The sequence below is a fragment of the Strongylocentrotus purpuratus genome, unplaced genomic scaffold (assembly GCF_000002235.5).
Source record: "Strongylocentrotus purpuratus isolate Spur 01 unplaced genomic scaffold, Spur_5.0 spur5_scaffold_20, whole genome shotgun sequence".
Lineage (NCBI taxonomy): Eukaryota > Metazoa > Echinodermata > Echinoidea > Camarodonta > Strongylocentrotidae > Strongylocentrotus > Strongylocentrotus purpuratus.
The window spans coordinates 14,162,264-14,234,352 of record NW_022145606.1 but is presented as its reverse complement, the minus strand read 5'-3'; the positions used below and the strand labels follow the sequence as shown (position 1 = coordinate 14,234,352).

The 72,089-nt window shown below is 35.9% G+C and overlaps 5 protein-coding genes across 5 annotated transcripts; all 5 read left to right on the top strand.

Annotated features, from left to right (window-relative positions):
* Positions 1-18,503: 18,503 nt before the first annotated feature.
* Positions 18,504-20,543, top strand: LOC105442385 (probable E3 ubiquitin-protein ligase MID2). Its single transcript, XM_030993687.1, has 2 exons — positions 18,504-19,139; positions 20,316-20,543. Exons 1-2 carry the CDS (start codon positions 18,504-18,506, stop codon positions 20,541-20,543), a joined length of 864 nt encoding a protein of 287 aa, XP_030849547.1.
* Positions 20,544-28,428: 7,885 nt separating this feature from the next.
* Positions 28,429-31,726, top strand: LOC115927602 (probable E3 ubiquitin-protein ligase MID2). Its single transcript, XM_030993686.1, has 3 exons — positions 28,429-29,064; positions 30,462-31,041; positions 31,347-31,726. The coding sequence occupies exons 1-3, from the start codon at positions 28,429-28,431 to the stop codon at positions 31,724-31,726; spliced, it is 1,596 nt and encodes a 531-aa protein (XP_030849546.1).
* Positions 31,727-39,017: 7,291 nt separating this feature from the next.
* On the top strand, positions 39,018-43,420 carry LOC115927601 (E3 ubiquitin-protein ligase TRIM71-like). Its single transcript, XM_030993685.1, has 2 exons — positions 39,018-39,653; positions 42,158-43,420. Exons 1-2 carry the CDS (start codon positions 39,018-39,020, stop codon positions 43,418-43,420), a joined length of 1,899 nt encoding a protein of 632 aa, XP_030849545.1.
* A 6,685-nt stretch (positions 43,421-50,105) lies between these two features.
* On the top strand, positions 50,106-53,156 carry LOC105439089 (E3 ubiquitin-protein ligase TRIM33-like). The gene is made up of 2 exons (XM_030993684.1): positions 50,106-50,735; positions 51,690-53,156. The coding sequence occupies exons 1-2, from the start codon at positions 50,106-50,108 to the stop codon at positions 53,154-53,156; spliced, it is 2,097 nt and encodes a 698-aa protein (XP_030849544.1).
* An 11,411-nt stretch (positions 53,157-64,567) lies between these two features.
* LOC105439742 lies at positions 64,568-68,837 on the top strand. Its single transcript, XM_011669094.2, has 2 exons — positions 64,568-65,252; positions 67,470-68,837. The coding sequence occupies exons 1-2, from the start codon at positions 64,623-64,625 to the stop codon at positions 68,835-68,837; spliced, it is 1,998 nt and encodes a 665-aa protein (XP_011667396.1). The 5' UTR covers positions 64,568-64,622.
* The last annotated feature ends 3,252 nt before the right edge of the window (positions 68,838-72,089 follow it).

Genomic DNA, 72,089 nt, shown 5'->3' with positions numbered 1-72,089 from the left:
TCCAAACAGAGCGACTAAACTTTTGAAACCACTACAGATAAAGAAGATTGCTGGCCATTTAAATTTAACTGTGTGACATGTACGAGAGAAACTGTAAAGTTATCGGGAAATATTGATTGTGTAGTATATAGGAGTATTTGTTTAGGCCAAATTCTGTAGACCTTTTGTGAGATTTCGGGGTCATTAAAATTATAACAATATAAAATCAATCTTGCTGAAAAACACAACCAGTGCCAACCATTGGACACAGATATATGATACCAGCACCGTTTCATACCTTTTCTGCTATTTTGATGGTCCAAAACAACCCATTCACTTTACAATGAAAATGTTTGTTATCTTAATAAGCAGTTTCACAAACAGAACTCTTATGATTACTTTTGATACATTGTTATTTCAAATGAATCATATTTCCGTGCAATATCGCTTACATGATATTATTTTCTCATTATCAGCTCTTGATACAGACACGATTCACATTAGTATGGTTATGAGCCTAAATTATTACTGTTTTTATAAGAGAGGAAGTGGTGAAATATCTTTTCAGGCTAATGTTGCATTGTAATAAGTGTAGCCTCGTACGATTCCATACGTATAAAAGTTAAGAGAAATTTTGACAGCGAAAGGGAAGAAAATAAGGGAAATGGAAAAAAGGGGTTAAATGTAAGTGTGGTTACCATCTTTTACCCTTCCCCAAAAAAATGATAAAAGGAAATAAAATGTCTTGCTCTTTTACCTAGGGCTCTACTTAAAGGAGCTACACAAAGAAAAAAATCACTACAACTGATAATTAGAACAAATTACATATGGATGGAAAGATTTTCTCTTGAAAAACACGAATAATATGCTGAGAAATCATATAGATATCATGAAAAGGCGTAAAATACAAATTTCAAGACCCTTCTTAGACCCCCGAACGCCCCTGAACGTAACCAAACACCTGAGCGTAGCGAGCTCTGAATAGCGACGTCACACACTTGACAAACAGCTCAGTACCGGAGTCGCGCGTGTATTAGTGTGCAGCTAACCAGCAGTGTCCCGTGTGTGACGTCACAAATATTGACGCTCTACAAAGGACCGCTGAAAATCTGGATCTCAAAACTAACATTTTTGAGAGTTGATTACTGCGGGCCCCAAACATATTTTGAAGAGGAGAGTTGTTGTATTTGATCAGTAAGGCTTCCCCTTCGCAATGATATGAGTTTTGCATCAATTTAAAACACTTTTGATTCTTCGTGTGTCTACTTTAAGTGAATATCCAACACAATATATCCACAACTAAAAAGTTAACAAGTCGCCCTCTATAGATAAAAAGGATGAAATTCAGTTCAAAGGTGTTTCATAGCTGCGCGCGCCTTCTATGTGGGAAAACCCGATTCTATTTATAGGATGCACAAACTATATTATATTCACAGGCAATCTAAAGTGTGAGTTTAGCATTGTAATCGCATATGTATTGATCGAGTATACACTTGAATAGAGACTCAACGTGAGAAGTTGGTACATGTTCTGCATGCAGTTAGGACACTGTTACGTACAACCAATTCATGGGTACAATTATTATAGTAGGTCTATGGTACAATCTACTAATTCACTTTATTTTGTTTGTGCTTGCATGAATTGACTGTTGGCTGTAGCTGATCATACTGTAAGCTTTATTGGACATTAGATATATTTGTAAAACGAGCTCGTGCTTATAGTAATAGCCAGAAATCCGATATTTACACCAATGGCTAAGAAGACTGAGGAAGGGAAGGCTCCAAGCTCTTCTGAGAACCTGACGTGTCCACTATGTCTTGATATCTTCGACGAGGCAACAATCCTGACTTCATGCGGACACACCTTCTGTCGGAAATGTCTCGAGAACTATGACCTGTCTCACCAGGACCTTGATCACATGATCTGTCCTCTCTGCAGGAATATCACCAAGTTGACTGCGAACCGTGTCGATGAATCAACTACTGATCACACTTCTGTGGCAACCATTACCAAGAAAGCACATGATAAGACGTCTAGGCCTGCATACGCTACTTCTGCAGCAGTCATTGCGAAGAAAGCACGGGAGAAGAGGTTCAAGCCTGCAGATGCTACTCGTCTTGACCTCGGGAGCATCTCGGAATCAACTAGTGATCACACTTCTGTGGCAACCATTACCAAGAAAGCACATGATAAGACGTCTAGGCCTGCATATGCTACTAATTGGGGCATCGGGAGCATCTCAGAATCAGACCCCAAGCTGCAAGTCATTCAGTGTGTAGGTCTACGGGGATGTATGTCGGGTATGACCCCGTACTCTGATGCCAGTGTAGCTATCGGATATAATAATGCATATGGTATAGATATCATTGATACAGATGGTTCACAGGGCCAGTATGCAAACATACCAAGTAACATGGACTGTCATGATCTTGTGTTTCAAAAAGACAGGTCGTTATGCATATCGACTATTTACATGGAAGCACACATATATTCTCCCAATGGATCCAGGAAATCAATCTTCCACTCGGCAAACAAACCAACCTTGTATTCTCTTGTACTAGACAGAAGTTCATCAGATGAAATCCTCGTCACTCACAATAACAACAAAGTCTTTGTTTATGACCCGACTGGGTCCACTCTCAAACACACTGTTCTAACAAAACACTACTCAAGGAACCAGATATCTTCTACCAGATCGGGTTTGATCGTCACGAGTTCATGTTTCATGAATCCAAGCGTGTTGACGGTCTATGACAGGAATGGGAATGCTGGTAATTCTCTACAAGGTCCATCTAATGTATACCTGTATGCTGCCGTAGATGAGCAGGACAGGGTGTATGTAGCAAGTTGTGATAACAATAATGGTACACTGGTGATCAGGCTCTATGACCTTGAAGGTCTGAAACTGAAGGAGAGAGTTGAGTTTAATGTACTTAATCTGAAGCTTTATTATACTTCGTGTTACTTGGTTTCCCTCTCTCCAGACATGCTCGCGTTTGCTTGTGACAGGAAGTTGTATTTTATCAAGGTATCACTGTAATCCATGTCACACTCTGTTACCATTATGGTGGTGTGTATACCTCTCTGCTCCAGCTGTACTCTAATATGGGCATATAATGTGTCATGTTATATTGTTTAGCATGTATACTAAACGAATAAGAAGATGTCAATTCTCTTGATATTATTTAGTTGCCTCTATACACAGTTGAAATTATCCAATATGGTATAATAACGTCCCTTTTTCGAGAGAATATGTTAATGAGTATACTGTATATTTCTTGCGCTGTGTAATGGTTTCTCTTTGAAATTTAAACAGATGATTGTTACTGCATCATCAAAGAATAACTACGACTACAGACACACTGTTAAAAAAAAAAATCGTTTTGCGCCATCGTTTTTGCGATTTACTTTAATGAGTATAAGATTAAAACCTTTAGTAGATCAGTATGTGTTTCTATAATCTTTGATTTATAGTCCAGTTGTTTGTGTGTGTGACAAAACACATACTGACTGAATATTGTACTGTATCTAGAGCAAAAAGGTATTTGTTAAACGTCTGGTATCAACTTCCTTATCACTTTTCCTACTATTTTATCGTAACAAAATGTAATGCTACTTAAAAGCAATTCAATTTTTTACAAACTTTGAAGTTGAATTTAAGAGGCACCTACCACTTTGAGACTCAAGAAATAGGTGCAAGTGATATGAAATCATTATGTTTGACTTGAAAATTGATAAAATGTTGATTAACTTCTTATTAGTTTATTGTTATATCCCTTACATTGTTATTCTTAAAGTATTTACAAGTTTATTTTGTTTGGTATTTATGTTTATTATTTTGTATTGAGATTATTTTGTATATCTAAATAAAGTAACATCTAATAGTGACTTTGTTATTAGAACCGCATTAGGGACTTTTAGAAATGCACGTCAAGAGCTTTGACTGCAACGTGTGACGTCATTTTAAGGCATTGCGCATGCGTTATGTCGTCTCAGTCGGCGATCGAGAATGCGTCAACCTTGATTTTCCTAAATCTAGTACATGCATACATACATATTGACATTTATATAGCGCCTTTACATGCTGAAAGGTACTAGTATGCCGCGTGCGCCTTTACAGTTCCTCAGGTAGACAAAGGAACATCCCTTTCCTGCTATTATGTAAAAATGTGTAGAACAGGTGTCACATATTAGCAGTGAAGGGATGTTCTTTTGTTGAGGGTAGAATGAGGAACTGTATATTTTGTCCTCTTTCTTTGTCCGTGATGTTTATTGTGTTACTTCCTGCATGCATATCGTCGAGTGCAATCTAAAAGATTTCTAATTGTAGCCAACATGGGCAGTTAAGTACGTTGACACGCATGATCAGTCGGCGTTCGTCGTGTTCTCGTTCACTCATTCTAAAAGTCCCTATTGTAAATGATCTTTTCAGCTTTCATGTGTCATCTTGTAGAATGTAGATTCATTGGTATTATTGTTTTGTTTTCATTTCATAATATTATTTTACTCTTCGTACTTATGCCATATTGAACTTGATTAATTCATCAAATCCAATTTATTTTAAAGCCTTACATAGTGTACTAAAGAATGTAAGAGTATCATGATATCTTGTAAATGTTTATAGCAATTCTGTTATAATTGGTGATTTCACCTCAAATATTTCAGGTAAATTTTCTTTTTCAAATAGTTACCGCTTCAATTCGATTCCGTTTAGTTATATTGGATTCAATTCAATTAAATCTATACAGATTGTCGTACGTAGAATTTGGAATGTCTTCATCTGAATTTTATAGCGGTAGATAGAGAATGATGTAAGAAATTATTATGATTATCATATGATACATTGTAGACATGATGACAATATTGTTTGTTTGTTTGTTTGTTTGCTTTTATTTCTGCGTTCAAAATAATACAATACATAATATAAAATGTGTTTACAAAGATAATATACAAAACAATTCATAAGATAAACAATATAGTCATGATACATAATGAATACAAAATAAGGAAGTGAGCTTAATTTTTTTTTTATAGATATATATCCATATATACGCATATATACCCACATATACATATATACATATACACAGCACATGCATACATACATACATACACATACACATATACACCTATAGATACTCTCACATATAATATAATATAACACATATAATATAATATATAATCTAATCAATGAACGCAGGAGACCGCCATCGTGAGCGGTAAGGCTTGAAATTGATGGCGGCCTCATAAAAAGATTCGTGACTGAAATTGATATTTACTGGTCAAGTGGGTGCATTGCAGGTGCAGGTGATGGTGCTGTATGTAGCAGTTGAGTAAAATGAGGATATTGAATGACGAATGTGAATATTTATGTGAATATATTAATTTGGAGTATGGGATTCATACGATTGAATGATAGTTTTTTTTAGAGTGGCTTTCAAGGAGTATATGGTCGAACAAGATTTAATATTGTCTGAAAGATTATTCCAGATGTCTAGACCATGATGACGAATTGATTTAGAGGCAATTAACAGTCTTGGGTTTGTGAGATGAAAGTTTCCGGATATGCGAGTTGGGTAGGTATGGACAGAGCTATTGAACTTAAACATGTCATCAAAAGACGAAGGGAGCAGATTATTAATATACTTAAACATAATGATAGCTATTTGAATAGTATATAAGTCGGCAATTTTTAGTGCTTTTTGTTTAAAAAATAAAGGATCGGTGTGGGCCAAGTAATGCGATCCTGTACAAATGCGAATTGCTCTCTTTTGTAGTTTAAAAATAGGAGACAGCTTTGTAGAACCACAACTAGCCCAAACAACGTTACAGTAGGTTATATATGGGAGTACTAACGAATTATACAATACAAATAAAGTTTTATGAGGTAAAATAAATCTTAACTTGGAAATTATTCCAATACTTTTTGAGATACTTATTATGATATGGTGCAGATGTTCATTCCAAGATAAAGTTTGATCTATGATAACACCTAAAAATCTAGAGTGAGTTTTCTGCTCTAATGGCATGCCGTCAATCTGTAAGTGAATTGGAGTATCAGTAATATGAGAATGGTGTTTAAAATAGATGAAGTGGGTCTTTTTTGTGTTCAAAGATAATTTGTTAGCTTTAAACCATTGTGATACTTTGTTTATTTCATGATTTAATATGTTGTTTAAGGAAGTGAGATTTTTATGAGAAAAAAAGATATTTGTGTCGTCGGCGAATAATACAAAAGATAAAATGGAGGATGTATTAATAATGTCATTGACATATAGCAGAAATATCAGTGGGCCTAGAATGGAGCCTTGAGGGACACCACATTGAACTAAAAGTGAATCAGAGTCATAACCATTAAATGTGACATATTGTCTTCGATTTCTTAAATAATCTTTAAACCAAAGGAGTGATTGACCTCGTATACCATAATAATTAAGTTTTGAAAGTAAAATATCGTGATTAAGTGTATCGAATGCCTTACTGAGGTCACAAAATATACCAATGACATGTTCTTTGTTAGCTATGGCGTTTGTAATTTTATCATAAATTTGGATTAAAGCCAGGTTTGTTGAGTAATTTTTTCTGAAGCCATATTGATTAGAAGTTAGCAAATTGTGTTTGTTGATAAATTCATAGAGTCTATTATATACTATTTTTCAAATTTTTTGGATATACTTGGGAGTAGAGATATGGGGCGATAATTCGTAATTTCATGAGGATTGTCTTTTTTGAAAATTGGGTTGATTTTGGAGATTTTGAATAAGTCCGGAAAAACACCTTGTGATAATGATTTATTGAAAATGTGACTAAGAGGGTTAGTGTCAGGAAAGAAATTTATTTGTTTCGCTCTCTGGTCTGGAGTGTTCTTTGTTAAGGTCAGGTGAAGATGTTAAGGTCAGATGTTTTCTTTTCAGGCCAAGTTGTATTGTTCCTTATGAATAGGCCTGGGGAAGTCATTAATTCAGTGTACATGTTTTATCTGTTGTTTAGCACACATTTAGGAAGCCTCTTTAGAATACAAGTATTTTCTTTTGTAAGAGGATTTCCTCCCCAAATATTTGTAGTCATAATTTTAGAATTTACTTAGTAACCGTAGGGTATATTAAGAGGTGGATTTTCTGCAATCGAGGAGAACCACCTAAGCTATAATAGACTTAACGTCATGTTAGAAGTCGGCAATTAAAGTCAATATCTGAGGGTAATTCCACGTCGGGACGAGAGGCTAGCTCAACTGCCACCCGGTTCTCCATAGCTTTCGTCGGGGGCTAGCTCTTGTCTGGGATCAGGACGCACACCATCGTATCTCAGTCTGCGGAGGTCAAGAATCCGGAGCGACTACCGGGGCCAAGTGGAGCAAAGACGCCGTCTGCGGAGGCCAGGGCCAAGTGGACGACACGAGCTGTGACCGGCGTCGATGTCAGACGGGAAACTACCCATCCAGAATTATATTTTGTTAAAGATAAGTTTAATTACATACTGTATTATTACTGAAGCCAAAACAAAGTGTGTGAAACAGGAGAACTGATTGGAAATTAAACGTTACAATTTAACTTTAATTAACAAGCTCTATTTCCCTTTATTCTGTGTGTCCGTAGCAATAATACAAAATAAAAAAAAGTCTCTCACGTGACAATTTGGAGGTCCCACCGAGACATTGCTACTTATAAATAATTTCAAAAAGGGAATTAGATATTTCTCCCCCTCTTTTCCCCGCATACGAATTTGGTGTTTAATTGATGTTTGGGGTTGAAATACAGGTTAAAAGAAATTATCAATGCTAGGTTGATAAAAGCAATAATGTTATGAGTTTAGTGGATTCTCCCCAAGGTTAAGCCCTTGGTAACGCCTATAGACTAGGGTAGTGCTTAGGCGGGTTGTGCATTATGCATGGTATTTTGCTCGATTAGAGATTCCAGGTTTGAACTACTATAGGCTTTGAATGTTCATGTTGTGAAGTTGACCGGTGTTTCGCATGGTTGAATTTTGGGTTCTCGTTATGAGAAATTCTAGTGTGCTTGTTAGAAGGCACTAGGGGTTAATTGTCTGGTGTGAAGCGGACCGGTGTTTCGCATGGTTGAATTAATTGTATGCTCATTGGGAGATACATTCTAGTGTGCTTGTTAGAAGGCACTAGGGGTTGGCATGTGTTGCCGGTGTTAAAGCCTAGGTTTTTGTAGTTTTGGAATCTATGTTTAGTCGCTATGGCTAGTATCGAGCAAATGAAAGAGTTTTCTACTTTAGGTAGGGAAATGGATCTTAGTGGAGGCGAGTTGAGTAGTTTCGTTTCTGAACGCTGTCAGGCGGTAGAAAGAGAAAGAGACCGGGAAAGAGAACGCGAAGGCCGGGAAAGAGAGCGTGAACATGAGCTCAAGTTAGCGCAGTTGCGTAAGGATGAAGGATATAATGTAGCTCAGTTAGGTGGGGTTAAACTTGTTGTCGGTCAATTTGATGATGCCCACGATAAATTTGATGCTTACATTACCAAGTTTGAAATGATCCTGAAAAGTCAAAAAATCCCTAATGACGTGTGGGTACTACATCTAATCTCTAATTTGAAAGGGAAGGCCTTAGATGTAGTGAATAGGACGAGTACAGATGATCGCCAGAAATATACCGTGGTTAAGAGTGAGTTAATGCAATCTTATAATCTCACTGAGGAGGGGTATAGGCGTAGTTTCAGATCTGTTAGGCCTTTGAATTCAGAACGCCCAAAACAGTTTGCTAATCGGATGAAAGGTCATTTTGATAATTGGATAGGTGCGTCTAAGATAGACAATAGTAGGGCTGCTTTTGAGGATCTGATGTTGCGAGAGCAATTTTTGATTGATTGTCCAAAAGAGGTTGCTAGGTTCATCGGGGAACGGAAATGCACGAAGTTTGACGAGGCAGTGGAGTGTGCAGAGGTTTATGTTAGTGCACACGGACCTCATGTTTTCTTTGGTGGAGAGGAATCCGAAAGAAGCCGATCAGATCCGAAGGGGGGTAGTAAGGGCCCTAATCAAATAGGTAAGACTAATGCAAAATTGGGCGAGGTTCAAGCTAGGGCAAAGAAAGTGGAAGGTAGTAAGCCCTTCCAAAAGAAGGGGTGTTATATGTGTGGGAATCCCAATCACATGAAGAGGGAGTGTCCCCTGTTGTTGAAGTCTATGGCGGCTCAGGGTATGATGTTGTTAGGGGGTGATGAAGTCCCCGAGGTATATGCTGTTCATAATAAGCCTAATGAGGGTGAGATTGAATCTGATGCCGTAGAGTTGACAGCAGCTTGCATTGTTGAGTCGGTGGTCGATAGTGAAGTCATTGAAAAAGTTGGAATGGCTTACGATGATATTGAGGCAATGGTCAATGATATGCCTGTCGTGTCTGGGAGGTTGATGCCTGGGAATTTTCCCATTTCCGTGCTACGCGATTCAGGTTGTAGTACTTGTGTTGTGAGAGAAGCGTTAGTTAGGAAAGAGCAATTCACAGGTCGTCATGTTAGAGTCAGGTTAATTGATGAAACGATAAGGCGTTTCCCCTTGGCAAGAATCGTTGTTGATTCGCCTTATTTCGAAGGAGAGGTTGTGGCAGTGTGTATGCCTAGATGTTTGGATGACGTAATCATTGGTAATGTGAGAGGGGCTCGTCCACCAAAAGAGCCCAATATCCATTGGGTTCCTAAGGCTGACATAGAGGTCACGCCGGAGGTCACTGGTTTGGAAGATTCGAAGTTGGAGAGAATTTTCAGATGAGTTGAAGTCTACCGCTGAGGGCGTTTGTTCGGATGAGGGCGGTATTAGATTACAAGCTGTTCAGACTAGGGCTGACCTCATGAGCAGACTATTGTAAAATATAGTGAAATTGTTGTAAAGGCGAATAACCAAACAAGGAAAATTTTATAATGATCCATTTTATTTGTATGTGTTTATGCTGTATAGCAAATGACTACTGAAGCTTTCTCATTTCTTTCAGGAAAACAGGAACCAGCCAATCGCGGTCGCCGTTATGTTTAGTTGGTTAAGCTTTAGTTACGTTAAGGAAACATTGTCTGTTAGGGCTTAGTTGTAAATTAGTATAGGTTAGTTTAGGGCCGTTAGGATTAAGTTAGGTTGCTTTAAGATTGTGAACGTAGTTTAAGAAACAAGCTTCATGATTTTATGCGGTGTCATAGATGTAAAAAAAAAAAGAGATGTAAATAATTTGTTTAAAAAAAAAACAATGAAGTTATATTAATGGATAACAAAACAAAAAAATACATATACCATAATCAAGACAAGCATGTAAAGTTGTTATCGGTTGAATGTTATATGCAAGAAATGAATCAATATAGTGCATTTCAGATGACAGTTTGGTTATAGTGAATATAGAAAAGTTGCTTAATAACTGCAAAAGTACATTCAGAGTGCAAACATAGCTTGAGCAATCTGAATTTATATTGCCTGTTTCATAATCTCTTGTCTTTTAATATGCTTATACTTTTAAAGAAAATGATCAAACGAAATAATGATACATATTTCATACCGGGAGTATGATTTCCTAATCATATTCAAAAGAAAATGTAGGCCATGTTTTTCATGGAGAGACAGAACTCGTAGCATAACAGTCAAACTTGCTTTAAACACGGTTTTGGATGCTGTGGTTTATAGTCTTTGGTTTTTATACATGTACTGTAAAAAAAAAGAGAATTGAATCATTAGTGTTTCCAGTAGGTTATGTATGTTGTATTCTTATTCTTAAAAAAAAGCTTTTCAAATAAATGTTTTTATAGTGGATATAAGTTAGATCCCCTAATTATATCTTAAGGTGGGGGATATTGTCAGGAAAGAAATTTATTTGTTTCGCTCTCTGGTCTGGAGTGTTCTTTGTTAAGGTCAGGTGAAGATGTTAAGGTCAGATGTTTTCTTTTCAGGCCAAGTTGTATTGTTCCTTATGAATAGGCCTGGGGAAGTCATTAATTCAGTGTACATGTTTTATCTGTTGTTTAGCACACATTTAGGAAGCCTCTTTAGAATACAAGTATTTTCTTTTGTAAGAGGATTTCCTCCCCAAATATTTGTAGTCATGTTTTTAGAATTTACTTAGTAACCGTAGGGTATATTAAGAGGTGGATTTTCTGCAATCGAGGAGAACCACCTAAGCTATAATAGACTTAACGTCATGTTAGAAGTCGGCAATTAAAGTCAATATCTGAGGGTAATTCCACGTCGGGACGAGAGGCTAGCTCAACTGCCACCCGGTTCTCCATAGCTTTCGTCGGGGGCTAGCTCTTGTCTGGGATCAGGACGCACACCATCGTATCTCAGTCTGCGGAGGTCAAGAATCCGGAGCGACTACCGGGGCCAAGTGGAGCCAAGACGCCGTCTGCGGAGGCCAGGGCCAAGTGGACGACACGAGCTGTGACCGGCGTCGATGTCAGACGGGAAACTACCCATCCAGAATTATATTTTGTTAAAGATAAGTTTAATTACATACTGTATTATTACTGAAGCCAAAACAAAGTGTGTGAAACAGGAGAACTGATTGGAAATTAAACGTTACAATTTAACTTTAATTAACAAGCTCTATTTCCCTTTATTCTGTGTGTCCGTAGCAATAATACAAAATAAAAAAAAAGTCTCTCACGTGACAGTTAGCAAGTGGGTGGATTATTTCTTTTAAAAGAGACACACTAATTCTATCATGCCCGTGAGATTTGGAGTTGTTAAGAGAACGTGTAATATTGATAATTTCGGTGGGGTTCGTAGGGCTCAAGAACAGAGAATGTGGATTAGGTTGGGGGAGATAATCCGTGAAATGCGCATTTCGGCTATTAATCTTGCTTGCAAGTTCGGGTCCGATGTTTGTCAAAAATGAATTAAATGAGTTTGCATGAAGGGAAGAGTCAACTTTAGAACCATTTAAAGTCATATCATCAGTAGGTGGGGGATTTGCCTTAGTTCCCATAACCTCTTTGATGACTTTCCATGTTGCATTAGTATTTGAACTGACGTCCTTTATTCTATTAGCATAATACATTTTACGTGATATACGAATTAATTTTGTCAACTTGTTGCGATATAACTTGTATGTTTTTTAATTGGCTTCAGTAGGATTGTGTAAATGTGATTTGTAAAGGCGATTACGTGTCTGTATTGATTTCAAAAAACCCTTTGTTATCCAAGGATGTTTGGGGGTTTTTCTATTATTTTTTACTTTACCTATGGGAATATTTTTTTCATAATAATGTTGTAATTTATTATTCAAGAGATTATATGATATGTTCGCGTCAGCTTCATTGTATACATCCTCCCATCCCTCAATTAATAAGTCTTGCTTCATTAATTCAATATTACGTTTAGATTCTTTTCGATATGTACGTTGGTTTAATGATTTGGGGCATGGTAGTTTTAATTCACAAGTTAAAAATATTGGTAAGTGGTCTGAAACTTCAGAGCATAGAATTCCTCCTATCATTTTGTTATTCATGTTGTTATGTACGTTGGAAAAAATGTTGTCAATTTGAGTTGATGAATGTGGGTTAATTCTGGTGGATTTATTGATGAATGAATGGAAGCCGAATGAGTACATAAGTTTCATAAAATTGTTTGAGTTATTATTGACGACTGAGGGTAAGAAATTGATATTAAAATCTCCAAGAATAAAAGTATGCTTATTTTCATTACCTATTATATAGAGATATTGCTCAAGTTCCTTATAAAATAAATCAAGATTAGAGCCTGGCGGTCTATAAATCAAACCTATGATGATATTCTTAAATCCTGTGTTTTCAATTTCAATGAATAAAGTCTCTGCATGTAACAGTTTCACATCGGAACGGATCTTAAATTTCAGTTTTTCAGCAATGTAGAAGGCCACGCCTCCGCCTCTTTTTCCTTTGCGATCTGCCCTTATCAACTTATAATTTGGTAAATTAAACAAATCTGGGGAATTTTCATGTAGCCATGTCTCGCTAATACCAATAACAGAGAATTTGAAATTGTTTAACGTGTGTAAGAGATTTTCAAAATATTCGAAGTTTCTATTCAGACTTCTTAAATTTGCATGTAGAAGGGAAATTTCATTTGGATTACTATCAAACATGTTATTGAATTCTTGAGGTGTGTAGTATTTGCTATTGTATGAATTTTCTATGTAATTATCAGGAATAAAAGAGAGCGACTCCATCAGAAACGATATTGAACACCTACCCCTGGTCATGTTAGTAGATATGTATGGCAATCCAAGGGATGAAACTACATAAAGTAATGACACCCCAGATGATATAAAGTAGATGACATCGAAGAAAATCCATTCATAAACGATCTAGCTTCTGGAACAACCCCCCACCCCCCCCCCCCCCCCCTCGCCCCCATTTTTATAAATCTGTTATCCTTTTCCTATTTTTCGAAGAGGAGTAGGGGTGTGATAACCGCATCTCGATGGAAAATATTGTTACTTAATGTTTTTGGTGAAAAAAGAAAGTCAATTCTTATTGGTAAAATTTGGCGACTATTTCGATACCCACTCCTGGGGGGGGGGGAGGGGGTGTCTCATGGAGAGCCTAAGTCAAACTTAACTCTCAGTTAGATAGCCATTTGAAGTATTTAAAAATATGTATTCAAATGCAAACATTCAAGTTTTTAAGACTTTTCATAATGTCCACATCAAGAACATGAAATATCTGTGATACTAGCAAATTTGAATCAAAATGTTATGCCTTTTAAAATAATTTTTTACAAAATATTTCCAAATATGCTAACGGCTTTTCATAATTGTTAGGTCCAACTAAGGGATAAGTTCAACTTAGGTTCTTTGTGAAACACCCCAGGTCTTTAACCTGTTTTTGTACACAGTTGTGTAAAGTACCTTTAATATACACATGTCTCAAATGTCGTATTTTCTATTTTTCCTCACATTTTTTTTTTCGTTTATTAGTAAATAGTTAAAGTAATCATGTATACGCTGTAAACCTAGCCTATAACAACATGTACAATTTTTTGGTGCATGCATACGTTATTGTTGATTGACACTGGAAAAGTCGGCTAATGGTTGACAGAGAAAGAGGAAGAGAAAGAGAGAAATGGACGGAGATAAAGGAAGAATAGTGAAGAAAGAGGGGGTCGAAAACAAATGTAGTAACTGTCCGTTTCTTTATTTGGTCTGCACAGGCATCGAAACACCCACTTTTTCCAGATTATCTCCTCCTCGCAATCTATCTTTCTCTAATCGTTCTCAGAATCAGACTATAGTTGTTCTGTCTGTTACTTTTCCATTTTCCTTCTCCATTTCTCCACTTTGAAAAGTACATTTTTTCCTTTAAATAAATACCCCTTTCCACCTCTGATGATTAATTTCCCCTTTTATCTTGACACGTGCCCCTTTCATTTTGATAAGCGCCCCACATTTCTTTCTGTTTATTATGTGCATGTGTTTAGTACGCCGTATGGACAACGTGTCCCATTTCAGGATATCATGCAATTGTTGATTGGATTTATATGTATCCCGGATAATAGTGATCCAAGAGAAGAACATTCTGAAAGGCAGTGTTTATTGTGTGGCAAGCATTCAGGAGGATCTATACTATCAAGGTTTCATGTCTGATTGCATCCCTGGCAGATATGGGGGATCTTATAGTTGAAATATTTATTGGTTACTGAATCATCATAGGTTATAACAATAATGTGACAATGTCTTTACATGAGTATAAAACATAAGTTAAATTACATTTCCACATTCAGTAAATCATAGATACATACGCTCGAAGAGGTGATGATACAGAAGGGCTACAGCCTAAGCGTGACAGCTTGATACGCTTGCAGCCCAGAAACATTTAAAATCATAACGATTGTAAAGTAAAGTAAATTACAAAACATAATTGGGGGAAAATAACAAAAAATAAACAGTGACTTGCAACCAAAAAAAAAAATGGGATAGAGGGTGCATGGGAGGGGGATTTTCCTGCTATATCAAGGAAATGCTGACAAACATATATGATATCATGTGTTAATTTAAGAGATTTGTCAATATTTGCTCAATATTTGAGGTTTGAATTCCTTTGCTCATAACAGAATAGACGAGAAACTATTTGAGAAAGACCCCCAAAGCATCAAACAAAAATGTAAATTTTAACCCCATCTTAAGTAATTGAGAATAAATTGTATATATTACATTATTTCGTTGTTCCTGTTGTTCTTCTTCCTTTTCAATTTTTGAAGAGCTTGATTCCAAAAGGAGCTAAATCCATATTTTATCAAAATGGAATTATTTGTCTTAAAATAATGATTTCCTACATGGGGACAAAATGCACTATATCAACTTCGAAAATTTCACCAGGAAGTATGAAAAAAATTAAGTACAATATCATGTTTCATTCCAAAAGGAGCTAAATCCAAATCGGTTTCATTCCAAAAGGAGCTAAATCCACTTTGGGTACTTCTGAGTAAATCACCTTTTTTTTCCTCCACTTTCCATTTAGCAATGTACCTTCATGTTGTTATATACGTTAAAGGTGTCGCCCTGGACCAATAATATATGATAAGAAAACAAATCTACCAGTTATTTCTGATTTTTACTAAATTTTTAGATTTTGTGGATTTAGCTCTTTTTGGAATGAAACATGGATTTAGTTCCTTTTGGAACGAAACGGATTTAGCTCCTTTTGGAATGAGAATGTGATATGTTGTCTACTTTCTTTTCAAAAGGTTTTTTTAGTTGTGATTTCATAATTATTATTTAAAAGGAAAGGTTTGCTACTAAATTGTAATAAATTTCAGTGACTTTATTGAGAAAATATGAAATTTTCCAGGTACAATATCATGTTTCATTCCAAAAGGAGCTAAATCCACGAAAACAAAAATTCTAAAAATTTAGTAAAAATCAGGAAAAACTGGTAGATTTTTTCTTATCATGTATTATTGGTCAAGGGTGACACCTTTAAAATATATAACAACATTAAGGTCCATGGCTAAAGGGAAAGTGGAGAAATAAAAAAGGTCGATTTACTCAGAAGTACCCAAAGTGGATTTAGCTCCTTTTGGAATGAAACTCTTCATTTGTTTAACATTAATCATGAAAGTGGCGCCCTCTACCTGTAAATGAATGTTTGGTATTATATGGTTTCATAGTGAATTATTAAATATTACCGATGTCAATTTATTTTTTATTTTCATGCTTTTCGTGGGGATTGTCTGTTTATTGTTTTAACACAACAGGTAAAACAACGGATAGAACAACATCGTAGCTAGATATGAGCTAGATACTTTTATTATGAAATGTAAATGTATATTTTTAAAACAAATCCAAAAAAAAAATTTCACGAAATAATTGTTTATTTTTGTTTTAGGTTGTGTTTTTATTTAAAATCATCTTAAGTGAAAAGAATTAATGACAGATCGGGTGACTTGAACAGGGAAGAGTTAACCCGTTGAGTACTGAATTCTCACATTCCCGATAGGTTTATTACAGGGACCATCCAGTTCCAGTAGGCAATGGATTAAGAGGGGGTTAAGAAGGTGATAGGGGTAATATATATATATATATATATATATATAGAGAGAGAGAGAGAGAGAGAGAGAGAGAGAGAGAGGGGGGAGAAAGTGATCCAGGGAGACTGAGAGAGAGAGAGAGAGGTAAGAGAGAGGGAGGAAGAGAGAGAGAGGGGGGTGGGGAGCGAAAGAACAATACGACCTTATAAGAGGCCGTTTATATGTATGGTATGATACCAAAGACAGAGACTCGTAAAATGGCGTAATAATATGAAATCTGTAATTAATTATCACTTTAATCGAGCATGGTGACACACTTAAATGTCGATTCTCGGTACGGATATGATTACCAATGCAGCAAAACACACGTTTCGACTAAAATTTTGCAAATTGTACTGCTTTGTACAAAAAGTTTGGTAATACTCCCAATAATTTTCTAAGAGTGTTCCAATGTGTCATATATACAGTGCGTCCCATTTAAAAACGAGATCCACAATCAAACAGGTACTGTGGTCAATTTATTAGCTGTTCAAACATAATTCGTTACTTTCTATATTATGCTATCTGATGATACGATGATTACGCTAATGGCCATTACCCAAATACACATTTAACATTTTAAATAAGAATACAAGTGAATAAAAACATATCTAGAGTCACAAAAATCCATGAGACTAACTGCTCTCACCGGCATCCTGTGCAAATCAAATTTAGATTTATAAACACTTATGTTGCTTAGCACCAAATCTACAGAAATTAAAGAAAATTACTGTCATACTGTCATAAACAGAGCGGCTAACATTTTGATACCACAACAGATAAAGATGAGTGCTGTTCATTTACATTTAACTGCATGACGTGTACGAGAGAAACTGTCCAGAATCGATTGGAAACTATCTAAAAATTTATCGGAAAATGTTGACTGTGTAGTATATATGAGTAATTGTTTAGGCCTTTTGTGAGATTTGGGGATCATTAAAATGATAACACTATAATATCAAACTTGCTGTAAAAGACAGTAAGTGAAAACCATTGGACATATAAATATGATTCCAGCACTGTTTCAGGCTTTTTCTGCTATTTTGTTGATCTAAAATAACCGATTCACTTTATAATGAAAATATGTTTTTATCTTTAAATGCAGTTTCACAAACAGACCTGTTATGATTACTTTTAATGCATTATTATTTCAAATGAATCATATTTCCGTGCAATATGGCTTGCATATTCTATTTGATATAATCTGTTCTCATTATCAGCTCTTGAGACAGACATGATTCACATTATTATGGTTATAAACCTAAATTATTACTTTTTTTAATAAAAGAGAAAGTGGTGAAATAGTTTTTTTCAGGCGAATCTTATATTGTAATAGGTGTAGACTCGTAGGATTCCGAAGGTAAAAAAGTTAAGAGGAATGTTGACAGTGAAAAGGAAAGAGAATGAGAGAAATGGAAGGAGAAAGAAGGGATGAATTGTAAGTGTGGTTACCATATTTTACCCTCCCCCAGAAAGTGATAAAAGCAAATAAAATGTCTGTTTCTTTTACCTAGGATTCTACTAAAGTGGATCTCCAACACAATATATCCACAACTAAAAACTAAAAAGTCGCCCTCTATAGATGAAAAAGGAAGAATATCGCCACTAAGTTCAAAAGGTGCTTGATAGCTGCGCGCGCATTCTATGTGGGAAAACCCTATTCTATTTAAAGGATGCACAAACTATATTATTTTTACCGGCAATCTCGTGAGAGTTTAGCATTGTAATCACATTTGTATTGCTGTATACGCTTGAACAGAGACTCAGTACTTTTGATCAAAGTTACACATTAGTATTCAACGTGAGAATTGGTACAGTTCTGCATAGTTAGGACACACTTGTTACGTACAAACACGATATTGCTACAATTATAGTAGGTCCATGGTACAATATACTACTTCACTGCATATTGTTTTTTCTAGCATCAATTGACTGTAGACTTTTATTACACATTAGCTGATCACACTGTAAGCTTTATTGGACATTGTATATATGCGTAAAATGAGCTCGTTTTTGTAATAAGCAACAAATCCGACATTTGTACCAATGGCTGAGAAGAATGAGGAAGAGAAAGCTCCAAGCTCTCCAGAGAATCTGACGTGTCCACTGTGCCTTGATATCTTCGACGGGGCAACAATCCTGACTTCATGCGGTCACACCTTCTGTCGGAAATGTCTCAAGAACTATGACCTTTCCCATCAGGATCTCGATCACATGATCTGTCCTCTCTGCAGGAAGATCACCAAGTTGTCTGCGAACCGTGTCGATGATTTCCTCACCAATGTGACGGTCAACGGACTCGTAGACGATTATCACGCCAAGCGTGGAGGGATGAATGCTGCCCAAGAGATGCGTCCCAAATGCACTGCATGCAAGTTTCGGCGAGATGCTGTCTCATTCCGCAGAACGTGTAGTAACTTCATGTGTGAAAAGTGTCTGGATTGTCATCAAAATCTGACAGTCGTCTTTGAAGGTCACGAAATTGTATCCATACAGGATGTCATCAGCGGGAAGGTCATCGTTGGTCATCAATCCAAGAAGTGCTGCATCCACGAACAAGAGAACAAAGATATGTTTTGTGAGGATGGTAAGGTCCACGTGTGTTTCAAGTGCGTGATCGTCGGTCATCAAAATCACAAAATCAAGAATCAGGCTGATTTCAAACAGGAGTTACGGCTTAAGGTAAACGTGGTTTTATTTAAGGTACCATAGGCGCCAGAAGCGGAAGGGGTGGGGGCCAAATTCTAAAATTCTCTCTCCTTCGCTACGCTTCATCGTACATTAATAGATGTACCCTATTCTTACAGAAACAATGAAGCGAGGAGGCTGATCACTTTCTTCCATAAGGTGGCGGCTAAATTAATTTCGGCGTATATGTATTCGTTTAAATAGTTCTGAATAGATTAAAAAATACATGTTTTCAGTAATCCATGTCGAATCCTTAAATGTAGGTCCTCGTAAGAGAAAGGAAAAATCGAGGAAATGGCTTGAAGTAGCTATGATTTATAACAATGGATAGTAATCTGCTGTACTAGCTATAAAATACAAAAACACTCTACGCTAAGGACAATAAACGGGGAGTAGGCAAAGGCCCTACCGGCGAGCTAGACAATTTAGCACAATTACATTTCGATATCCAGATAACTTCGTAGCTATACGCATTTTTAGGAACTGAAAAACAAGATCCACGAAAATCATATCTAATGTAACAAATCAATCAACCTTCATTATTTGGTATTTTTGCAAAAGAGCCTATATCAATTGTTATCTGTTGAAAGCACTTTGCATACAAATAAGAAGATGAAGAAGAAACAGAATTATGATAATAATAATAATAGGAAAAATTGTAATGGAAATCATCATCATCATCATCATCACCATTATTAGTAATGGAATTAGTAGTATCAACATCCTTCTTATTATTATTTAGCTTTTAGTTTTGCTATTAATAATATTAATTATTGTATTGCTCATTTATATATCATTATTTATTATTTATTTATTATTATTATCATCATGACAAAGATTATTATTACTGTTATTATTATTATTATTATTATTATTATGTTGTACTATTACTATTTGGCCTATCTCCATTCTGTTTATATGATATCACTGCATTCATAGAAATGGAATAATTTAGATGATTGGATTGACTTTTGAGAACGCAGGAAAAAAATGTATTCAATTCCTCTGTCCTCGTATGATATGTGATGGGGTAGTTGGTGGTTCTAACTTTTCTGAAGCGTTAGGAGTGCCCAAATCCGGTGTTTAATTTTCAAACCAGCTCCATGTAATTGGGATACATCTCAATCTACAATTTGTTCTTTTCATTTATCTTGTATTCGTTTTGTTTAGGTGAACGACCTAGTCCAGCGTTGTGCCACTAAGAAGTCAGAACTGGAGAAGAACATTCAGAATGTGGAAGAACAACGCCATGAAGTATACACTGCCGTGCAGAGACTACTGGACGATGTAAGTCAAGCCTACAGCATCAAGACCAACGAGCTTGAAGAAAATCATCGAGATCTCATCGAGCGCATCAATGCAGTAAAGCGGAGTTTTGATGATGACCTCAACGTCTAGAAATCCAACGATCTAAAGAGAATGAAGAGTATTTGTAGTTCAATAACACTGGTATCTAATGACAGACTGGGTCGTCTTGAGACAGACAGTCTGTCTGCTCATACCTTGCTTTGTGAGGAGTTGGATGCCATGCTGAAGAAGGCTACTGATCGCACTTCTGCGGCAGCCATTACGAAGAAAGCACAGGAGAAGAGGTTCAAGCCTGCAGATGATACTCGTCTTGACCTCGGGAGCATCGCAGAATCAATTACTGGTCACACTTCTGCGGCAGCCACTACGAAGAAAGCACAGGAGAAGAGGTTAAAGCCTGCTCATCTGGGCATCGGGAGCATCTCAATTCACAAATTGCAAGTCATTCAGTGTGTAGGTCTACGGGGACAGATGTCGGGCATGACCCCGTACTCTCATGACAGTGTAGCTATTGGATATGGTGGTACATATGGTGATACATATGGTCCTGCATATGGTATATATATCATTGATTCAGCTGGCAAACAGGAGCACTATGCAAACATACCAAGTAACGTGAAGTGTTATGATCTTGTGTTTCAAAAGGACAGGTCCTTATGCATATCGACTGGTGCCATGGAAGCACACATATATTCTCCTAATGGATCCTGTAAATCAACCTTCCACACGGAAAAGAGACTCAGCTTGTACTCTCTTGTACTAAACATAAGTTCATCAGATGAAATTATCCTCCTCACTCGCCTTAACAACCAAGTCTATGTCTATGATATAACTGGATCTACTCTCAAACACATTATTCCAACAAAACGCGACACGGTGAGGCAGGTATCTTCTACCAGGTCGGGTTTGATCGTCACGAGTTCATGTAACAATCCAAGTATGGTGACGGTCTATGACAGGGATGGGAATGCTGGTAAGTCTCTACAAGCTCCAGACCATGTCTGCATGTTTGCTGCCGTGGATGAGCAGGACATAGTGTATGTAGCGAGTGTTGATAGTAAGAATGAAAACGTGGTGTTCAGGCTCTATGAACTTGAAGGTCTGAACCTGAAGGAGAGAGTTAAGTTCAATGTACTTAGTCTGGAGCTTTATTATACTTCGTGTTACTTGGTTTCCCTCTCTCCAAACAAGCTCGCGTTTGCTTGTGGCAACAAGTTGTATTTTATCAAGGTAGCACTATAATACATGTCACACTCTATTATTGGGGGTGTGTTTACCTCTCTGCCACAGCTCTACTCTAATATGGGCATATAATGTCTAATATTATATTGTTTATTATGTATACTAAACGAATAAGTAGATGTCCATTCTCTTGATATTATTTAGTTGCCTCCATACAGTTGAAATCATCCAATATGATATAATAACGTCCCTTTTTCGAAAGAATATGTTAATTAGTATACTGTATACTTCTTGCACCGTGTAATTGTTTTCTCTTTGATATTTTAACAAATGATTGCTACAGCAAAATTATAGAATAACAACGATTACATACACACTGTTGAACAGTTTTCGTTTTGGCTGCTGATCGGTTTCGCGATTTACTCTCATGAGAACAAGATGCAAAACTTAAGTAGATCAGTATTCGTTGCTATAATCTCTGATTTATTGTCCAGTTGTTTGTGTATGTGACAAAGCACATACTGACTTAATATTTTGTACTTTAGAGCAAAAGGATATTTTTTAACGTCTGTTATCAATATTCCCTTAGGCGAGGCGTCAAAAATATCGATACCAGCAGGCTGCCGCCTCACGTATTGGCGCATCGAGGCTGCAATTACGGCCGAAGCCTGGCCGGGGCAATTATTTTTCACTTATTAGCCCAGCCGGCTTGCGCCAGGCTGGGATCTGAGGCTCGGTTTCCATTCGAAAGGCGGCAGCCGGCGCATGCTTTTGTTCGGAAACCATTATGATGACATCATGAGTTAATTGAGGGTCCTACCGCAAGCGGTAGCCGGCTGAGCTAATTTAAAAAATGCAGCCAGGACACACAAGTGCAGTTAGCTGCCGCTGGCTGGTATATTTATTTTTGACGCCTCGCCTTATCCGTTTTCCTACTATTTTATCATAACAAAATGTAATGCCACTTAAAAGCAATTCAAAACCTTATAAACTTTGAAGTTCAATATAAGAGGAACCTACATGTACCACTAGTGACTGATGAACTTCTTATTCGTGTTATTTCCCTTATGTTGTTATTCTTAAGTATTTAAAAGCTTATTTTGTTTCGTATTATGTTTCTAAATTGTTATTGTGATCATTTATTATATTTATATGAAGTAACAATTAATACTGACCTTGTTTTTACGACCCCATTGTAAATAAGCTTTTCAGCTTTCGTTGGTCATCCTGTCAAGTTATTGGTATAATTGTTTTGTTTTCATTTCAAAATATCATTTTACACTTCGTAGTTATGCTACATTGAACTTGACTTATTCATCAAATCCAATTTATTTTAAAGCCTTACATAGTGTACCAAAGAATGTAAGAGTATTATATCTTGTAAAGTTTTATAGCAATTCTCTTATAATTGGTGATTTCACTTCGAATATTTCATGTAAATTTTCTTTTCAAATAGTTACCGCTTCAATTTGATTCAGTTTAGTTGAATTCGATTCAATTCTATTGAAGCTATACAGATTATCGATTGGTGACGTGGAATTTGGAATGTCTCCATGTGCATTTTATAGCGGTAAAAATAAAATGGGGTAAGATAGGATTAGATTATGTTTATCATATAATACAGTGCGTCCCATGATGATTAACTGGCCCTTTTATCTTGACACGTGCCCCTTTTCATTTTAATAAGCACCCCAAATTTCGTTATGTTTATTATGTGCACGTCTGTAGTACGCCGTATGAACAACGTGTCCCATTTCAATATATCATGCAATTGTTGATTGGATTTATATCTATCCCGGATAATAGTGATCCAAGAGAGGAAAATTTTGAAAGCCAGTGTTTATTGTGTGGCAAGCATTCAGGGGATCTCTACTATCAAGATTTCATGCCTGATGGCATCTCTGGCAGATATGGGGGATCTTATCGTTATTTATTTGAGGTTTCAATTCCTTTTCTCATAAAAGAATAGACGAGAAACTATATGAGAAAGACCCCCAAAGTATCAAACAAAAATACACATTTAACCCCATCTTAAGTAATTGAGAATAAACTGTATATTTTACATTATTTAGTTGTTTTTATTGTTGTTCTTCCTTTCCATTATTTTCTTTAACATTGATCATGAAAGTGGCGTCCTCTACCTGTACCTGAATGTTTGGTATTATATGGTTTATAGTCAATTATTAACTATTGCCGATGTCATTTTGTTTTACTTTCCGTGTTTTTTGTTGGGGATGTCTGTTTATTGTTTTAAAAGAACAAGTACAACAAAAGAAAGAACAACATCGTAGCTGACCATCATATCAGCTATTTACTTTTATTATGAAATGTAAATATATGTTCATTAAACAAATCAAAGAAACAGAATTTTACGAAATAGTTGTTTTCTTTCATCAAATTGTAGAGTTTTAGGGTGTGTTTTTATCAAAAATCATCTTAAGTGATAAGAATTGGACAGAGAAGGGTTAAGAGGAGGTTAAGAAGATGATATAAGTAATACAGAAAGAGAGAGAGAGAGGCGGAGAGAGAGAGAAATGTGGAAAAGTGATCCGGGAGACTGAGAGAGAGAGGGGGAAGAGAGACAGAGAGAAAGAGAGAGAACGAGAGAGAGAGAGAGGAAGGGGAGAAAAGTGATCTAGGGAAACTGAGAGAGAAAGAGAGAGACTGAGAGAGAGGAAGAGAGAGAGAGAGGGATAGACAGGCAGAGAGGGAGAGAGAGCGAACGAACAATACGACGTTATGAAAGGCCGTTTATGTTATGATACCAGAGACAGAGACTCGTAAAGATGCGTAAAAATATGAGATCTGTAATTAATTATCACTTTAATCGAGCATGGCGACACACTTAAATGTCGATTCTTGGTCCGGATATGATTACCAGTGAAGCAAAACACACGTTTTCGACTAAATTTTTGCAAATTGTACTGCTAATTTGTACAAAATGCTTGGTAATTCATCCAATAATTTTCTAAGAGTGTTCCAATGTGCGTTCCATTAAAGAAAAACGAAACTCAAATCAAACAATTATTGTGAACGATCAATCAGCTATTTAAAAAATAATTCCTTGCTTTTCATGAATTAGAAGTCATATGCAATTTAATTATACGATGATTACGTTTGACAAAATCTGACACTGTTGCTCGGTGACGCATTTATGAATAAATGCAATTAAAGTATCATTAAAGCCAAATTTTGGAGAAAAATGTCTTATAGACATATAGCTTAAGAGCTGAAAGAGATATTAATACACTTCCATCTCATGTAACATGCTGAGAAATTGAATGTCCAGGGTTTTTTCTAGCTCGGCTTGTAAATAGACATGTTTTTGACTAACTTCAATGAAATTTAATTTATCTTTACAGAGTTTGAGGACAAATCCCTAATTTATAAAAAGATAGTTCCAAGGCGAGATATGTATGAGCTGAAAAAGGAATTTCCTACACTTGCACTTCCTGTTACAAGCTAAGAAAATGAAATGTCGACGTGTGTCAGAGGTAGGATTAAACACGCCCCCCCCCCCCGAACCTCGCTCCGATCACGTGATTCACCTCTTGAACAAGTCAAGTTAAATGATTGGCAATTCGTTGCGCGTATGTGACTGTTTAGTAATGGACGCTGAAATTCATGATGTTTTTCGTCGAAATAGAATTTATAAGCAGCTGTGCTCATTGAAGTTGACTAATAGTCCGAAACAAATGAACATTAAATTACTAAAATACTGTGCTCGTCAAGGATAAAAACAAGAACAATATGTATATATATACAATCAAGTAACAGACAAGTCGTTTCTTCAAAGATACTACCAGAACATTATTTTGATTAATCGCTGTGACCTTCCAATGTATTCATCATTATTGTAAATTAATATGCTACACGTGCATGAATAACATAAAGTGATCCAATACAGGACACATATTGCTCTCAGCAATACCCTGTGCAAATCAAATATAGGTTCATAAACACGTTCTTTTTTTAATCCTTGACGAGCACAGTAATTTAGGAATGTATTGTTCATTTTTTTCGGACTATTAGCCAACTGTAGAAATATATGGACAGATTAATTAAATAACATTCAAGCATTGATGAAACAAATGATCATTATGATTTCCCGGTTTTGTGCACAGTGCAACTGTATATGGCTTGGAATGACTTTAATTTGAAAATAAATGGAGGGTGCATTTGCAATTAGGCTAATGGTCATTACACACATTGACGTATACGATTTTAAATACCAATACAACTGAATAAAAACATACCCAAAGTCACAGAAATACAGGAGATATATTGCTCTCACCAGTACCCTGTGCAAATCAAATATAGGTTCATAAAAACTTATGTTGATTAGCATCTTATTTACAGAAATTACAGAAGATTACTGTTATCATGTTGAATACCTGAAATAATCTAATTACAGAGCGGCTAAACTCTTGAAACATCTACAGATAAAGATGAGTGCTGGTTATTTAAATTTAACTGCATGACATGTACGAGAGACACTGTCCAGAAGCGATTTGAAACTGTAAATAAAGTTATCTGGAATTTGGATTATGCAGTATACAGGGCGTATCATAATAAAGGATATTGAAGTTTAATGACGATTTATATGAAAACTACTGATTTCATAATCAAGCATTTTATGTCTGTTGTAAAGGACAGAATGTCCTCTTTTTAATGACACCCCGATCATACTACTACTGTCACAGTTGACTGAATAACAGAGCATTGTTGTCCACCATGTGAAAGGTGCACTGTGCCAAGTTTGATAACATTTCCTTCTTAGACACATAATCCACTCATTGTTCAGCATTTCAATATGTCTGGGCTGACACAAGCACTAATCTTTATAATTTATCTGTGAATGCTAACTTGTCACAGTGCACCTTTCACATGGTGGACAGCAATGCTTTGTTATTCAGTCAACTGTGACAGTAGTAGTATGATCGGGGTGTCATTAAAAAGAGGACATTCTGTCCTTTACAACAGACATAAAATGCTTGATTATGAAATCAGTAGTTTTCATATAAATCGTCATTAAACTTCAATATCCTTTATTATGATACGCCCTGTATAGGAGTTTTGTTAGGCCAAATTGTGTAGGCCTTTTGTGTGAGTTTGGGATCATTAAAATGATAACACTATAATTTAAATCTTGTTGGAAAACACAACTAGTTAAAGGCATTGGACACAGATATATGATTCCAGGGGGTGTTTCATAAAGCTGTTCTTAAATTTACGCATGACTTTACGAACGACTTGTATATGAAAAGCCAAACGGGATGCTCAATCCTTATTAAATATATCAACTAAAGTTGAACTGTGCAGATGTAGATTAACATTCTTAAGATAACAAACATTTGTAATGCAAAGTATATTTTTTGCCATAATTTAATTGAGGTTATTGAAAATATATAAACAAAATTTGGGCATCCTACCTGGCACTTCATATACAATCGTTCGTAAAGTCATGCGTAACTTTACGAACAGCTTTATGAAACACCCCCTGCAATGTTTCATGGTTTTTATGCTATTTTTCTTGGTCCAAAACAACCCACTCACTTTACAATGAAAAAACATTTGTTATATTAAAATGCAGTTTCACAAAAATTACTTAATTGTATACTGACTTGATCCATGATTATTCAGTCTTTAGACTGTTGTTCCTATCCATGGTTTTCTTTGGTTGGGGTTGTCATCATATTTTTCTGGGGCTTCTTTCCACCAGTTCTCAAGTCCAGATTTGAAGCGATTGATACTCTTCACAACATCACCTGGAAGACCACTATGATTACTTTTAAAACATTATCATTTCAAATGAATCATATTTCCGTGCAATATGGCTTACATATTCTATTTGATATAATTGTTCTCATTATCAACTCTTGAGACAGACACGATTCACATTATCATGGTTATGAGCCTAAATTATGACTTGGTGAATTTTTTTTTCCTTCAGGCGAATCTTGCGTTGTAATAAGTGTATTGTCGTCGTATTTCATACGTTAGAAAGTAAAGAGAAATGTGGACAGTGAAAAGGGAAGAGAATGAGATAAATGGAAGGAGATTAATGAAGAGTAGTAGAAAGAAAGGGTGAAATGTAAGTGTGGAAACCATCTTTTGTCCTTCCCAAAAAAGTGATTAGAGCAAATAAAATGTCTAGCTCTTTTACCTAGGATTCTACTAAAGTAGATCTCCAACACAATGGCCCGAATTCAAAAATGAGGTTCGTCGACTAACCTATGAAATGTGCGTCATATGACGCACATTAACCAAGGTTTGTCGACAAACCACCTTTGTGAGTTTGAGTCAATTTATCCACAACTAAAAACTAATAAAGTCGCCCTCTATCGATGAAAAGGATGAATATCGCCATTTAGTTCAAAGCTTCTCTGTGGGAAAACCCACTTCAATTCAAAGGGTGTACAACTGTATTATTTTCACAGGCAATCTCGTGTGATCTAAGGACTGTTATCACATTTGTATTGATGTATACAGCTGAATAGAGACTCAGAACTTTTGATAAAAGTTTCATATTTGTAATCAACGTGAAAATTTGATACAGAACTGCATGCAGTTACGACACACTTGTTACGTACAAACTAGATATTGGTACAACTATAGTAAGTCCACGGTACAATCTACTACTTCACTGCATATTGTTTGTGCTTGCATGAATTGACTGTTGGCTTTTATTACACATTAGCTGATCACACTGTTAAGCTTTATTGGACATTGGATATATTTGTAAAATTAGCTCGTGTTTATAGTAATAGCCAAAAATCCGATATTTGTACCAATGGCTGAGAAGACTGAGGAAGAGAAAGCTCCAAGCCCTCCAGAGAACCTGACGTGTCCACTATGTCTTGATATCTTCGACGAGGCAACAATCCTGACTTTATGTGGTCACACCTTCTGTCGGAAATGTCTCAAGAACTATGATCTGTCCCACCAGGGTCTCGATCACATGATCTGTCCTCTCTGCCGGAATATCACCAAGCTGACTGCGAACCGTGTTGATGATTTCCTCACCGATATGGCGGTCAAAGGACTCGTAGACGATTACCACGCCAAGTGTGGAGAGATGAATGCTGTCCTTGAGCTGTGTCCAAGATGCACTGCTTGCAGGTTTCATGAAGATGCTGTCTCATTCTGTAAAACGTGTAATTTATATATGTGCACTAATTGCGACTACAGCCATAACCAGCTGACATCACTCTTTGAAGGTCATGAGATTGTATCCTTACAGGATATCATCAACGGAAAGGTCACCATTGGTCATCTTTCTGAGAAGTGCTGCATCCACAAACAAGAGAACAAAGATATGTTTTGTGAGGATTGTAAGGTCCACGTTTGTTTCAAGTGCGTGATCGTCGGTCATCAAAATCACAAAATCAAGAATCAGGCTGATTTCGAGCAAGAGTTACAGCTTAAGGTAAACTTGGTTTCACTTAAGGTACCATAAGCGGGTAGCGGGTACGATATGCGCCAGAAGCGGGGAGGGGGGGGGGCGCACCCTTGCCGGAAGAAAACGTTTGACATCGTTAATTTTGAAGTATAACCATTAAAAAGAGGTTCTAAAATACGAAGTGTCACCATTCCAAATTCAAATTCTCTCTCGATCGCTGCGCTCCCTCGTACATTAGTAAATGTACCCTTTTTCCTCAAAAGCATCAAAGCGAGGAGGCTAATGATTTTTCCCTATCAAGGTGGCAGCTACATTAATGTCCACCCCCCCCCCCCTCCCTTACAAGACATAATTCTCTGTATATCGACTAGTTTGAATAGTATACAAATATACACTGCCTTGAGAGGTTCTGGTTAAAACTATGCGCAAGAGGTGACTCCAATAGTACTATTTGCTGAGGGGCGCAGCCCGAAGCAAATGGTACTTTTGGAGTCACCGAGGCCCATAGTTTAACCAGTACCTCGAATAGAAGGCATGGTATATTTGTTTTATATCCTGCATCAAAAATTTATTAAAAAAAAAAAAAAAAAAAAACATTTTTGGGAAGAAAAAAATTTCGAAAATTTTTTTTTTACAAAAAATGTCAAGTTTTATCTAAAAAGATTTAAATTGTTTTATTTTCATTAAATTAAGATTTGAAGAAAAAAAATTGATTCAATTCAAAAAAAAATTCACATTTTTTTTCCAACTCCCAAATAGTAAACCAAAATAGTACTCTCATATAGTACTTTCTAAAAATAGGTCAAATATTTTTGGTCATGTGACGAGCTCTCAACCAATCAAAAGCCAACAAATTTTTGAAGCAGGGTATAATACTAAACAGATTTAAAAATGCAACATACAGTGATTTCATGTTTTCATTAATCCATGATAACTTCCTCAATGTAGCTCCCGGCGTAAGAGAAAGAAAAGATCGAGGAAATAGCATGACCTAGCTATGATATAATGTATTGTGTATTAATCTGATGTAGCTATAACAATACAGAAATATTTGTCTTTGTCTGTGATTATGATGACGATGAATATAAAATTATTTATTTTTTCATCAATAGTAATAACAATAATAATAATAAAAAGAAGAATAGTAATTATGATAATAGTAACATTGTTAATAAAAAATATAAATCATCATCATCGTCATCATTATCACCATTATTGATAAAATAGGTAGTACTATCATTATTCTTCTCATTATCATTATTTTGAATTTATTACGATGATTAATATCATTATTATAATAACACCATTGATATTTCTGTTTATCTTATATTACTGCATTCATAGAAATGGAATTAAAAATTAAAATGGCATACATCTCATTCTACCATTTTTTTCTTCATTTCTCTCTTATTCCTTTTTTTTAGGTGAACGAACTAGTCGAGCGTTGTGCCAGTAAGAAATCAGAACTGGAGAAGAACATTCAAAATGTGGAAGTACAACGCCATGAAGTATACACTGCCATGCAGAAACTACTGGACGATGTCAGTCAAGCCTACAGCATCAAGGCCAAAGAGCTTGAAGAAAATCATCGAAATCTCATCGAGCGCATCAATGCAGTAAAGCGGAGTTTCGATGACGACCTCAACGTCTTGAAATCAAACGATCGAACGAGGATCAAGAGTATTTATAGTTCAGTAACACTGGTAGCTAATGACAGACTGGGTCGTCTTGAGACAGACAGTCTGTCTGCTCATACCTTGCTCTGTGAGGAGCTGGATGCAATGCTGAAGGAGGCTACTGATCACACTTCTGCGGCAGCCATTACGAAGAAAGCACAGGAGGAGAGGTTCAAGCCTGCAGATGATACTCGTCTGGACCTCGGGAGCATCTCAGAATCAGTTCCTAATCTGCAAGTCATTCTGTGTGTAGATCTACGGGAAAGGATGTCAGGTATGACCCCGTACTCTGGCGATAGTGTAGCTATCGGGTATTTGGATAAACATGGTATAGATATCATTGATTCAGCTGGTAAACAAGAACGGTTTGCAAACATACCAAGTAACATGATGTGTTATGATCTTGTGTTTCAAAATGATAGGTCGTTATGCATAACGACGGGTGCCAGTAAAGCACGCAGATATTCTCCCAATGGATCCAGGAAATCAACCATCCACATGAAAGGCAATTATATCTATTCTCTCAGACTAAACAGAAGTCCATCAGATGAAATCCTCATCTCTAACACTGATAAACAAGCCTATATATATATGACCCGACTGGATCTACTCTCAAACACACTGTTCCAACAGAACACAACGCGACAAGGCAGGTATCTTCTACCAGGTCGGGTTTGATCGTCACGAGCTCATGTAACATCAATCCAAGCGTGGTGACGGTCTATGACAGAGATGGGAATGCTGGTGAGTCTGTACGAGCTCCAGACCATGTCTGCATGTTTGCTGCCGTGGATGAGCAGGACATAGTGTATGTAGCGAGTGTTGATAGTAAGAATGAAAACGTGGTGTTCAGGCTCTATGACCTGGATGGTTTGAACCTGAAAGAGAGAGTTGAGTTCAATGTACTTAATCTGAAGCTTCGTTATACTTGGTGTTACTTGGTTTCCCTCTCTCCAGACATGCTCGCGTTTGCTTGTGACAAGGAGTTGTATTTTATCAAGGTATCACTGTAATCCATGTCACACTGTAATTCATGTCACACTGTAATTCACACTGTAATTCATGTCAGCACCGAAAGGTGGACCTGTGCGCTTTACAAGTAGCCACTATTATTATTATTAGTATTTGTACACTCTATTACCATTATTAGTGTTATGTATACCTCTCTGCTCCAGCTCTACTCTAAAATGGACCTATCAAGTGTCATATTTTAATGTTTATTATGTGATCTAAACGAATGAGGAGATGTCCATTCTCTCGATAGATCTTAGTTTCCTCTGTACAGATCTTAGTTTCTTCTATACAGTTGACATTATTCAATATAATAATAACGTTTCTCTTTCGAAATAATATGTAATACGTAAAATATACATTAACTATATATTTCTTTCCTTGTGTAATTGTTTTCTCTTCAAAGTTTTAACAGATGATTGTTATCGCAAAATCAAAGAATAACAACGACTACAGACACACTGTTGAAACTTTATCGTCTTGGCTCATCGTTTGTGCGATTTACTCTAATGAGTACCAGATGAAAACCTTTAGTAGATCAGTATTCGTTGATATAATCTCTGATTTATTGTCCAGTTGTTTGTGTGTGTGACAAAGCACATACTGACTGAATATTTTTCTATTTTTAGAGCAAAAAGGTATTTTTTGAACGTCTGGAATCAATATTCCCTTATCCCCTGTCCTACTATTTTATCGTAACAAAATGTAATGCTACTTAAAAGCAATTCAAAACGTTATAAACTTTGAGGTTCAATTCAAGAAGTGCTTCCACTTCAGACGCAAGCAATAAGAGCAAGTAATAAGATATCATATTATTTTTAACACGAATATTTATAAAATATTGATTAACTTCTTATTCGTGTTTTTTCACCTTATGTTGTTATTCTCAAGTATTTAAAAGTTTATTTTGTTTGGTATTATGTTTCTTAACTTTTATTTTGATTATTTTTTATATTCAAATGAGTGACAAAAATATTAATACTGACCTTGTTTTTACGACCCCATTATAAATAGGCTTTTTAGGTTTTATTAGTCATCCTGTCAAGTTTTTGGTATAATTGTTTTGTTTTCATTTCAAAATATCATTTTACACTTCGTAGTTATGCTACATTGAACTTGACTAGTTCATCAAATCCAATTTATTTTAAATCCTTACATGGCCGTGGTGTAAATACTGTACTAAAGAATGTAAGAGTATTGTGATATCTTGTAAAGTTGTATAACAATTCTGTTATAATTGGTGACTTCACTTCGAATATTTCATGTAAATTGTCTTTTTCAAAATAGTTACCGCTTTAATTCGATTCCTTTAGTTAAATTCGATTCAATTCAATTGAATCTATACAGATTATCAATTTTTGACGTGGAATTTGGAATGTCTTCATTTGCATTTTATAACGGTAGATAGAGAATGGAGAAAGATAGGATTATATTATATATATTGTAGATGTGATGATAATATTAAATACATACCTCTGGTTATGCTAGTAGACATGCATGGCAAACCCAGGGATGAAACTGGAGAAAACATTATTGTAATGTTTCCCCATCATTAAAAAAGCACCCAATGTATATATGTTTGTAAGTGGATGACATCAAAGAAAATGCATGCATAAACGATCTAGCTTTAGGAACACCCCCCCCCCCTTCTCTTTTTAAATAAATGAATCTGTTACTCTTTTCCTTTTTTCGAAGAGGGGAGGGGAGTGTTGCCTAACCGCATGTCGATGCAAAATGTTGTTCCGTTATGTTTTTGTTGAAGAAAGAAAGTCAGTTCTCATGGGTAAATTGGGGCGACTAATTCGATACACACTCCAGGTCGCTATCCTGTGTTTGTACACAGTATTTTAAAGTACCTCATACACTTGTCTTAAATTCCATATGTTGTATCTTCCCCATTTGTTTAGTCTTTTTAAAACAGTTATAGTTACTATGTATAAGCTGTAAACTAAATGTACATTGTTTCGTTGCATGCATACGGTATTGTTGATTGACACTGGAAATTCCTTTGGTGGTGGACAGAGAAACAGGAAGAGAAAGAGAGAAACGGAAGGAGATAAAGGAGGAATAGTGGTTACCGTGCTTTACTCTTACAAGTATAGTAATAAAAGCAATTAAAACGCAAGATACGTTACAGAGTTGCCAATTTGTGTTGATTGATTGCAACTTCAAAAATATCTCAACTTTCTTCTTTTCAATCAGTTTTTGCGAGAAAAAAATTCACTGATCTTTAATATTCATTATTTTAAAAATGGGTACCTTTCAACTTAACACAATGTTTGAATATATCATCATGGGATGAGAGATTACATGGTCTGATGATTTATCCATGTTTTGCCTTTTCTTCCCAGCCGCTACAAGCTGCCTTTCTATTCCTAGTTCTGCTTTCTTTTCTTCACTTTCCCTCTCTTTCTTCTTCCAGTGTAAGTGCTGCTTCAAAGGGATGAAGATATTGTGTTGAAAGCTTCTTTGTTTTTGTTTTGTTTGTTCTCCATGTATGTTTGTTGTTTTCCTTTAAATACACTGCCTCCCATCTACTTATTTTCCATCTCTCTTTGTCTCCTTGTCCGTCTCCTATACTAGTCTTTCCCAAATCCATCACTCTGATGTACCCTTCCTTTTCTCTCTCTTTCTGATCTACTTTCTCCTCCATATTCTCTCCATCTTGTCTGCACATACATACCTCATGTGAGGGTACACCTCTACTGCATCTATCCGTCTCTCTCTCTCTCTCTCTTTCCAATTTTTCCTCGATCTCAAAATCAGAATCATTGTTTAAGAAAGGAGTGAAAGATAATTTGGTGTTGGTCAAGGGCAGTTGTTTTAAGAAAGGAAATTGTGTTGAATGCTTCTTCAATGCATACATTTACCTTTTCGAAATTGACCACTGTAGTCAGATATACTCACAAACTCCCCCCCCCCCCCCCCAAAAAAAAAAAAAAAAAAAAAAAATAATAATAATAAAATAAATAAAATGAAATAAAATAAAATAGATAATAATAATAATAATAATAATAATAATAATAATAATAATAATAATAATAATAATAATAAATCAATAAATCAATCAATTAATCAATTGATCCTTCAGCGAGCGTACATGAAGTTCTGTTTTAATAACACAGACATTCGACCCACGCCTTAAAATAAAAGGAAAATTCCTTGATTAGCTTTTGACACTTGACCAACGGTGTGTGAGAGTTATTTGTATAAAAGCAGTACAGCCACAACAAATTAATAACTGAGTTAAGTCTGTAAAAGTATGGAGGAAAGAAAATGAACTGAACATTTTAATTTCTTTCTTTTTTTCTATATACAATTTTACATAAACAATCTGTGTTCACATCAGTCGCTCCAGTTAACCCCTTGACTACTGCATTATCTGATTCCCATAGACTTAACACAGAGACCACCAGGTTCCAGTAAGCAATGGGTTAACGAATCAGTATGGTTATAATCATTGGCACACTTACTTGCTAGAAAAAAAGAGAGGTGAAGAAGAAGGAGAGAAAAAAGAAACAAGTGTATTAAACATGTTAAGCTGTACACAAAGCGTAAATAAATACACTTTTTTTTCGCAGGTAACGACTCGTACGTTTCTCTCTTTCCATGACCTATAGTAAGCTCTGCCTCTAAGTCTGGTTGGAGGGAAGATCTGCACGCGTATAGTACAGTTTAGGTGTGACTGAATGTGATCAACAAACAGAAACAGGAAATACATCAAACAGAAACGGGAAATACATCAATATACATGAATAGCATATAGCCAAACATATAGTCATAAATGTCATGAATACAAAATACACCATTGCTTTGCACTGGTTTCAAACTATTTCAAATGAAATAGAAAAATAGCATTTTTTTTAATTTGTCTAGCAATGTATGATCGACACCTCAAATATTAAACTTCCCTATTACTTGATAATGTGCAACACAGCCTGTCTGTTGTATATAGTCTATTTCTATTTTATACATGATATTCAAGGTTAAATTGACGCTGAACCGGTAAGATTTACACTTTACCGGTTACACTGCCCAGTCATTAGTCAACAAATACATTTCCATTATTTATATCAAAACACAAAGTCATAAATACGAACCCATATATATATATATCAAAAGCATTAACCAATCTTTTGTTTATATATCGATCAATCAGATCATATAATGCCCCACCTACACCATTGAGTTATACATACAACTACACAATACAATACAATACAACACAGTACAATTTATACAATTCAATATATATTTCTTTATGCCACATAATACATGGGGATAAAATAAACTAACTTAACACACCATTTCCTTTTGAAACAGGATGTACATCCTGCACATCAAACATAATTAAAGGTATAGACCAGTTTTGGAAACACCCCCTCTCAAAAAATGAAATCAGGAAGCTCTTACCAATCATGTGATATAATATGTTTTGACTAAATACCCCCGACTCAAAAAATGAAATAGAATCTCTTATTACCAATCACGTTAAAGAATATGTTTTGACTACCCCCCCCCCCCTCTCTCAAAAATTGAAATGGAAGCTCTTATTACCAATCATGTGAAAGAATATGTTTTGACTTAATGCCCCCGTCTCAAAAAATGAAATGGAATCTCCTATTACCAATCATGTTAAAGAATATGTTTTGACAACCCCCCCCCCTCTCAAAAATTAAAATGGAAGCTCTTATTACCAATCATGTGAAAGGATATGTTTTGACTAAACACCCCCCCCCCCCTCAAAAAATGAAATGGAATTCTTATTACCAATCATGTGAACGAATATGTTTTGACTAAACACCCCCCTCTCAAAAAAAGAAATGGAAGCTTTTATTACCAATCATGTGAAAGAATATGTTTTGACTAAACACCTCACTTTAAAAAAATGAAATGGCAAAAAGGATGCACCAAAGCGAGCCATTTATGCATCTTTTTTTGTATTAATCTCCCACTTCTGAGGGGGGCACATCCCCCCTCAGACACCCCCCTGCGTTCATTTTCCTGTTAGTTAAACTCAGGACTGTTTTATTTTTAATTAGGAAAAAGTATGCACCAAAGCGAGCCATTTATGCATCAATTTAGACAAAATCTTCAACTTCGGAGGGGAGCGGAGGGGGGCACATCCCCTCTCAGACAACCACTGCGTTCTTTTTCCCTGTTAGTTAAACTCAAGACTGTTTTATTTTTAATTTGGCAAAAAGTATGCACCAAAGCGAGCCATTTATGCATTAATTTGAGAAAAAGAACTTCAACTTCTGAATAGTGCACATCCCCCTCCCCCCTCAAACACCCCCTGCGTTCTTGTTCCTGTTAGTTGAACTTAAGACTGTTTTCTTTTTAATTTGGCAAAAAGTATGCACTAAATCGAGATATTTATGCATCAATTAAAAACAAACAAAATCAACTTCGGAGGGGGAACATCACCCCTCAGACACCCCCTGCGTTGCGCGCCCATTCGCCCCCCCCCCTAACAAAATAACCTGGTGTTGCCCCTTTATTTAAACACCAATACAAATGAATAAAAACATACCTAAAGTCGCAGAAATACAGGAGACATATTGCTCCCACCAGTACCCTGTGCAAATCAAATATAGGTTCATAAACACTTATGTTGATTAGCACCTAATTAACAGATATTACAGAACATTACCGTCATCTTATTGAATACCTGAAATAATCTACAGAGCGGCTAAATCTTTTAAACCACTACAAATAAAGATGAGTGCTGGGGGGTGGGGTGTTTCACAAAGATTCGAAGTCGAACGTAACTGTAAGTTGGGCTTAAGTATTATGGAGAGCCATTTGTAGCCTTATTTTGAAATATATTCAAAAGCAAAAATTCAAGTATTTTAGACTTTTCATGAATTCCACATCAAGAACGTGAAATCTCCCATGATGATAGAAAATATAAATGATTTGAATCAACATTTTGTGCCTTTTAAAATAACTTTTACAAAATATTTGCAAGGATACTAATGGCTTTCGATAAAATTCCAACTTAGAGATAAGGTCAATTTAGGATCTTTGTGAAACACCCCCTGGTCATTTAAATTTAACTGCATGACATGTACGAGAGAAACTGTCCAGAATCGATTGATAACTGTCTATGAAGTTATCGGGAAATGTTGACTGTGTAGTATATAGGAGTCATTGTTTAGGCCAAATTGTGTAGCCCTTTCGTGAAATTTTGGGATCATTAAAATGATATTATAACACTATAATGTAAATCTTGCTGAAAAAACACAACCAGTGAAAATCATTGGACACAGAATGATTCCAGCACTGTTTCTGACATTTCTGCTACTTTGCTGGTCCAAAGTAACTCATACACTTTAAAAAGCAGTTTCTGAAACAGAACTCTTAAGATTACTTTTAATACATTATTATTTCAAAGAATCATATTTTCTTGCAATATGGCTTTAATACATATTCTATTTGATATTATTTTCTCATTATCAGCTCTTGAGACAGACACGATTCACATTATCATGGTTATGAGCCTAAATTATGACTTTTTTATAAGATAGGAAGTGGTGAAATGTTTTTTTCAGGCGAATCTTATATTGTAATAGGTGTAGCCTGAAAGGATTCCATACGTAAACAAGTTAAGAGGAATGTTGCCAGTGAAAAGGGAAGAGAAGGGGAGAAATGGAAGGAGAAAGAAGGGGTGAAATAGAAGTGTGGTTACCATCATTTACCCTTCCCAAAAAATGATAAAAGCAAATAAAATGTCTTGCTATTTTACCTAGGATTCTACTAAAGTGGATCTCCAACACAATATATCCACAACTAAAAACTAAAAAGTCGCCCTCTATAGATAAAAAAGGATGAATATCGACATTAAGTTCAACAGGTGCTTCATAGCGGCTGCGCGCGCATTCTATGTGGGAAAACCCAATTCTATTAATAGGATGCACAAACTGTATTTTTTTCACAGGCAATCTCGTGTGAGTTTAGCATTGTGATCATATTTGTATTGCTGTATACACTTGAACAGAGACCCAGTACTTTTGATCAAAGTTACACATTTGTATTCAACATGAGAAATTGGAACAGAACTGCATACAGTTCGGACATACTTGTTTCGTACAAACAAGATATCGGTACAATTATAGTAGGTCCATGATGGTACAATCTACTACTTCACTTAATTTTGTTTGTGCTTGCATGAATTGACTGCTGGCTTTTATTACACATTAACTGATCAAACTGTAAGCTTTATTGGACATTGGATATATGCGTAAAATGAGCTAGTTTTTGTAATAAGCCAACAATCCGACATTTGTACCAATGGCTGAGAAGATTGAGGAAGAGAAAGCTCCAAGCTCTCCAGAGAACCTGACGTGTCCACTATGTCTTGATATCTTTGACGAGGCAACAATCCTGACTTCATGCGGTCACACCTTCTGTCGGAAATGTCTCAAGAACTATGACCTGTCCCACCAGGACCTTGATCACATGATCTGTCCTCTCTGCAGGAATACCACCAAGTTGACTGCGAACCGTGTCGATGATTTCCTCACCAATGTGACGGTCAACGGACTCGTAGACAATTACCATGCCAAGTGTGGAGGGATGAACGCTGTCCTTGAGATGCGTCCAAAATGCACTGCATGCAAGTTTCATGAAGATGCTGTCTCATTCTGTAAAACGTGTAATTTCTATATGTGCACTAATTGCGACTGCAGCCATAAGCAGCTGACATCACTCTTTGAAGGTCATGAGATTGTATCCATACAGGATATCATCAACGGGAAGGTCAGCATTGGTCATTTATCTGAGAAGTGCTCCATCCACAAACAAGAGAACAAAGATATGTTTTGTGAGGAATGTAAGGTCCACGTCTGTTTCAAGTGCGTGATCGTCGGTCATCAAAATCACAAAATCAAGAATCAGGCTGATTTCGAGCAGGAGTTACGGATTAAGGTAATCTTGGTTTCATTTAGGGTACCATAGGCGCCAGAAGCGGGGAGGGGCGCACTCTTGCCTAAAAAAAAGGTTTGACACCGTTAATGTTGCAGTATACCATTAAAAAGAGGTTCTAAGAAAGTGCCACCATTCCAAATTCTAAAATTCTCTCTCTGTCGCTACGCTTCATCGTACATTAATAGATGTACCTTTTCTTCCAGAAGCATCAAATCGGAGAGGCTAGTAAAAATAAAATTCTCAAGGTGGCAGCTAAATTAATTTCGCCGTATATCGATTAGTTTTTAATAGTTCTGAATAGATTAAAACATATATGTTTTCAGTAATCCATGTCGACTCCCTAAATGTAGCTCCTCGTAAGAGAAAGGAACAATCGATGAAATGGCATAAACTAGCTATGATGTATAAGAATGTTTAGTATTCTGCTCTAGCAACACAATTACAGAACGCTCTACGCCAAGGCCCCATAAACGGGGATCGGAGCAGGCAAAGTTACCACCGACGCGCTAGACAATTTAGCACAATAACATTTGATAATATTACAGAATAAAAAAGCTTTTAAAGTGCTCTAAAATACGGTTTCTACTTTATTGTCCTCGCGATCACTAGGCTTCCTCTCATTTTAATAGTTGGAATGAGTCTTATCATTGTACAAGCCTTGTCTACTACACTGTCGCTCATTAAGGTGGAATATGTTTGTTTTACCCCAATTCATGGAATTATTTTTAAAATAATTTAAAAATAATAGATGTAGATGATAGTATACATTCTCAGATTTTATTGAATAATAATTTGCCAATGTGTGTTTTGCGTGACTGCTAAAGCATGTGTATGCTACTATGCTTATGAACTAGGGGACCTACGCCCTTAAGTCATAAATGACAGTAATGAGGATTAATGCCCCACAAAAGGGCACTAATATAGCACATCGACACGGTTTTGATCCTGGGGCCTCACAGTTACGAGGCCAATGCCTTGTCACTTAACCATGACTGTACGCAGCGGGGGCTAGGGTAGGGGGCAGTTTCCATAATTAAAAAAAAAACAGAAAATGCAATTAATTTTTAATAATTTATTGCACTTTACCCCGGTTCCCAACATAAACAAATCTTCTGTGTGCCCATGCCTTGAGCCATAATGCATGGCCGTCCAGAGAATTTGTTTATGTTGGGGACCGGGGTAAAATGCAATAATTATTGAAAATTTATTGCATTTTCTGTGTTTTTTTAAATTTATGTAAACTGCCCCCTACCCTAGCTTCCGCTGCGTACAGTCATGGTTCAGTGACAAAGCAATGGCCTCGTCGCTTGTCGCTGAGGCGGGGGGGGGGGGGGGGCTAATTGAAGTTCGTAAGCTTAGCTATATTTCATAGAGCACATTAGTTTAATATTCTTGGAAAAAATCCAGAGTGTTTAGTAACATCATCTCAATTTTAATTCAGTTCAGTTCAGTCCATTTTTTCCAACCATTTAAAATGAATTATATAAAGCATGTAATATAAACATTCAACAACAAAAATGAATAGGATGCCCCTTAAAGCTAAGGCTTCATAAAAACGGAGCACTCAATACATATAGGCCCAATTCTTTCTTCTCTCCCTGTTTTTCTGTTTCTCTCAATCTCTCTGTCTCTTCGTTTCCTCCTCCATTTTGTGGTTTACCTTTTAATGGGTGAAAAGGCAACCTGCCCAAATTACCCTGATAACTTCGTAGTTACCCTTTTTTAGGAAATTAAAAATTTAATCCTCGAAAATCAATGAGATAAAAAAATCATTGGAATAAATGAACCATTATTTAGTATTTGTGCAAAAGGGCCCATAGCAATTGTTATCTGTACTTTGCCACAAAATAACAAAATAGATATATTTGTCTTTGTTTATGATTATGATGGCGATGCTGATTATAATAATACTTTTACTAGCTCTGTACGTGTATATGATATTAAAGGGATCGTTTAACAATGTTAAATCTGAGATACATGGCCCTACGTGTTATCAGTGTCTGTGATATGGTGTAATATTAAAGCCCTAAAAAAATCCGCTTCAAAATGATCAAGAAGTGCCTCAAAAAAGTAAAAATCTTTGAGTGACCGGTTTTACCATATTCGTTCTCCCCAATAGACTGTAGTGTTATGAAAACCGTCAGGCGAACGGTTTTCAAAATTTGTAATTCCAATCATAAATATCTTGATAATCAGACAGGCGATCGGCTTGTAAAAGTCATGGGGTTCCTGACTGACCTAAAGGTTTATAATTATCATTGCATCATGAGCTAAATCCAGAATTTTGTTTCAGAATCTGAGACAAAGTTACCGGATCCCTTTAATGCATTTATAGAAATGTACTTATTTGGTTGGATTACTTTTTGTATGATACATGATGAAGGGTCGTGGTTCAATTTTTTGTGAAACATAAGACGCGCACAAAATCAGGTTCCATGTAATTGGCATACAGCTCAATCTACAACATGTTCTTTTCATTTCTCTATTATTCATTTCTCTATCAGGTGAACGACCTAGTTCAGCGTTGTGCCACTAAAAAATCAGAACTGGAGAAGAACATTCAGAATGTGGAAGTACAACGCCATGAAGTATACACTGCCGTGCAGAGACTCCTGGACGATATCAGTCAAGCCTACAGCATCAAGGCAAAAAAGCTTGAAGAAAATCATCGTAATCTCATCGAGAGCATCAATGCAGTAAAGCGGAGTTTCGATGACGACCTCAACGTCTTGAAATCCAACGATCGAAAGAGGAATAAGAGTATGTCTAGTTCAATAGCACTGGTAGATAATGACAGACTGGGTCGTCTTGAGACACACAGTCTGTCTGCTCATACCTTGCTCTGTGAGGAGCTGGATGCCATGCTAAAGGAGGCTACTGATCACACTTCTGCGGCAGCCATTACAAAGAAAGCACAGGAGAAGAGGTTCAAGCCTGCAGATGATACTCGTCTTGACCTCGGGAGCATCACAGAATCAGTTCCCAAATTGCAAGTCATTCAGTGTGTTGATCTATGGAGACCGATGTGGGGTATGACCCCGTACTCTGATGACAGTGTAGCTATCGGATATGGTAATACACATGGTATAGCTATCATTGATTCAGCTGGTAATCAAGAGCAGTATGCAAACATACCAAGTAACATAAGGTCTCATGATCTTGTGTTTCAACAAGACAGGTCGATATGTATATCGACGAGTAGCACTGAAGCACACGTATATTCTCCCAATGGATCCAGGAAATCAACCATCCGAATTAAAGGCAATATGTATCATCTCAAACTAAACAGAAGTCCATCAGATGAAATCCTCATCTCTAACACTGACAAGCAAGTCTATATCTATGACCCGACTGGATCCACTCTCAAACACACTATTCCAACAAAACACAACACGGTGAGGCAGGTGTCTTCTACCAGGTCGGGTTTGATTGTCACGAGCTCATGTACCAGCAATCCACGCGTGGTGACAGTCTATGACAGGGATGGGAATGCTGGTAAGTCTCTACAAGCTCTAGACGACGATGTCTCCCTGTATGCTGCCGTGGATGAGCAGGACAGGGTGTATGTAGCGAGTTTTTATCGTGAGAATGATAACGTGGTGATCAGGCTCTATGACCTTGATGGTCTGAACCTGAAGGAGAGAGTTGAGTTCAATGTACTTAATCTGACGCTTAACGGTGGTTGGTGTTACTTGGTTTCCCTCTCCCCAGATTTGCTCGTGTTTGCTTGTGGCACGAAGTTGTATTTTATCAAGGTATCACTGTAATCCATGTCACACTCTATTACCACTATTGCTCGTGTGTTTACCTCTCTGTTCCAGCTCTACTCTAATATGGGTCTGTAATGTGTCATATTCTATCATTTCTTATGTGATAACTAAACGAACCAGAAGATTTCCATTCTCTCAATAAATTGTAGTTGCCTCTTTACACAGTTGAAATTATCCAACATGATATAATAACGTCCCTCGTTCGAAATAATATGTAATACGTAAATTTTACATAAACTATATACTTCTTTCGTTGTATAATTGTTTCTCTTTGAAATTTAAACAGATGATTGCTACTGCAAATTCAAAGAATAACAACGACTACAGACACACTGTTGAAAGTTTTTCGTTTTGGTCCTCGTTTTGCGATTTACTTTAATGAGTACAAGATGAAAACCTTTAGTAGATCAGTATTCGTTACTATAATCTTTGATTTATAGTCCAGGGCACCGTCTTACACAGAGTTCATATCAATCGCAACTATGTACCAGGCCTAATAAAAACCCGATTGTTTTCGTGTTTTTTTCCCCGATTTTTTCCCGATTTTTTTTCTTCTTCCCTCTTTTATCCTGATTTTACCGATTTCCCCGTTATTTTCTCTAATCTTCCCTATTTTGCCCTATTTTTTCCCCAATTTTCTTACTCAAAAGGGGGGAATGTTGTTAGATGCCATTTTTTTCCCCGCGAATCCTCTTCTCTTTTTTTTACTCAAGGGGGGCGTGGATGAGGGGAAAACAAAAAACCTATTTTTTTTTTAGTGCTCACTATCACCCCTGCTATGTACCTAACGGATAGGAGACTGCAAACTTACAATTGATTTGGATCAATTGTAAGTCTTTGTAAGATGGGGCCCAGTTGTTTGTGTGTGTGACAAAGCACATACTGACTGAATATTTTGTACTTTAGAGCAAAAAAGTTCTTTTTAAACGTCTGGTATCAATATTCCCTTATCCCTTTTCCTACAATTTTATCCTTAAAAATGAATGCTACTTAGAAGCAATTCAAAACTTTACCAACTTCGAAGTTGAATTTGAAAGGTACCTACCTCTTAAGACGCAAGCAATTTGAGCAAGTGATAATGTGATATCATATAATATTTAACTTGAAAATTGATAAAATATTGATCACATGTTTTATTAGTGTTATATCCCTCATGTGGTTATTATCAAAGTACAGTATTTAAAAGGTTATTTTGTTTGGTATTATGTTTTTAAATTTTTACTGTGATCATTTTTTAATATCTAAATGTAGTAACAATTAATACTGACTTCGTTATTAGGACCCCATTATGAAGAAGCTTTTAAGCTTCAATGGGTCATCCTATCAAGTCATTGGTATTATTGTTTTATATTCATTCTATAATATTATTTTACTCTTCGTAATTATGCTATATTGAACTTGATTAATTCATCAAATCCAATTTCTTGTAAAGCCTTACAAGACCATGGTGTAGAAAGTACTGCATCCCATTGAAAATTCCTTTGTATTCAGTTTGCACCCTGTCTGGAAAGCTATTACATTGAATGCCCATCATAAAGAAATGACACCCAGATGATATAAAGTAGATGACATCGATGAAAGTCCATGCATAAACGATTTAGCTTCGGGAACAATCTTCTCTCCCCCCCCCCCCCTTTATAAATCTGATATTCTTTTCCTTTTTTTTTTTGGAACAGGGGGAGGGGTGTGATAACCGCATCTTGATCGAATATGTTGTTACTTTATGTTTTTGTTTTTGGTGAAAAGAGAAAGTCAATTCTTATGGGTAAAAAGGGGCAATATTTCGATACACACTCATGGGGGGGGGGGGTGTTTCACAAAGAACCTAAGTCCAACTTAACTCTAAGTTGGATTTAAACATTATGGAGCGCCATTTGTAGCCCTTAAACAAATATTCAAAAGCAAAAATTGAAGTTGTTTAGACTTTTCATAAATTCTACATCAAGAACATAAAATCTCCCTCACAATTATAAATATGATTGATTTGAATCAACATTTTATGCCTTAAAAAAAACTTTTACAAAATATTTTCAAAGATACTAACGCCTTTCTATAATTGTTAAGTCCAACTTAGGGATAATTTCAACTTAAGTTCTTTGTGAAACACCCCAGGTCTTTAATTTGTGTTTGTATTTTGATATACACAATCTAAAATTTCGTATTTCGTACTTTCGTCACGTGTTTTTTTAAAGTTTTATTGGAAAATAGTTATATAGTTATATAGTTAAATGTACATCATTTCGTATACGGTATTGTTGATTGACACTACAAAATTCCTTTGGTGGTTGACAGAGAAAGAGGTAGAGAAAGAGATAAAGGAAGAACGGTGAAGAGAGAGGTGGTGAAAAAACCTGTGTAGTTATCAAGTTGTTCTGGTCTTTTCTACAATTAAAACTTTTTACAAGGGTTGGATTGCCCATTTACTTATCAAAGTTCGTATTTAGAATTTTCCTCTTTATTCTCTTTTTCTCTTAACTTAGAAAATAGTTTAAAAAGTAGTATACGCTGTAAATGTAGGCTATATATTACACCAACATGTTCATTTTTCTTTGTATAAACACAGTATTGTTGACATATACTGGATATATTTGTGGAAAGTCTGGATTAAACTTGTCTTATGTGATATTGACATCATTCTGTAAAATAAGTATCCTGTGTTATTACTGTAAGCCTATCCAAATTCAATCACAAGAATCTCACATTTTCTAAGCATAAAAACTACTGACTCTATTTGTTAATCGTTATTGTGGTTATAAAAGAAATCTCTCAAAGCAAGGTGACGTAGAATTTGGCAAATATTTGATCCTTACCAGCTTTGATCATATTTCCAGTCTTTACGCTGTAAAATCTCTCGCCATGTTTCTAAAGCATGTCATGTTATCTCATACTCTATGCCGCTAAGACGCTACGCCACGAACAAGTAACAAAATGCAAAATACACGATGCACTCTCAGATGAAGGATCATCTCCCCCCCCCCCCCATGTCAATCTTTCTCTTTTTCCCTCCATTTCCGTTTCTTTATTCGGTCTTTACAGGCATAGAAACCCCAATTTTCCAGATTATATCCTCCTCCTCACAATCTTTTTTTCTCTAATCGATCTCAGAATTAGACTAGTTCTTTTATTTACTTTCCATTTTCCTTCTCCACTTTCCCACTTTGAAAAGTGCATCTTTTCCTTTAAATAAATACCCCTTTTCACCTCTGATGATTGAGTGCACCTTTTCATTTTGATAAGCACCCCAAATGTCCTTCTGTTTAGTATGTGCAATGTGTTTAGTACGCCCTATGAACAACGTGTCCCATTTCAGGATATCATACAATCGTTAATTGGATTTATACGTATCCCGGATAATAGTGATCCAAGAGAAGAACATTCTGAAAGCCAGTGTTTATTGTGTGGCAAGCATTCAGAGGGATCTCTACTATCAAGGTTTCATGCCTGATTGCATCTCTGGCAGATATGGGTGATCTTATCCTTATTTATTTGAGGTTTGAATTCCTTTTCTTATGAAATAATAGACAAGAAAATATTTGATAAAGACCCCCAAAGCATAACAAAAAATGCACATTTAACCCCATATTTAGGTAATTGAGAATAAATTGTATATATTACATTATTTCGATGTCCTTCTTGTTCTTCTTTCTTTCCACTTTTTCTTTAACATTGATCATGAAAGTGTTCTCCTCTACCTGTACATGAATGTTTGTTATTATATGGTTGTATAGTCAATTATTAACTGTTACCGATGTAAATTTTGTGCTGCTGTGGGGTTGTCTGTTTATTGTTTTAACACAGCAGGTAAAACAACAGGTAGAACATCATCGTAGCTGACCATTATATCAGCTATTTACTTTTATTAAGAAATGTAAATATATATTTCTTTAAAAAATGAACGAGAAAAAGAAAGAGAATTTCACGGGGGAAAAAAGTTTTATTTCATCAAATTGTAGAGTTTTAGGTTGAGTTTTTATTCAGAATCATCTTATGTGATAATAATTAATAACAGATCGGGTGACTGGGACAGGGAAAAGTTAAGAGAGGGTTATGAAGATGATAGAAGTAAATACAGAGAGAGAGAGAGAGAGAGAGAGAGAGAGAGTCTGTGAAGGGAAGAAAGTGTTCCAGCGAAACAGAGAGAGAGAGAGAGAGAGGGAGAGGGAATATAGAAAGAGAGAGAGAGAGAGAGGAAGGGAGATAAGTGATCTAGGGAGACTGAGAGAGACGGGAAAAGAGAGAGAGAAAGAGAGAGGGAGAGGGACAGAAAAAAGGGGAAAGGTGATCTTGAAAGACTTAGAGAGAGAGTTGGGAGTAGAAAGAGAGAGCGAATAAGAGAGAGAGAGAGAGAGCGATGGAACAATAACGACGTCTTATAAAGGGCCGTTTGTGATATGACACCAAAGACAGAGACTCGTAAAAATGGCGTAATAATATGAAATCTATAATTCGTTATCACTTTAATCGAGCATGGTGACACAATTAAATGTCGATTCTTGGTCCGGATATGATTACCAGTGAAGCGAAACACACGTTTTCGACTAAAATTTAGCAAATTGTACTGCTTTGTACAAAATGTTTGGTAATTCATTCAATAATTGTCTAAGAGTGTTCCAATGCTTCACATATACAGTGCGTGCGATAAAGAAATGAAACTCGGAATCAAACAATTATTGTGAACAATCAATAAGCTTTCTAAATATTATTCCTTGCTTTTTATGAATTATAAGATATAATTATGCTATTTGATGACACAATGTTACGTATACCAAAATCTGTTGCTTGGTGAAGCGTTTATGAATAAATGCACTCAAAGTATCATTAAAGCCAAACTTTGGAGAAAAGGTTATATAGACATGGCCTAAAAGAGAAATTAATACACTTTCACCTCATTTAACATGCAGAGGAAATGAAATGTCGAGGTTTTGGTTCAGCTCGGCTTGTACGTGGACGTGTTTCTGACCAACTTCAATGAAATTTAGAAATATCTTTACAAAGTTGGACGATATTTCCCAAATTCTAAAACGATTGTTCCAAGGCGAGACATGAATGAGCTGAAAGGGAAATACGTGTGGCCATGCCTTGAACCATAATGCATAGCTGCACAGAGGAATTTTTTCTTTAGGGGGCCGGGGTAAAATGCAATGAATTATTGATGATTAATTCTTTATTTTTATATTTATTTGTGGCAGGTGCCCATACCCTTGCCCCCACTGCGTACAGTCATGATTCAGTTGCATAGTATTGGCCTCGTAACTGTGAGGCCTCAGGATCAAAGCTGTGTCTATTAGCTATATTAGTGCCCTTTTGTGAGGCATTAATCCGTATTACTGTCAGTTATTACTTAAGGACGTAGGTCCCCTAGTTGATAAACATAGTAGCTTTAGCAGTCACGCAAAACAAACACTCGCAAATTATTGTTCAATAACATATCAGAATGTGTACTTTTATCTAGATCTATTAGGAATAAATCATCGTCAAAATCATTCCATGAATTGAGATAACAAAATATTCCACCTTTATGACCAACATTGTATATAGGAGTAATTGTTTAGGCCAAATTATGTAGGCCTTTTGTGAGCTTTTGGAACCATTAAAATGATAACACAATGATATCAATCTTGCTGAAAAACACTACCAGTTAAAACCATCGGACACATTATGATTCCAGCACTGTTTCAGGCTTTTTCTGCTATTTTGCTGGTCCAAAACAACCCATTCACTTTACAAAGAAAATGTTTGTTATCTTAAAATGCAGTTTCACACACAGAACTTTTATGATTAATTTGGATACATTATTATTTCAAATGAATCATATATCCGTGCAATATGGCCTACATATTATGTTTGATAATTATTTTCTCATTATCAGCTCTTGAGACAGACACGATTCACATTATTAGGGTTATGAGCCTAAATTATTTTATAAGAGAGGAAGTGGTGAAATGTTTGTTCAGGCTAATGTTGCATTGTAATAAGTGTAGCCTCGTACGATTCCATACGTATACAAGTTAAGAGAAATTTTGACAGTGAAAAGGGAAGAAAATGAGAGAAATGAAAGGAGATTAGGAAGAGTAGTAGAAAGAAGGGGTGAAATGTGTGGTTACCATCTTTTACCCTTCCCAAAAAATGATAACAGCAAAAAAATGTCTTGCTCTTTTACCTAGTGGATCTCCAACACAATATATCCACAACTAAAAAATAAAAAGTCGCCTTCTACAGATAAAAAGGATGAATATCGACTTTAAGTTCAAAGGTGCTTCATAGCTGCGCGCGCACTCTTTGTGGGAAAGCCCAGTTCTATTTATAGGATGCACAAACTGTATTATTTTCACAGGCAATCTCGTGCTTAGCATTGTGATCACATCTGTATTGATGTAGACACTTGAATAGAGACTCAGTACTTTTGATCAAAGTTACATATTCCTAATTAACGTGAGAATTTGGTCCAGAACTACATGCAGTTAGGTCGCATGTGTTAATACGTACAATCAAGATACTGGTACAATTATAGAAGGTCCATGGTACAAGCTACTACTGCACTCCATTTTGTTTGTGCTTGATTGAATTGACTGTTGGCTTTATTACACATTAGCTGATCACACTGTAAGCATTATTGGACATTGGATATATGCGTAAAATTAGCTCGTTTTTGTAATGAGCTAAAAATCCGTCATTTGTAACAATGGCTGAGAAGATTGAGGAAGAGAATGCTTTAAGCTCTCCAGAGAACCTGACGTGTCCACTATGTCTTGATATCTTCGACGGGGCAACGATCCTGACTTCATGCGGTCACACCTTCTGTCGGAAATGTCTCAAGAACTATGACCTTTCCCACCAGGATCTCGATCACATGATCTGTCCTCTCTGCAGGAAGATCACCAAGTTGTCTGCGAACCGTGTCGATGATTTCCTCACCAATGTGACGGTCAACGGACTCGTAGACGATTATCACGCCAAGTGTGGAGGGGTGGATGCTGCCCTTGAGATGCGTCCAAAATGCACTGCATGCAAGTTTCAGCGAGATACTGTCTCATTTTGTAAAACGTGTAATTTCTATATGTGCACTAATTGCGACTGCAGCCATGAGCAGTCACACTTTGAAGGTCACGAGATTGTATCCCTACAGGATATCATCAACAGGAAGGTCAGCGTTGGTCATGATTCCGAGAACTGCTGCATCCACAAACAAGAGAACAACGATATGTTTTGTGAAGATTGTAAGGTCCTCGTCTGTCTCAAGTGCGTGATCGTCGGTCATAAAAATCACAAAATCAAGAATCAGGCTGATTTCGAGCAGGAGTTACGGCTTAAGGTAAACGTGGTTTCACTTAAAGGGACTTGGTAACATTGTTCAGATGAGAGATAGTGGTGCTAAGGTAGTGACTTCAATGCTAAATGTCCAATTAAAGATAATCTGAAAATTTGAGTCAAAACGGATCATTATTCATGGTACAAGTTGGGAAAAACTGATCTGATCGATTCCTTAATTCTCCCAACTATATTATTACAATTTAATTACATTTAAGGTGAATGAAAATCTTCACCAAGCAATGAAATGGCTCTACATTCCATTCCAGACATTTAAGTTTAGACAGATTTTTTTTTTGCCTGTTTTATGTCTTTTTTCATGGAAAAACGGTTGGAAAAATTCAAAACTGGTTGGGAGAATTTAATGTTAATCACTGTTTATAGTAAGTAACATTTTATACACAAAATAAGCAATTTTTTCATCAACCTTCAACAATGTTACCAAGTCACTTAGGGGTAACTTAGGCGCCAGAAGCGCACGTCCTTGCCGGAAGAAAAATAAACGTTTGACATCATTAATTTCGCATTATAGCCATTAAAAAGAGATTCTAAAAAAAACAGTGTCGCCATTCGAAATTCTAAAATGACTACTATTAATAATATGTCTTATCATCATTTAGGGCTATTATTGTTTTAATCATGACGATGATTATTATCATTATTATAATAATAATACATGTATTACTATTTATGTTTATCTGATGTACTGCATTCATACAAATTAAATTATTTGATTGGATTGCCTTTTAAGAAAGCAGAAAAAACAAAGTATTCAATTCCCCTGTCCTCGTACAATATGAGATGGAGGGTCGTAATTCAAATAATTCTGAGTTTTGTAAAACATTAGGCGCAAGCAAAATCCGGTTTTCAATTTTCAATCAAGCTCCATGTATTTGGCATACTACATCTCATTCTACAAAATGTTCTTTTTTATTTCTCTCTTATTCGTTTTGTTTAGGTGAACGAACTTGTCCAGCGTTGCGCCACTAAGAAATCGGAACTGGAGAAGAACATTCAGAATGTGGAAGTACAACGCCATGAAGTATACACTGCCGTGCAGAGATTACTGGACGATGTCGGTCAAGCGTACAGCAACAAGGCCAAAAAGCTTGAAGAAAATCATCGGAATCTCATCGAGCGCATCAATGCAATAAAGCGGAGTTTCGATGACGACCTTAACGTATTGAAATCCAACGATCGAAAGAGAATCAAGAGTATTTGTAGTTCAATAACACTGGTAGATAATGACAGACTGGGTCATCTTGAGACAGACAGTTTGACAGCTCATACCTTGCTCTGTGAGGAGCTGGATGCCATGCTGAAGAAGGCTACTGATCGCACTTCTTCAGCAGTCATTACGAAGAAAGCACAGGAGAAGAGGTTCAAGCCTGCATATTATAATCGTCTTGACCTCGGGAGCATCTCAGAATCAACTACTGATCACACTTCTGCTGCAGTCATTACGAAGAAAGCACAGGAGAAGAGGTACAAGCCTGCAGATGATACTCGTCTCGACCTCGGGAGCATCTCAGAACCAACTACTGGTCACGCTTCTGCTGCAGCCATTACGAAGAAAGCACAGAAGAAGACGTCCAAGCCTCATCTGGGCATCGGGAGAATCACAGAATCAGTTCCTAAATTGGAAGTCATTCGGTGTGTTGGTCTACGGGGACGGATGTCGGGTATGACCCCGTACTCTGATGACAGTGTAGCTATCGGATATAGTGATGAAAATGGTATAGATATCATTGATTCAGCTGGTAAACAGGAGCAGTATGCAAACATACCAAGTAACATGGTGTGTTGTGATATTTTGTTTCAACAAGACAGGTCGTTATGCATATCGAAGGGTGTCTTTGAAGCGCACATATATTCTCCCAATGGATTCAGGAAAGCAACCATCCACGTGAAATTCATGAATGCCAATATCACACTAAACAGAAGTCAATCAGATGAAATCCTCATCGCTAACAATGATCAGCAAGTCTATATCTATGATCCAACTGGGTCTACTCTCAAACACACTGTTCCAACGAAACACAACACGACGAGGCAGGTATCTGCTACCAGGTCGGGTTTGATTGTCACGAGCTCATGTTTTTACGACAATCCAAACGTGTTGACGGTCTATGACAGGAATGGGAATGCTGGTGAATCTCTACAAGCTCTAGACGACGATGTCTGCCTGTTTGCTGCCGTGGATGAGCAGGACAGGGTGTATGTAGCGAGTGCTGATCGTGAGAATGGTAACGTGGTGATCAGGCTCTACGGCCTTGATGGTCTTAACCTGAAAATGAGAGCTGAGTTCAAAGTTCTTAATAATCTGAAGCTGTATTATGGTTGGTGTTATTTGGTTTCCCTCTCCTCACACATGCTCGCGTTTGCTTGTGGCTACAAGTTGTATTTTATCAAGGTATCACTGTAATACATGTCACACTATATTACCATTATTTTAGTGCGTATACCTCTCTGCTCCAGCTCTACTCTAATATGGGCATATAACGAGTCACATTATATTGTTTTTTATGTGAACTAAATGAAAGAGAGGATGTCTATTCTCTTGATAAATTTTAGTTGCCTCTATACACAGTTGAAATTATCCAATATGATATAATAACGTCCTTTTTTCGAAAGAATATGTTAATGATTATGCTGTATACTTCTTGCGCTATGTAATTGTTTTCTCTTTGATATTTTAACAAATGATTGTTACAGTAACATCAAAGATTAACAACGATTACAGACTGGTCTTTCATTCTGGTTCATCATTTTTTGCGATTTACTATAATGAGTACATGATGAAAACCTTTATATATATATATATATATATATATATAAATGATCTTCTCAATTGCTTTAGTAAATTGAAGTTTATATTGTTTGCCGACGATACTAACATTCTTTACTCAACAGATAATTATTCATTAATTAATAATGGTTTGAACGATAAATTGACCAAGGTGTAATACTGGTTTAATAGTAATATATCGTCTTTGAATACTGAACCGTCCAATCTAATATATTTTTACAATAGAACATTACATATTCATTCCAACATTTCTGAACATTTAAAAATATCAATGAATGATAAAGTTATCCAAAGAGTCACACAGTTAAATTTTGAGGCGTTTTCAATAATGAAAGTATGTCATGGACTGACCCTATTTTGTATATTACTTATAAAGTGTCAAATAGTGTTGGTATCGTTTGTAAATTCCGCACAGTTTACCTCAAAGCATATTGATATTGTTGTAAAATACATTTATTTTACCATATTTAACTTATTGTAATGTTGTTTGGGCAAATACCTACAAGTCAAATTGAACTCTCTTTCTTTGTTACAAAAGAAAGTGGTTAGAATTTGCTCTTTAACTTCTTATCGTGCCCATACTAGACCATTTTTTTTTAATCTCAAGATTCTTGATGTGTATCAATTAAATAAATATTGCATCTCAATTATTATTATTTAAACACAATCAAGGTTTTTTTCCCAGTTCACTTAACAATATGCTTTCACTCAATAATGCAGTTCATACATATAATATGAGGAATAAAAAAAAATATCATATATGGGTTGTTGAAAAATCTTATATATTATTTTCTTTCAGACATAAAGCACCAACAATATGGAATACTTTCAAAATAACATAACATCTATAATGAATTACAATGGATTTAAAAGATATAAGGCAGCATCTAATCACATGTGATTTTGAGTAGAATACTTTTTCACTATTTATTTATGTAGGTATGTATGTATTTGTAGGGCTTGTACGGTTTTTGTTTGTTTCTGTTATACAAGTTTTTCTGTGGGACAAAATGATTGTATGTAATTTCAAATCTTTATTATATTCATCACATTTTGTTTAAATATTTTAGGGGAGATATCTCGACAAAGTCATTTATCTGGGTATATTTACCTTCCCCTTTGTCCATTATCGTTTAATATTTTAATGTACTTATGCATATTTTAGTGAAATATTTTGCGTGTTATTTACAATACCTTTTGCAAATGTATGTGTTCTTGTAATGTGAATTTTATGGAAATAAATAAACTTAATTGAATTTAAAATTGAATTAGTAGATCAGTAGGGTATTTTTCTTATCTTATTTCCTATACTATTTTATCGTAACAAAATTTAATGCTACTTAAAAGCAATTAAAAACTTTACACGCTGTTGAAGTTGCATTTAAGAGGCACCTACCACTTTGAGACTCAAGAAATAGGTGCAAATAATATGATATCATTATGTTTAACTTGGTAATTGAAAAAAATATGAAATAACTTCTTATTAATGTTATATCCCTTACATTGTTATTCTCAATGTATTTAAAGAGGAGGTTGGGTTCTGGGAAGAGGTGAAAAATAATTTGTGAGCGTCATCATTCTTATTATGCAAGTGTAGAAGAACATCAGATAAGACATGTTGCCTGAAAAGCATGGCTCTTCAAACGCCTTTATATTCTAAATATGTCATGTAACATTGTAAAACTCGGGGTGGGATTTTTACGCCACGTGTTCGTGTAGTCCCATATACATCTGTCTGTGTATAGTGTTTGTAACTTTACCAAGACTTGGCCAAATTTCTTATCATTGTGATGATTCCAGAACTTTGCAATACACACAAAGTCTTATATGCTAGATGATCAACCTTTTCTGGTCAATTCCACACGGTTTCTTCCATAATGCAATCGCATGACCAGAACTCAACTTCATCTTTAACAGTTCATTTTGTTTGGGTTTATGTTACTTCATTGTTACTATGATTATTTTGTATATTTAAATGAGGTAATAATTGTTTAAAACTGACTTTGTTACTAGGGCCCCAATGTAAATAAGCTTTTAAGCTTTCATGGGTCATCCTGCCAAGTTATTGGTATTATTATTTTTGCTTTCATTTTAAAATATCCTTTTATTCTTCGTAGTTATGCTACATTGAACTTGACTAATACTTCAAATCAAGTTCATGTCAAAGCCTTACAGGAACATTTGGTCAAATAATGCGTTCTATCAATAGTTCCTTTGTATTCACTTGGCACTCTGACTGGAAAGTGATTATATTGAATGCTCTGGGGACAAATAACATGAAAGATTGGTTTGCTATGTAGAAAGGAACAATGTATGAACAAAATGTAGGCCTAGTTTAACAGTCGGAAGTTCTGTTTCTTGACTAAACATCCTAAGGAATGTAAGAGTATTATGAGATCTTTGTAGAATTTTACTGCAATTATGTTTTATAATTAATGATTTCACTTTGAATATTTCATATACGTTTGGCAGTTGTCTTTTTCAAAATGATTACCGCCTCAATTCGATTCCGTTTAGTTAAATTCAATTCAATTTAATTCAATCTATACAGATTAACGATTTGTGACGTGGAAGTTGGGATGTCTTTATCTGCATTTTATAAAGGTAAAAAGAGAATGGGGTAGGAAAGAATTACGGTTATGGTAATATTAAACACCTACATCTCGTCGTGGCAGTAAAACTGGGGAAAACTGGAGAAAAAACATAATGTTAATGTTTACCCATCATTTAAAAATGATACAACAGATGATATATTTGTAAGTAGATGACATCGGAGAAATTCAATTTCTTTGACGTATCTATTTCGATACACACTCCTTGGGAGTGTTTCGCAAAGATCCTAAGTGAAACTTAACTATAAGTTGGACTTAAGTATTATGGAGAGGCATTTGTAACCTTAAAATAAAATATATTCAAATCAGATATTTTAGGCTTTTCATAAATTCCACATCAAGAACATAAAATCCCCTTGATAAAAGAAAATATGATTGGTTTGAATCAACATTCTGTGCCTTTTAAAATAACTTTTATAAAATATTTTCAAAGATGCTAACGGTTTTCCATAATTGTCAAGTCCAACTTACTAAGGATATTTGTAAAACACCCCCAATTCTTTAACCTGTTTTTGTACACAGTTTTGTAAAGTACCTTTAATATACACCTGTCTGAAATGTCGTATTTTGTATTTTTCCTCACGTTTTTTCCCCCTTTATTATTAAATAGTTATAGTAAGTATGTATACACTGTAAACCTAGCCTATAACTAAAATGTACATTATTTCGTTGCATGCATACGGTATTTTTGATTGATACTGGTAAAGACCGTCAATGGTTGACAGAGAAAGAGGAGGAGACGGCAGAGAGAAATGGATGGATGGAGATAAAGGAAGAATAGTGGAGAAAGCGGGGGTGGAAAAATGGTGTAGTTACCGTCCTATACTCTTCCAAAGATACTAATGTAAGCAAATAAAACGTCTTGCTCTATTATCCAGGATTATAACAAAGTGGATCTCCAAAATAAAAATATTACCACCTCTGAAAGCCTAAAAAATGATGAATATCGCCATTAAGTTCAAAGGTGCTTTTACGCTCTGTGGGAAAACCTACTTCTATTCATAAATGCGCGAACTGCATGATATTGACAGACGATCTACTCAAGTGTGATTTTACCATTGTAACCACGTTTGTATTCAAGGACACAATTGAAAAGAGAATACTTGTGTGTGTGTGCCTCGATTGCGGTGTCTATCCACATTCGAGCATCAAAATAGAGTTGTGAGAGCAAATATACATACTATACCATTATATTTAGTTATCACTACATACACATATTTTCTCGACTGTACAATATTTTGCTGCTTGCCAATTAGAGTGCTTTCAACAATTTTTCTGGCAATCTTTTGTTTCGCTTCTTGGCTCTTGATTTATGATAAGATTGTTTAATCTTATTTCTCTTTCAAATACTTATCATACATATTCCGCTAAAATGTTGTATATACACCAGAATGCGATAGTTATTACAATGTTCTTCATGAAAAAGTTTGGTGCATGATGCGGTGACCCAATGTGACCGACTTGCATTCCCTTTTTCCCCCGAGGACAATGTCCGGGTTGATATTTTTTCGTAGATGACACGGATGGTAATAGCAACTTAGACCATGTTCGGTCAGTTCTTATTGGGAAAAATGGGACGACTATTTTGCGACAGTTTACTGACTCATGTACTCTTTGCACACAGTTTTGTTAAGTACCTTTAAAGGGAAATCCTACCTTGTTATCAAACTACTCTAGAGAAAAAGAGCAAACATCTGAGAAGAAGACAGGTGAAAGTTTGAATGAAATCGGACAAAAATGAGAAAGCTTTGAATATTTGAGAGTTATTGTAATCACTGTATAGATATGGACTATTCAAAAATTGGCTGAATCGGTAATTATCTGCGGTGTAGTGGGTGGCAACATTCCAAATTGTTCCAACACACAAAATTACTATCAACAAAAACATTATGACTCAGAAGGGTCTATTCTCTTAAGAGGACCCATAATAATATGATATTCATAATATATTTTAGGGAGAAGGCGCTTATGCTAAAAAAAGAGAAAGATAATGATTTGTTCTTTATATGACAAACGGAAGAGTTATCAGTCACTACGTCACAATCCACCTACCAATCTGCCGATTTCAGATACACATAGATTTATTGATCTCTTATTCAAAACTATAACGTTCTTATTCACCGGCCCGATTTAGTTCACAATCTTATTTTTATGTTTTCGTACCAATAACACTTACTACAAGTGATGGATTGCCCTTGGACATATCACTGTTCGTACTTTGAATTTTCCTCTTTGTTCTGTTTTTTCCTAAACTTCGAAAATAGTTATAGAAATTATGTATATGCTGTAAATGCCGCCTATATATTACATTAACAAGTTCATTTGTCTTTTTCTTCGTACAGTGCATATACACAGCATTGTTAACATAATTATACTGGATATATTTAGTTGAAGATCTAGATTTTACTTCTGTTATATGATATTGACATCTGTAAAATAAGTATCTGTAAAATAAGTATCATTTTGTTGTTACTGTAAGCCTATTCAAATTAAAATCACAAGAATCACACATTTTCTAAGCATACAAACTACTGACTCTATTTGTTTAATCGTTATTGAGGTTATAAAAGAATCTCTCAATGCAAGGTGACGAAGAATTTGGCAAATATTTAATCCTTACCACCTTTGATCACATTTCCCGTCTATACGCTGTAAAATCTCTCGCCATGTTTCTTAAGCATGTCATGTTATCTCACACTGTATGCCGCTAAGACGCTTCGCCACGAACGATTAACAAAACGCAAAATACACGATACACTATTAGAGCAAGGATCGTCCCCCCCCCCCCCATGTAAATATTTCTTTTGTTTCCATGTCCGTTTCTTTATTCGGTCTGTACAGGCATCGAAACCCCCACTTTTTCCAGATTATTTCCTCCTTCTCGCAATCTATCTTTCTCTAATCGTTCTCAGAATCAGACTATAGTTGTCCTGTCTATTACTTTTCCATTTTCCTTCCCCATTTCTCCACTTTAAAAAGTACATTTTTTCCTTTAAATAAATACTCCTTTCCACCTCTGATGATAATTGCCCCTTTTATCTTGACACGTGCCCCTTTTCATTTTGATAAGCACCCCCAAATTTCTTTCTGTTTATTATGTGCGTGTGTTTAGTACGTCGTATGGACTAAGTGTTCCACTTCAGGATATCATGCAATTGTTGATTGGATTTATATCTATCCCGGATAAAACTGATCCAAGAGAAGAAAATTCTGAAAGGCACACTCTAAAACTGAAATGTTAAATTACCATTTAAAAGGGCCGAGGAGTGACCACTCTTTCAAAATGGTAGATTAACACTTTGAACGTTCTTTTTTCCCCCGAGGACAATGTCCGGGTTGATATTTTTTCGTAGATGACACGGATGGTAATAGTAACTTAGACCATGTTCGGTCAATTCTTATTGGGAAAAATGGGACGACTATTTTGCGACAGTTTACTGACTCATGTACTCTTTGCACACAGTTTTGTTAAGTACCTTTAAAGGGAAATCCTACCTTGTTATCAAACTACTCTAGAGAAAAAGAGCAAACATCTGAGAAGAAGACAGGTGAAAGTTTGAATGAAATCGGACAAAAATGAGAAAGCTTTGAATATTTGAGAGTTATTGTAATCACTGTATAGATATGGACTATTCAAAAATTGGCTGAATCGGTAATTATCTGCGGTGTAGTGGGTGGCAACATTCCAAATTGTTCCAACACACAAAATTGCTATCAACAAAAACATTATTACTCAGAAGGGTCTATTCTCTTAAGGGGACCCATAACAATATGATATTCATAATATATTTTGAGTAGTGCCCCCAAGGGATAAGGCGCTTATGCTAAAAAAAGAGAAAGATAATGATTTTTTCTTTATATGACAAACGGGAGAGTTATCAGTCACTACGTCACAATCCACCTACCAATCTGCCGATTTCAGATACACATAGATTTTATTGATCTCTTATTCAAAACTATAACGTTCTTATTCACCGGCCCGATTTAGTTCACCATCTTATTTTTATGTTTTCGTACCAATAAAACTTACTACAAGGGATGGATTGCCTTTGGACATATCACTGTTCGTACTTTGAATTTTCCTCTTTGTTCTATTTTTTTCTAAACTTCGAAAATAGTTATAGAAATTATGTATACGCTGTAAATGCCGCCTATATATTACATTAACAAGTTCATTTGTCTTTTTCTTCGTACAGTGCATATACACAGCATTGTTAACATAATTATACTGGATATATTTAGTTGAAGATCTAGATTTTACTTCTGTTATATGATATTGACATCTGTAAAATAAGTATCTGTAAAATAAGTATCATTTTGTTGTTACTGTAAGCCTATCCAAATTAAAATCACAAGAATCTCACATTTTCTAAGCATACAAACTACTGACTCTATTTGTTTAATCGTTATTGAGGTTATAAAAGAATCTCTCAATGCAAGATGACGAAGAATTTGGCAAATATTTGATCCTTACCACCTTTGATCACATTTCCCGTCTATACGCTGTAAAATCTCTCGCCATGTTTCTTAAGCATGTCATGTTATCTCATAATGTATGCCGCTAAGACGCTTCGCCACGAACGATTAACAAAATGCAAAATACACGATACACTCTCTCAGATGAAGGATCATCCCCCATGTAAATCTTTCTTTTGTTTCCATGTCCGTTTCTTTATTTGGTCTGCACAGGCATCGAAACACCCACTTTTTCCAGATTATCTCCTCCTCGCAATCTATCTTTCTCTAATCGTTCTCAGAATCAGACTATAGTTGTTCTGTCAGTTACTTTTCCATTTTCCTTCTCCATTTCTCCATTTTGAAAAGTACATCTTTTCCTTTAAATAAATACCCCTTTCCACCTCTGATGATTAAGTGCCCCTTTTATCTTGACACGTGCCCCTTTTCATTTTGATAAGCACCCCACATTTCTTTCTGTTTATTATGTGCATGTGTTTAGTACTCCCTATGGACAAAGTGTCCTATTTCAGGATATCATGCAATTGTTGATTAGATTTATATCTATCCCGGATAATAGGGATCCCAGAGAAGAAAAGTCTGAAAGCCAGTGTTTATTATGTGGCAAGCATTCAGGGGGTCTCTACTATCAAGGTTCCATGCCTGATTGCATCTCTGGCAGATATGGGTTATCTTATCGTTATTTATTTGAGGTTTGAATTCCTTTTCTCATAAAAGAATAGACGAGAAAATATTTGATAAAGACCCCCAAAGCCTAACAAAAAAATGCACATTTAACCCCATATTTAGGTAATTGAGAATAAATTGTATATATTACATTATTTCGATGTCCTTCTTGTTCTTCTTCCTTTCCATTTTTTCTTTAACATTGATCATGAAAGTGTTCTTCTCTACCTGTACATGAATGTTTGGTATTATATGGTTTTATAGTCAATTATTAACTATTACCGATGTAAATTTTGTGCTGCTGTGGGGGTTGTCTGTTTATTGTTTTAACACAGCAGGTAAAACAACAGGTAGAACATCATCGTAGCTGACCATTATATCAGCTATTTACTTTTATTAAGAAATGTATATATTTCTTTTAAAAAATGAACGAGAAAGAGAAAGAGAATTTCAAGACAAAAATTGTTTTATTTCATCAAATTGTAGAGTTTTAGGTTGAGTTTTTATTCAGAATCATCTTATGTGATAAGAATTAATAACAGATCGGGTGACTGGGACAGGGAAAAGTTAAGAGGGGGTTAAGAAGATGATAGAAGTAAATACAGATAGAGGGAGAGAGAGGGAGAAATATAGAAAGAGAGAGAGAGAGAGAGAGAGAGGGAGAGAGAGGGAGAAATATAGAAAGAGAGAGAGAGAGAGAGAGAGAGAGAGAGGAAGGAAGATAAGTGATCTAGGTAGACTGAGAGAGAGGGGGAATAGAGAGAGAGAGAGAGCGAAAAAGAGAGAGAGAGAGAGAGAGAGAGCGATCGAACAATAACGACGTCTTATAAAGGGCCGTTTGTGATATGACACCAAAGACAGAGACTCGTAAAAATGGCGGAATAATATGAAATCTATAATTCGTTATCACTTTAATCGAGCATGGTGACACCCTTAAATGTCGATTCTTGGTCCGGATATGATTACCAATGAAGCGAAACGCATGTTTTCGACTAAATTTTAGCAAATTGTACTGCTTTGTACAAAATGTTTGGTAATTCATTCAATAATTGTCTAAGAGTGTTCCAATGCTTCACATACACAGTGCGTCCGATAAAGAAATGAAACTCGGAATCAAACAATTATTGTGAACAATTAATAAGCTACTAAATATTATTTCTTGCTTTTTATGAATTATAAGACATAATTATGCTATTTGATGATACAATGATTACGTATACCAAAATCTGTTGCTTGGTGAAGCGTTTATGAATAAATGCAATTAAAGTATCATTAAAGCCAAACTTTGGAGAAAAGGTTATATAGACATGGCCTAAAAGAGAAATTAATACACTTTCACCTCATTTAACATGCAGAGGAAATGAAATGTCGAGGTTTTGGTTCAGCTCGGCTTGTACATGGACGTGTTTCTGACCAACTTCACTGAAATTTAGAATTATCTTAACAAAGTTATACGATATTTCCCAAATTCTAAAACGATTGTTCCAAGGCGAGACATGAATGAGCTGAAAGGTAAATACGTAAGGCCATGCCTTGAACCATGATGCATAGCCGCAAGGAGGATTTTTTTCTTTAGGGGGCCGGGGTAAAATGCAATGAATTATTGATAATTAATTCTTTTTTGTAATTTATTTGTGGCGGCTGCCCCATACCCTTGCCCCCGCTGCGTACAGTCATGGTTCAGTAGCAAAGTATTGGACTCGTAACTGTGAGGCGTCAGGATCATAGCCGTGACTATTAGCTATATCAGTACCCTTTTGTGAGGCATTAATCCCCATTACCGTCAGTTAAGACTGCAGGACATAGGTTCCCTCGTTGATAAACACAGTAGAATATGCACATGATTTAGCAGTCACGCACATCAAACACTCGGAAATTATTATTCTATAACATCTCAGAATGTATACTATTATCTAGATCTATTAGGAATAAATCATTGTCAAAATCATTCCATGAATTGGGGTAAAAAATATATTTCACCTTTATGACCTACAGTGTACATAGGCGTAATTGTTTAGGCCAAATTATGTAGGCCTTTTGTGAGATTCTGGAATCATTACAATGATAACACAATTATATCAATCTCGCTGAAAAAACCATTGGACACAAATATATGATTCCAGCACTGTTTCAGTGTTTTTCTTTCTATTTTTCTTGGTCCAAAACAACCCACTTACTTTACAATGAAAAAAACATTTGTTATCTTAAAATGCAGTTTCACAAAATTTACTCAATTGTATACTCACTTGATCCAGGATTATTCAGTCTTTAGACTGTTGTTATTATCCATGGTTTCCTTTGGTTGGAGTTGTCATGATATTTATCTGGGGCATCTTTCCTCCAGTTCTCAAGTCCAGATTTGAAGCAATTGATACTCTTCACAACATCACCTGGAAGACAACTATGATTACTTTTAATACATTATTATTTCAAATGAATCATATTTCCGTGCAATATGGCTTACAAATTCTATTTGTTTTTCTCATTATCAACTCTTGAGACAGACACGATTCACATTATCATGGTTATGAGCCTAAATTTTGACTTTTTTTTTTATAAGAGAGGAAGTCGTGAAATACATTTTTTTTTCAGGCGAATCTTGCATTGTAATAAGTGTAGCGTCGTCGTATTTTATACGTTAGAAAGTAAAGAGAGATTTGGACAGTGAAAAGGGAAGAGAATGAGATAAATGGAAGGAGATTAAGGAAGAGTAGTAGAAAGAAAGGATGATATGTGTGGTTACCATCTTTTACTCTTCCAAAAAATGAAAACAGCAAATACAATGTCTTGCTCTTTTACCTAGGGCCTACTTAAGTGAACCTTAACACAATATATCCACAACTAAAAAGTTAACAAGTCGCCCTCTATAGATAAAAAGGATTACATTCAGTTCAAAGGTGCTTGATAGCTGCGCGCGCACTCTATGTGGGAAAACCCTATTCTATTTATAAGATTCACAAACTGTATTATTTTCACAGGCAATCTCGTGCGAGTTTAGCATTGTAATCATATTTGTATTGCTGTATACACTTTAACAGAGACTCAGTACTTTTGATCAAAATTACATATTTGAATTCAACGTGAGAAAATGGTACAGAACTGCATGCAGTTAGGACACACTTGTACGTACACCAAAGATACTGGTACAATTATAGTAGGTCCATGGTACAATCTGCTACTTCGCTGCATATTGTTTGTGCTTGCATGAATTGACTGTTGGCTTTTATTACCATTAGCTGATCACACTGTAAGCTTTATTGGACATTGGATATATTTGTAGAGTGAGCTTGTGTTAGTAATAGCCCCAAATCCGATATTTGTACCAATTATGGCCGAGAAGACTGGGGAAGAGAAAGCTCCAAGCTCTCCAGAAAACCTGACGTGTCCACTATGTCTTGATATCTTCGACGAGGCAACAAACCTGACTTCATGCGGACACACCTTCTGTCGGAAATGTCTCAAGAACTATGACCTGTCCCACCAAGACCTTGGTCACATGATCTGTCCTCTCTGCAGGAATACCACCGAGTTGTCTGCGAACCGTGTCGATGATTTCCTCACCAACGTGACGGTCAACGGACTCGTAGACGATTACCACGCCAAGTGTGGAGGGATGAATGCTGTCCTCGAGACGCGTCCAAAATGCACTGCATGCAAGTTTCAGCGAGATGCTGTCTCATTCTGTGAAACGTGTAATTTCTATATGTGCACTAATTGCGACTGCAGCCATGAGCAGTCACACTTTGAAGGTCACGAGATTGTATCCATACAAGATATCATCAACGGGAAGGTCAGCGTTGGTCATCAATCCGAGAAGTGCTGCATCCACAAACAAGAGAACAAAGATATGTTTTGTGCGGATTGTAAGGTCCACGTCTGTTTCAAGTGCGTCATCGTCGATCATCAAATTCACAAAATCAAGAATCAGGTTCATTTCGAGCAGGAGTTACGGCTTAAGGTAAACGTGATTTCACTTAAGGTACCATAGGCGCCAGAAGCGGGGAGGGGGCGCACCCTTTCAAATTCTAAAATTCTCTGTCCGTCTCTACGCTTCATCGTACATTAATAGATGTACCTTTTCTTTCAGAAGCATCAAATCGGAGAGGCTAGTAAAAAAAAATTGTATCAAGGTGGCAGCTAAAATAATTTCGCGGTATATCGATTAGTTTTCAATAGTTCTGCATAGATTACAAAATACATGTTTTCAGTAATCCATGTCGACTCCCTAAATGTAGCTTCTCGTAAGAGAAAGGAACAACCGATGAAATGGCATGAACTAGTTATGATGTATCAGAATGTTTAGTATTCTGCTGTAGCTACACAATTACAGAATGCTCTACCCCAAGGCCCAATAAACGGGAAGCAGGTAATTCCCTCACCGGCGCGCTAGACAATTTAGCACAATTACATTTGATAATATTACAGAATAGAAAAGCTTTTTAATTGCTTTAAAATATGGAATCAACTTTATAAAACGCTATCTTTTTCATCTCGATCACTAAGCTTCCTCGCATTTCAATAGCTGGAATATTTCTTATCATTGAAGAAGCTCTGTCGACTAATTATGGTCTTGAAGCGGGTAGACCGAAAAAACCAATGCACTTCTCTCTAGTAAAGAGGGTGGGACAACACTTTGCCACCCCTCTCACAAGACATGAAGCTCTTGCTTTTGCTCGCATGTAAATCATTATTTTGAATGAGGCTGGGATTTTTGTGACGTTTCAACCTATACTTGATTTCACTTTTCAATTTCACAGAAGCAATCGTTCGGCTCGGTCGCTACACTTCCTCACGTAATAATAAACTCTCTGTCGAGCTAGATGATCATTAATATTATAGAAACGCTTTTATATGATGTATGTTTAAGTGAAACATTGTTGGATTGTGTTATATGGGGACCTCTTACAAGCCCAGCTTTTCTAAGGTCTCCACTTTCTTTCATTTGGATTATATATCGACTTAAAATTGCACTTAAATTGTTTTTTCTTATGCTGTTTTTTGTTCTATTATTATATGTAAAAATGTTGTGAAAGAAAGAAATAAAATGAACCTTGAACCTTGAACCTTGTTTAATATAATAATAATATTTAATTTTTATATAGCGCTTATTACAAATGTCTCTAAGCGCTTTACAAATATACTATTACCCCGGTCATTGGATTCAGTGCTTGCACGCACAGTGTAAGCCCCAATCCGACATTCTTAAATCTGCTTCTGCGTTTCAAAACATAATTATGCTTTAATAAAAAAGCTACATTCCAATCCGATACTTCAAAAATAGAGAAAATCCATATATTTTTCAAAACATTATTATTTATATATATCACGAAACATACAATTGAAAGGAAAAATTGTTGCTTGTCGCTGAGGCGGGTGGGGGGGGCTCATTGAAGTTAGTATTAAAGCTTAGCTACATTTCATAGAGCACATTAGTTAAAGATTCTTGGTAAAATAATCCAGAGTGTTTAGTAATATCATCTCAATTTTAATTCAGTTCAGTTCAGTCATTTTTTTTAGAACCATTTAAAATTAATAATATAAGGCATGTAGTGTAAAAATAAAACAAAATGAATAGGATGCCTCTTTAAAGCTAAGGCTTCATAAAAACGGAGCACTCAATACCTATAGGCCTAATTCTTTCTTCTCTTCCTGTTTTTCTGTTTTTCTCAATCTCCCTGTCTCTTCGTTATCACCTCCATTTTGTGGTTTACCTTTTAATGGGTGAAAAGGGAACCTGCCCAGATTACCCACATAACTTTGTAGTTACCTTTTTCTAGGAATTGAAAATTTTAATCCTCGAAAATCATTGAGATAAATGTATGGAATCAATGAATCATTATTTAGTTTCCGTGCAAAAGGGCCCATACCAATTGTTATCTTTTGTAAGTACTTTGCATCAAAATAACAATACATATATATTTGTCGTTGTTTATGATTATGATGACGATGCTGATTATAAAAATACTATTACTAGCTCTGTGTATCTGATATTAATGCATTTATAGAAATGGACTTATTTGGTTGCATTACTTTTTGTAGGATACATGATGAAGGGTCCTGGTTCTATTTTTATGTTAAACATAAGACGCGCACAAAATCAGGTTCCATGTAATTGGCATACATCTCAATCTACAACATGTTCTTTTCATTTCTCTATTATTCATTTCTATATTAGGTGAACGACCTAGTCCAGCGTTGTGCCACTAAGAAATCAGAACTGGAGAAGAACATTCAGAATGTGGAAGTACAACGCCATGAAGTATACACTGCCGTGCAGAGATTACTAGACGATGTCGGTCAAGCCTACAGAATCAAGGCAAAAAAGCTTGAAGAAAATCATCGGAATCTCATCGAGAGCATCAATGCAGTAAAGCGGAGTTTCGATGACGACCTCAACGTCTTGAAATCCAACGATCGAAAGAGGATCAAGGGTATTTGTAGTTCAATAACACTGGTAGATAATGACAGACTGCGTCGTCTTGAGACAGACAGTTTGACAGCTCATACCTTGCTCTGTGAGGAGCTGGATGCCATGCTGAAGGAGGCTACCGATCACACTTCTGCGGCAGCCATTACGAAGAAAGCACAGGAGAAGAGGTACAAGCCTGCAGATGATACTCGTCTTGACCTCGGGAGCATCACAGAATCAACTACTGGTCACACTTCTGTTGCAGCCATTACGAAGAAAGCACAGAAGAAGACGTCCCAGCCTGCAGATGATATTGATCTGGGCATCGGGAGCATCTCAGAATCAGTTCACAAATTGCAAGTCATTCAGTGTGTAGATCTACGGGGAGATATGTGGGGAATGACCCATTACTCTGATGACAGCGTGGCTATCGGATATGGTGAAACACATGGTGTAGATATCATTGACTCGGCTGGTAAACAAGAGCAGTATGCAAACATACCAAGTAACATCGTGTGTTATGATCTTGTGTTTCAAAATGATAGGTCGGTATGCATATCGACTGGTACCAATGAAGCACACATATATTCTCCCAATGAATCCAGAAAATCAACCATCCATGTGAAAAACAGTTGCTATACTATCAGAATAAACAGAAGTCAATCAGATGAAATCCTCATCTCTAACAGTGAGAAGCAAGTCTATATCTATGACCCGACAGGATCTACTCTCAAACACACTATTCCAACAAAACACAACATTACGAGGCAGGTATCTGCCACCAGGTCGGGTTTGCTCGTCACGAGTTCATGTAATTACATCGACTCAAGCGTAGTGATGGTCTATGACAGGGTTGGGAATGCTGGTAAGTCTCTACAAGCTCCAGGCGATATCTACCTGTATGCTGCCGTGGATGAGCAGGACAGGGTGTATGTAGCGAGTGTTGATTTTAAGAATGGTAACGTGATGATGAGGCTCTATGACCTTGATGGTTTGAACCTGAAGGAGAGAGTTGAGTTCAAGGTACCTAATCTGAAGCCTAGTTATGATTGTTGTTACTTGGTTTCCCTCTCCCCAAACATGCTCGCGTTTGCTTATGACAAGAAGTTGTTTTTTATCAAGGTATCACTGTAATAAATGTAACATTGATCTATTACCATTGTTGGTGGTGTGTATACCTCTCTGCTCCAGCTCTACTCTAAAATGGGCCTATCAAGTGTCATATTTTAATGTTTATTATGTGAACTAAACGAATGAGGAGATGACCATTCTCTCGATATATTTTAGTTGCCTGTGTACAGTTGACATTATCAAATATAATAACAATCGAAATGATATGTTTATGCGTAAAATATACCTAAACTATATACTTCTAGCGTTGTGTAATATTTTTCTTTTTCGTATTTTAACAAATGAAAATCGAGAAATATGTATTAACTTCTCTTGAGTGTTATTTCCCTTATGTTGTTATTCTCAAAATATTCAAAATTTTATTTTGTTTGGTATCATATTTCTTAATTTTTATTTTTATTATTTTGTATATTTAGTTGAAGTAACAATTAATACTGACCTTGTTTTTATGACCTCATTGTAATTATGCTTTTCTGCTTCCATGGGTCATCCTATCAAGTCATTGGTATTATGGGTTTATATTCATTCTATAATATTATTTTACTCTTCATACTTATGCCATATTGAACTTGATTAATTCATCAAATTCAACAATGTCTGGATAGCTATTACATTAAATGCTCTGGGGACTGATAATATGAAAGATTAGTCTGCTATGATGTGGAGAAGAACCTAAAGAATATAAGAGTATTATGATATCTTGTAATGTGTTAGGGAAATTCTGTTATAATTGGTGATTTCACTTATATTTCATGTAAATTGTCTTTTTCAAAATAGTTACCGATTCAATTCGATTCAGTTGTGACGAGGAATTTGGAATGTCTTCATTTGCATTTTATAACGGTAGATAGAGAATGGAGAAAGATAGGATTATATTATAGATATTGTAGATGTGATGATAATATTAAATACATACCTCTGGTCATGCTAGTACACATACATGGCAAACCAAGGGATGAAACTGGAGAAAACATAATTGTAATGTTTCCCCATCATTAAAAAAGCACCCAATGTATATGTGTTTGTAAGTGGATGACATCAACGAAAATGCATGCATAAACGATCTAGCTTTAGGAACAATCCCCCCCTTTTTTTTTTTTTAATAAATAAATCTGTTACTCTTTTCCTTTTTCGAAGAGAGGAGGGGAGTGTGTGCCTAACCGCATTTCGATGGAAAATGTTGTTCCGTTATGTTTTTGTTGAAGAAAGAAAGTCAGTTCTCATGGGTAAAATGGGGTGACTAATTCGATACACACTCCAGGTCGCTAGCCTGTTTTTGTACAAAGTTTTGTAAAATACCTTATACACACGTCTTAAATTGTGTATGTTCTATCTTCCTCATTTGTCTTTTTAATTAGAAAACAGTTATAGTTACTATGTATACGCTGTAAACTAAATGAACATTATTTCGTTGCATGCATACGGTATTGTTGATTGACACTGGAAATTCCTTTGGTGGTGGACAGAGAAACAGGAAGAGAAAGAGAGAAACGGACGATAAAGGAAGAATAGTGGTTACCGTCCTTTACTCTTACAAATATAGTAATAAAAGCAATTGAAACGCAAGATACGTAACAGAGTTGCTAATTTGTGTTGATTGATTGCAATTTCAAAAATATCTCTACTTTCTTCTTTTCAATCAGTTTTTGCCAAAGATTTCACTGATTTTTAATATTCATTATTTTAAAATGGGTACATTTCAACTTAACACAATGTTTGAATATATCATCATGGGATCAGAGATTACATGGTCTGTTGATTTATCCTCGTTTTGCCTTTTCTTCCAAGCCGCTACAAGCTGCCTTTCTATTCCTAGTTCTGCTTTCTTTTCTTCTCTCTCCCTCTCTTTCTTCTTCCAGTGTAAATGCTGCTTCAAAGGGATGAAGATATTGTGTTGAAAGTTTATTTGTTTTTGTTTTGTTTGTTCTCCATGTATGTGTGTTGTTTTCCTTTAAATACACTGCCTTCAATCTACTTTTCTTCCATCTCTCTTTGTCTCCTTGTCCGTCTCCTATACTAGTCTTTCTCAAATCCATCACTCTGATGTACCCTTCCTTTTCTCTCTCTTTCTGATCTACTTTCTCCTCCATATTCCCCTCCATCTTGTCTGCACATACATACCTCATGTGAGGGTACACCTCTACTGCATCTATCCGTCTCTCTCTCTCTCTCTCTTTCCAATTTTTCCTCGATCTCAAAATCAGAATCAGTGTTACAGAAAGGAGTGAAAGGTAATTTGATGTTGGTCAAAGATAGTTGTTTTACGAAAGTAAATTGTGTTGAATACTTCTTCAGTGCATACATTTATCTTTTCAAAATTGACCTGTAGTCAGATATACTCACAAACTCCCCCCCTCCCCCCCCCAAAAAAAAATAAAATAATAATAATCAATCAATTAATCAATCAATCAATTGATCCTTGAGCGAGCGTACATGAAGTTCTGTTTTAATAACACATACATTTGACCCCCGCCTTAAAATAAAAGGAAAATTCCTTGATTAGCTTTTGACACATCACCAACGGTGAGTGAGAGATATTTGTATAATAGCAGTTCAACCGCAACAAATGCATAACTGAAGTCTGTAAAAGTATGGAGGAAAGAAAATTAGCTGAACATCTTAAAGGCCGTCAATACTACTGGGCAAGAAGGGATTAGACCACACAGCGAGGTCACTGACAGGTGGCTATCTCATTAACTCAGCTCTCAACTAACATAAGAAAAAAAAATAAACAATCTGTGTTCACATCAGTTGCTCCAGTTAAAGAATGTATGGTTATAATCATTCGCACACTTTCTTGCTAGAATAAAGAGAGGTGAAGAAGAAAAAAGAAACCAGTGTGACATGCACTTTTTAATTTCAAAAAGTACACAAAGCGTAAATAATGCGCTTGTAACAAAATTTCAGGTAACAATTCTTACGTTTCTCTTTTTCCACGACCTATAGTAAGCTCTGCCTTTAAAGTCTGGTTGGAGGGATGATGATCAACAAACAGAAACAGAAACGTGTATTAAACACAGCATGTCTGTTATATATAGTTTATTTCTATTTTATACTTTATATTCAAGGTTAAATTTACAATGAACCGGTTAAATTTACACTTTACCGGTTACACTGCCCAATCGTTAGTAAAAAAAAACCATTTATTTCTATATAGGTTTATGTCAACAAGCAAGTCATAAATATGAACCTACATATTATCTCAAAAGCATTCCCCAATCTTTTGTTTAGTCATCAAGTCAATCAGATCATATA

What these genes read in the sequence shown, in the direction of transcription:
- LOC105442385 (XM_030993687.1), top strand. Translation starts at nt 18,504, where the DNA reads ATGGCTGAGAAGAATGAGGAAGAGAAAGCTCCAAGCTCTCCAGAGAAT. An exon ending in AACAGGAGTTACGGCTTAAG is followed by an intron (nt 19,140 to 20,315) that starts GTAAACGTGGTT and finishes CGTTTTGTTTAG; the next exon opens with GTGAACGACCTAGTCCAGCG.
- LOC115927602 (XM_030993686.1), top strand. Translation starts at nt 28,429, where the DNA reads ATGGCTGAGAAGACTGAGGAAGAGAAAGCTCCAAGCCCTCCAGAGAAC. An exon ending in AGCAAGAGTTACAGCTTAAG is followed by an intron (nt 29,065 to 30,461) that starts GTAAACTTGGTT and finishes CCTTTTTTTTAG; the next exon opens with GTGAACGAACTAGTCGAGCG. An exon ending in CGGGTATTTGGATAAACATG is followed by an intron (nt 31,042 to 31,346) that starts GTATAGATATCA and finishes CTGTTCCAACAG; the next exon opens with AACACAACGCGACAAGGCAG.
- LOC115927601 (XM_030993685.1), top strand. Translation starts at nt 39,018, where the DNA reads ATGGCTGAGAAGATTGAGGAAGAGAAAGCTCCAAGCTCTCCAGAGAAC. An exon ending in AGCAGGAGTTACGGATTAAG is followed by an intron (nt 39,654 to 42,157) that starts GTAATCTTGGTT and finishes TTTCTCTATCAG; the next exon opens with GTGAACGACCTAGTTCAGCG.
- LOC105439089 (XM_030993684.1), top strand. Translation starts at nt 50,106, where the DNA reads ATGGCTGAGAAGATTGAGGAAGAGAATGCTTTAAGCTCTCCAGAGAAC. An exon ending in AGCAGGAGTTACGGCTTAAG is followed by an intron (nt 50,736 to 51,689) that starts GTAAACGTGGTT and finishes CGTTTTGTTTAG; the next exon opens with GTGAACGAACTTGTCCAGCG.
- LOC105439742 (XM_011669094.2), top strand. Translation starts at nt 64,623, where the DNA reads ATGGCCGAGAAGACTGGGGAAGAGAAAGCTCCAAGCTCTCCAGAAAAC. An exon ending in AGCAGGAGTTACGGCTTAAG is followed by an intron (nt 65,253 to 67,469) that starts GTAAACGTGATT and finishes TTTCTATATTAG; the next exon opens with GTGAACGACCTAGTCCAGCG.